General features: G+C 43.0%; 1 protein-coding gene and 1 pseudogene across 1 annotated transcript; both read left to right on the top strand.

Annotated features, from left to right (window-relative positions):
- The first annotated feature begins 5,077 nt into the window (after positions 1-5,077).
- LOC130861700 (AN1-type zinc finger protein 6-like) lies at positions 5,078-5,706 on the top strand (annotated as a pseudogene).
- A 36,137-nt stretch (positions 5,707-41,843) lies between these two features.
- Positions 41,844-51,192, top strand: PRSS23 (serine protease 23). The gene is made up of 2 exons (XM_057695256.1): positions 41,844-41,993; positions 49,680-51,192. The coding sequence occupies exon 2, from the start codon at positions 49,693-49,695 to the stop codon at positions 50,812-50,814; it is 1,122 nt and encodes a 373-aa protein (XP_057551239.1). The 5' UTR covers positions 41,844-41,993; positions 49,680-49,692; the 3' UTR covers positions 50,815-51,192.
- Positions 51,193-72,089: the final 20,897 nt, after the last annotated feature.

The raw sequence follows: 72,089 nt of genomic DNA, 5'->3' as shown, positions 1-72,089 counted from the left end.
TCCAGATTTCTTGTTATGGTGAGTAATATGTAGTCTTATGCTTTAAGTTACTCTCTGTTGGGTGTTCTGTTTTGAAGCCTCAAACGCCCCAATAGGATGCTTGTAGGCTTCAGGAATAAAGAAAACTTGTGCCCAGAAATCTGGAAAGATGCTTGAGAAGAGATTACCTGTTATGTGTAGGCTGTAGAGAGACTCAGTTTCCTGTGTCCTTGTGTGGCACTGGAGTTGTAGAATCAGTCCTGAAGGGCCAAGACTGCCACAGACTCAAAAGAAGTTTTCAGATGTGAATGAAGAATGATTGAAAGGCAACCTGTGTGGATACAGCACAGGCACATAACCTAACCCATCAAATGCACTCTGTACCTCTCCTAGCACATACAAGTAACTGCAGAGAGAAGTGGGCCAGCTCGAATGGACTGAGATGAACTTTTATCCACATGCAATTGCCAGACTCATGAGGCGAGGGCTTTCAGGATGACTATCTAGAGGGGTGGTCTTCATACTGAACTCCTTCAGTCTCTAGAGTTCCCGGGAGGAAACTTGGAGTCTTGGCATGAGTTGGTGGAGGGAGGTAGCAGAAGGGATGGGCTCCCAACCTCCTGTTGCAGTTCAACCACAGCAATCTAATTGTATCTGTTTTATACTTTGGGCTTGCAAGTAAAATTTTACTTGGGAAAGGATCCAAATACTAGAAACAACTATTTTGAAATCTCTGAAATGCCAGAGGATGCATCTCAACATTCCTCTCCAGTCCCCATCCTTGAGCAGACCTTGAGGGAGCAGATATATGGCGGGGGTTGAAAGTGGGTATTGGGCACACAGGTTTCAGGAACCTCACTTACACATCTTTACCTTGGGTCAGAAATAGGAGGGAGTCTGGCCCAGCTGTAGCAACCATATTTTGATAAAGAAATGTACCGTTACGTTCTTTCAATAAAGTAAAACTCAAATCCTCCAAAATTTAGGCCGGAAGGAGAATCTCCAGTTGGAGGATGGGAGCTGGACCTAGAAACTCTTCTCCTGTTCCTCTGGGTTCCAAGCATTCTCTTCCTCTTTGGATTTTCTCAATATGCTTGCTGCCTCCATCCTTCAATGGCTCCCCAACCCCTCGGGCAGGAAAAGTGCTGCTCTCCCAACATCTTTCTATCTTTCTTCAAACATCTTTCTATTTTCCCCTTAAAATGGCCACAAGTCAGTTTCACAGATTCTTCAGCTAAGATAAGACTGGGATTTTCAAAACAACCGAACGTTAGGGAAGAACAAAAGAAAAAGAAAAAAAAAAGACTATAAATCATTTAAATGATGCAACTTCCAAAGCACAGGCTCTGAATCCACTTGAACTGAATTGTCCTATGGGATTTTACCTCTTCCCATTTTATACCGGCTCCACGAATGGCAATGAGCTAGCTAGCCAAAGGGCTGACATCACTTCCCAGAGCCTTTGCCTAAGCCCTCACTTCAAAGCTCCCACCTGTTGCCCGTGGGTGAGGCCGTATTGCTGGCCACCACCTAGGATTCTCTCAGACATCTTGACTCTTTCCATTGACAAGATCAAAAGAGATTCTCTTTCCCTACCTATCTAAACTTGGTTCTGACACATATTTTTCCCCCCAGGATTGACAGGATGATTCATTCTTCAAGGGAGATTACCCAGTACAAACAATGGTATGGCTTTACCTTTTTGGATGAAAGATCTACTATTATCTAAATCCTTTTACAACCAGAGAGGGAAAATTATGCACCAGGATTCCTCTTATGAAGAACATTGTATTTTGGCCTGAAGGTTGTGCGATATGGGGTGGGAAAGCTTTTATAAATACTTGGGGTTGGAAATTTATCTTAATCCCTGGATCTAGTTCAGGTCTTTTCCTGGGCCTGGGTAACAGATACACTCTTCAGTAATAGAAGAATTTGAAGTTTCAACAGGTAATCCAGGAAATAAGGAAAGGTGCCTTGGGCTGGTTACTGCATGAAGGAGGAATTTGGAGAGGACAACAATGTCTAAAAGTGGACTTTGGTGTGACTGCTGTAAATTCTTCCTCTAACTTCTTTAGCAAAACCTACAATGCTCATTTGTGCTTTGGTGTGAGTGAATTCTTTTGGATGTTGACTTTCGTGCCTGGTTAGGGTCATCCTTGGTGCAACACAGGGCTGGAGGAAAGGACAAAATCTAGAGACAAATGGGCCATGAGAGAATAAGTCCTCAGGAAACAAGTGCTGAGAGAGACAGGCTGTGAAATTGGAGCTGTGAGACAAGTTTAGCTGGATCTTGTAGGTCAAGGAGGCCCTAGTTGACTTCAGAGCCACAGTATGATAAATAAGCACTGCAATCCTTCACTGATCCCCAATGTCTAAAGTCCATACTCCTTGTAGGGAGAGGGGCTACTCCATCAAATACCTTTCTTTCTTCAGATATATTTCCATTTTCTTTCTAAAATGGCAACAAATCTCTTCCACAGATTTTATTTTAGCTAAGACTGTACTTTTCAAAACAACTAAATATTAGGGGACTATAAATCAATTAAATGATGCAATTCCCAGACCACAGGGCTCTTAGTCTTTGTATGGGTGACACAGAAAGCCCACTAAAATCTGGCCTTCCCCACTCTCCAGTGTCATCTCCCCAGCACTCCTACTTGTCACGGACACTGCAGCATTACCAACTTTAAGAAACCTACATGACCACCCTCTCACCCTACCAGGTAGAAGTGACCACTCTTTATTCCATGTCTCACTGGAGCATAGCATTCCAAAGCATTTTGTGTAGATACTTATTGGCAAGCTTTTCTCTTCCAATAGATGGCGAGTTTCTAACCCCAGAACCTAACGAGTGCTTATAAAGTAGTAGAATCTCAATAAATATATGTCAAATGAAAAGGATTCCAAAGCAGGATGTAAAAGCAGAAGGAGCGCAGATAGACTAGGTTGGAATGACATTCTGCCACTTATCAGCCCATGACTTGGAGAGGTTCCTGAACCTCTCAGACTGTCAACTGCCTCATCCATTAACAACAGCTACTTTGTAGAGAGAAGTTTAAAGCAGGGGTCCCCAAACCCGGGCTGGTTTGCGGCCTGTTAGGAACCGGGCTGCACAGCAGGAGATGAGCAGCGGACAAATGAGCGAAGCTTCATCTGCTGCTCCCCATCCCAGCTTGCATCACTGCCTGAACCATCCCCCGCTCCCCAGCCCCCCATCTGTGGAAACATTGTCTTCCACGAAACCAGTCTCTGGTGTCAAAAACGTGGAGGACTGCTGGTTTAAAGTATGTGAAGGACGTGGCCCATAGTAGGTGCAGAGTAGGGACGTGGACACTATTAACAAGTAGGCTGGTGGTTTTCAAGATATTTGTTTTCTAGCAGTGTAACCCTTTAAAAAATGAAATGGTTCACAGCCCTGAATAAGACCAGAGCTGCTCTAACTTGTGTGTGCAGCCTTCGAGCCCTACCTGCTTAGCTACTTCCCCATCTTGACACAGTCACTCTCCACCCCAAGAGAACCCAGGGCTCCCAGAGTAAGGAGTAAAATCTACTGCCTTAGACTAGCATGCGAGATACACAACTGGTAGTATGTGAGACAATTTTAAGTGGCTTAAAGATATAGCATTAAATAACACTGATACCTTCTAAAAAGTCAGTCCCGGTTCAATTAAAACATTTTTTTCTGATTCTTTAGGGGAAAAGTCTGAGTTTGGGGATAATATGTTTTTAACTCCTCTCTTACTTCTTCTAAGACTCCAATATTCAAAGACAGCAGACTACAGTCTCAGAACCTTCTAGCAGTACCTAGCTGGAATTTAACACTATGGATTTGTTCAGTTCCCATCTCTGCCTATATTGCGTCTTTAAATTTGGGGAAATTATTTGACAACAAACTTCACTTTCTTTATTTGTAAAACAAAGGTAATAATGCTTACTTCATTTGTAAGTATCAGCATGTATTTATTCTAAATATATATATTGAGAGATTTTTGTGTGCCAGGTAGCCTGGTGGAATACAGTGGTAGACCAGACAAATGAGATCTTTGCCCTCATGGATCTTCCAATCCAGAGGTAGATAGAGGTCAGTAAAGAGAGGATTCATTTATACAATATGGTGAGTCCATTGGAGGCATCCAGGATGCTTGGGAAACACTTAAGAAGGACACTTAACTTGGACTTGGGGATGGGGTAGTCAAAGAAGTCTTCTTAGAAAAAATGGCAGCTCAACTGCAGATCTATTTAGTCCACAAAGAGAGGAAGCAATGGCATCTCAAAGGTCTAGAGGCAAGGGGCAATAAAATAAAATATGTTGGGTCCTTAGGACAATGTCTCAAACACAGACATTATTCAAAATGGCAGCAGCCCTGAGAACTGTTATAATGTGCTTGGCCTCAAGAATGTTAGATTTATCTCTGTACCTCAGCATGAAAGCAGTTTCTGCCACATAGTGGAAGCCCAATAAGTGTTGAAAAGTGAATGACTGAGTAAACAAATAAATGAATGAATAAATAATTGTTAGTTATTTTGATCTGCTCCTAGAGACTGGTCCCTGTCAGGAGTCATATTCCTACTCAGTCCTTGCCTAGAATAGTCTGATTCCCAACACTGGGGAGAGAGTAATCCTGCAGCCTGGTTTGGACTTGGGACTTGGGAGGTTTTTGCTGGTTTCAGCTGGTATCACATGGCCGCCCTTACCTCTAACCCAGGAGGGGCTGCGCTTTTTCCTCCTATGACACTGATGCTACTGAGACCTACGATAGCTGCTTTTGTTTGAAAGGTATTCTGTCTGAATTTCTCTATTTGTCATCCCACAGAACTAGGCAACTTGTAATGTCGTATAAACAACATGGCTGCTGTATCTTCTGGGACCACACCTGATTATGGCTCATGGACCCACGGAGCAGCTTAGCAGGTGAGAGAGCCTTAAAAAGGAGTTAAGGGGGAGGGGCCGGCAGCGGCGGGGCCAGAGCGAGCAGGGGTTCGGCGGCCTCACCTGTCACCATTCAGCAGTGTCCACCAGCATCCAAGAGCATCCACCGGCGGTGGCGGGCAGCTTGTCAGGCGGAGAGAGCCGCCGCCAGGTGTGCAACAGAGGAACATGGCTCAAGAAACTAATCACAGCCAAGCGCCTATGGTTTGTTCCACTGGCTGCAGATTTTATGGAAACCCTCTTACAAATGGCATGTGTTCAGTATGTTATAAAGAACATCTTCAAAGACAGAATAATAGTAATGGTAGAATAAGCCCACCTGCACCTTCTGTCAGTAGTCTGTCTGAGTCTTTACCAGTACAGTGCACAGATGGCAGTGTCTCAGAAGCTCAGTCAGGGTTAGACTCTACATCTTCATCTATGCAGCCAAGCCCTGTATCAAATCAGTCACTTTTATCAGAATCTGTAGCATTTTCCCAAGTGGACAGTACATCTGTGGACAAAGCAATACCTGAAACAGAAGACCTGCAAGCTTCAGTATCAGAAAAGGCACAGCAGCCAATCTGAAGAGCAAAGCAAGTCTCTTGAAAAACGAAAACCAAAAAAGAATCATTGTTTCATGTGCAGGAAGAAAGTGGGACTTAACGGGGTTTGAATGTCGGTGTGGAAATCTTTGCTGTGGTGTACACGGTTACTCAGATGTATACAATTGCTCTTACAATTACAGAACTGGTGCTGCTGAGAAAATCAGAAAAGAAAATCCAGTAGTTGTTGGTGAAAAGATCCAGAAGATGTGAACTCCTGCTGAAATATAAAATTCTTTGACCGTCTGCAAACTAAAAATTGACTTGAGGTTTTTTTCCCTAGTCATTGCGAGTGTAGAGCAATGTATCTTGCATAGACTTTTTAATCATGCATGTCATCAGAAGAATAGATTTTTGTTTTTGTTTTGAAAATGACTCTGAACATTTATTTCCATTGCCGTTTCTGTGGCTGCAAAGACTTAAGTAAACATTACAAGTATTATCCTTTTAAGATCATTTTAATTTCAGTTGAGCGCAGAGGGCTTTTATAACAAATGTGGGAAAGTTTTGGAGGGCTGTGATTTTTCCAGTATTAAACATGCATGCAGGGCTTCCTAGGTGGCGCAGTGGTTAAGAATCTGCCCACCAATGCAGGGGACATGGGTTCGATCCCTGCCCCAGGAAGATTCCACATGCTGGGGAGCAACTAAGCCCTTGTGCCACAACTATTGAGCCTGCGCTTTAGAGCCCATGAGCCACAACTATTGAGCCCATGTGCTGCAACTACTGAAGCCCATGTGTCTAGAGCCTGTGCTCCACAAGAGAAGCCACAGCAATAAGGAACCCGCACACCACAATGAAGAGTAGCCCCCACTCACTGCAACTAAAAGAAACCCTGCGCACAGCAAAAAAAAAAAGACCCAACATAGCCAATAAAATAAATTAATTAATTAATTTAAAAAAACATGCATGCATTAATCTTGCAGTTTATTGTCTCATCGTGTATATAAACGTAGCTTTTCTCTGCGGCATGATTTCTCTTTTGATAAAGCCCTTTAGGGCACAAGTAGTTATCAGTAACTGGATGTATCTTAATCATTACGGCTGCTTCTGCTTTTCCTTAACAAAGGTTATACATATGTTAGCATACAGTTTCTTTGCACCCACTATTTATGTTGAATCATTTGTCACAGGAGAGTGTGTGCTGATGAGATTCTACGTTTGTGTGTTTTTCCATTTTTTTGAGCAAGGGGAAAGCTGTATGCATTTCATTGCTGACTGCAGGTTTCTTTCAGGTTACGTTCATTGGTGTATACAATGTGAAGAATGATCTGAAGTAATTGTGTTGTATTTATCTTTATCCGCCAGTCTTTGATTAAATGAAAAGGAAAACCACTTAAAAAAATGAGTTAAGGAAAGTCAGGCTAACAATAAGAGTAAGGATAAACATTTATTAATCACTTTCTGTTTGGCAGGCATCGTGTGTGCTGAGTGCTCTACACGCATTACCTCATTTATTCTTCACAAGGACCCTTGGAAATGGATACTGATATTACCCGCATTTTACAGATGAGAAAACTGAGGCTTGGAGAGTGATATGATAGTGTTTAGTCAGGGGTAGCTGGGATCAGACCCCACTAGTGCAAATCCCATTAGTGCAAGAGTACCAGAAGAGCTGGTACTCTTAACCTCAGCCATGATAACACAAGCCAACAAAGCAAAACAGAACTGGCATATGCTGCTCACACCAGCCCACACCCACAAAATCAGGGACATGCCAACAAAATCTAGACCAAATTTTGCTTCTGTTGACTTTGAGAACCTATTAGCACACTGAGTAAACATTTATTTAGCAAAATGGGGAAAAGGTAAGAAATAGATTGAACCAACCAATCCCAGTCATGGAATGATTTTTTTCTGTTTGGAACCACATCCTCTCAGATTGCACTTTATCGTTTTAATCTTTCTTAATTTGCAGTCATTGCAGCGAAAGCCTCAGTCTCTGATAGCAGAGTTAGTTTTGCCTCTGGAATTATAACATGGCCTCTGAATTCTCAATTTTTCCTTATTTTGCAGAACCAGCTCTTCTTTCCAAATCTCAACACCCAAATGTTGGAGAGCAATGTACAGACTACTAAGAAAATCTCTTCCTTAGACATCTGCCTTCAAGTCCCCCTGCCCCCATAGGTGTTTGACCTTCAGACCCATCACTGCCCCCACCAAGGACTTTATCCCTTTGAGATTAGTTAGGCCCTGAATATGTTCCCTCAAGATTCAGCCTGAACATGGATAATTTCCACCATTTGTGGAGGGCCTTTATTGGCCAGGCCCTGAGCAGTGCATCTTCCATACATGACCTCACGTACTTTCTGCAGCCCCCACAAGTTCTGTGTTCCTCTCATGTAACCTCCTCTTTTTAACTCCACCATTTTCCCCACTCCTTATTTTCAGCAGATCACCATGCTGCATACTTCATGAAGAAAATAGAGGCAATTAGAAGAGATCAGCCCTCCTTCCTCCTCCTACCCAAACCCACCCCCTCCCATCTCAAGTGCTCTATGCCTTTTCTTATCGTTTATTTCTTAAAATTTCAAACTCTCCCTCACCTCCCTGACAGCATCCATGTTAAAATCTTTCCCTTCCTTAAACATATATAGCCTCTCTTGAAACTCTGATCCATTTTTGCTTTTATCTTTTTTTTTCTTTTCTACTGAGCCAAAGTTCCCAGGTTTTCTTTTTACTTTCTCCCCTACCTTCCAGTTCTCTGTGGTCTGTCTTTAGTTCTCACTGCCCCATCAAAACTTATTTGACAAAGGTCACACGGGACCTCCTAATCGCCAAGTCTGTTGGTGAGATTTTTGAAATTGTCTCGTTGGCATCTTTAGGATATTCAACACTGTCATTCTTTTTTCTAATAACCTCCTGACTAACCTGACTTAGGAGACTGTACTCTCTCCATCGCTTTTTATTTCTCTGATCCTGTTCTCTCAAGTTCCTTCAGAGGCCCCGTTTCCTCTGTCCCATGCCCACCAGGGTGAGGTCCTGATCCACCTCTCCACCCCCTTCTCCCAGCAAGCCCTCCTTTTATTTGACCCTGTAAAGACACTCACGCGCATGTGTCTGTCTATACACGCCACACAGCCTCAGGCCTCCATGCCTTTGCTCCTGCGGTTCCCCCTTTCTGGGATGCCCTTCCCCCTTACTTTGCCTGGCTGACTCATCTGTAAAGGCAGCCTGGACTGTACCTCTGGTTTGGAAACTAGCCTGTCCCCTCTGTCTTTCTCTCCTTGTGCTTATCCCCTCTTTTGCTCCCAGCAGCTCCAGAGCTCCATTTGTCTGCGTCCTCTGTCACACGCTTATAGCTTTTGTTTTTGTTTTGACCTCTCAAATGGAGCTCCTGGGTTCATCCCTGTGAGGCCTGAGAGATACACGGCAACCAGATGGTGGCACAAGGGGCACAGGGCAGAGCAACGCAGCCGGTTCCTAATCAATTAACCGAACTAGGAAGCTCAGTTGGAGTCCCTGAGGTCTGATGGGGAACCCTGGACCCCATAATCCGAAGCCTCCCATGCAGCCAAGCACTCTGTTTTCTCTCTGCTGGCTTTGCTGTCTGTTCCCAGGTTGCCCCATGTCACAGGAAAAAGACAGGCCACTGCTATGATTAGCATGACTGCAAACCCCATTATCTAATCTCAGTGGGGCCTCAGTGCCACTCAGAAAGTCTCATTGATCATGGCTGACCCCCTATCACATTCCTCAGAGCACATTTTCCAACTGCTTCCATTTTTCTTAAGCCCTCCAACCCACACCAGCCCCCGTGCCCACAGCTCCTTCTTTGCTTGGAAGCCTGAGATCCTTGACTTCCTTCTTCTCCCATTAAAAACCTCCTTGTTTCTTCCCAGCCTCTCCTCCCTCCTCCCTGCCCCTCAGGGACACCCACGCCCTGGGCTTGAGGAGGTACCCCTCCCCACACCAGTCCTAGAGATCTGACTGCCCCAGTCTTCCCCTGGTTCCTGCATCTTCTTCTTCAGCTCCCCCAGGGCAATCACCTCAGCTTAAAAAGAGGCTCCAGGGCTCCCCACACAAATACAGACAAACGGGTAAGCAAACAACTTTTTTTCAACGTGCTTCACTCAAAAAACTATCCCACTTTTCTCTTTAATGGCTGCTTCGTCCCCTTCCCCTCCTATGGTGTTGAATTACATAAGCAATCTATGTTCATAGCAGAATAGTTAGCAACTGCATGTACGCAAAAAGGAAAATAAAATCTACTATCACGACACCTCAGAAATCACTCTATTATTATCTGGAATACATCTTCCAAACTTTTTTTCTACGCATATATGTATGTAAATAAAGTTAAAGAGATTTTAAAGATAAACTCATATTCTATGTTGTGTTCTGTAACTTGCTTTTCTTATCTCACAGGGTACTAGGAGCATCTTTTCACTGAGCTCACCTAGATAATCCAGGATCATCTCCCATCTCAAGATCCTTAACTTAATTCCACCTGCCAAATCCTTTTTGCCGTCTACGGTAACATATTCGCAGGCTCCAGGGATTAGTGCATGGACTTCCTTGGGGGAGGTGGGGCACTATTCTACCCACCCCAAGTAGTCAGTAGCCTAGAGATGTGGGAAGGGTTGGAGTGATAGGTGGGGGGACTTTCGGCACAGGGAACAGCAGAGCTCTGATGGGACCTCAGTCTTTCCCCATCACCAAAGCCTCCATGACCATAAATATAGATCTACACTGTCTTTTTAAAAAAATAAATTCACAGTTATAATGGTACAATATATAATGGTATATTTGGTCAATCCCATCTTTCTTCCTTTTGGAAGACGCCTTTCCCCTACAGCATGTGATTCTGGTGGGTTTGTCAAGGAAGGTACATGTGCTCTGGGCTGACCAATCACAGTACTCCATGCCTTTTGGCACAGCCCCTGAAGGATAGGCAAATGTTATAAACAGGGCCCATAAGATTTTTGGGTGAGGGGCCTGGTCTAGATGCTGAGACCAGGAAATTTTCTCTCTTGTGGAGAATGTGAGCTCTAGAAATGCCGGAACCATGGTCGGGGGCGGGGGGAAGGTGGGTCACAGGGAGGGCATCTTTCCCATCATGCAGAGAGATCCTGTCTAAAAATGAAGCCATTCCAGAGGAGAGGAGAGAAACACGGTGGGGGGGGGGGGGGTGGAAGGGGGTGACGGGGAGAGAGGATCTTAGGACCAGAGGATGTCATCTGAGCATTTGGCTGCAGACCTGCCTAAAGTCAGACAATTTCTGGACTCTTCAATTGCATGAGCGAATACATTCCTTTTATCTTTCTTTGCTTGAACTTTGAACTACTTTGATTCAGGTTTCTGTTACTTAAAGAGTCCTGGCTAATATAATATTATTCCACAATATGGATGCATTAAAATCAAATTAACCAAATTTGTTAATATCTGGCCTTTAGATGGTTTCCAACTTGTACTAGTACTATTTTAATAAGACCATAATTAACATCCTTGTACATCTCTCCCTATGCTTGACTGATTATTTAGAAAACATTCAAGGAAATACATTTAGAATACATTTCAATGTATTCTTTAGAATATGTTCAAAGAAGCCCATCAACTTAACCCACTGTGATCTGGCTACAACCCCACAGCTCTCCTTAAACTGCTCTCTTCTAGGTCACCAAACATCTAATTGCCTATTCCAATAATCCTTTTTCATCCTCATCCTATTCAGCCTTTTCTACTCCTTCCACTTAGAAAATCCTCTTAGACTTCAATGAGACTTTCTCCTTAGCTTCTTTTCTCACTTCCAGGATTGAACTTGGATGCCAATTCAGAAAAATTGGTCAAAAATTGGGAGTACTAGGTTGAGATGGTTTGGGGTTTGTTAGTTTGTTTTGATCAGGAGGAGGTGATGTATTTCGTATGTAATAAAAATAATATAAAAATGAGTGGAAGCGTCTTTTAGGAAAATCATTTGACTTCTTGTGAATATTGAATAAATACGCATTTATTTCTAAGAGAGCGTTTTCTTTTTGCCAGTTTTATTGAGAAATAATTGACATACATCACTGTATAAGATTAAGGTATACAGCATGATGGTCTGAGTCACAATTATTGTGAAATGATTACCACAGTAGGTTTAGCTAACCACAGCCAAGCTCTGCAGGAGAATGTGTGATCAACTAGCGATGTTTACCAGTGCACTAAGGCACTGGCGGGGAGGGGCGGGGGCTGAAGTGGGAAGTGGTAAAGATTGTAGCAGGAGTCAAGTATCTGCCATTGCTATAACCAGAGGTTCTTAATCTGGAGGATATCGATCAGGAGATTCCCTGGGGGTTCCAAAGTGACCCAGGGGCTTCGGGAAGCCTCTGGAGTTGGACGCAAATATTTGCCTGATTGTGCGTTTTTCCGGGAAGAAAAAAACATAGCTTTTATCAAATTTTTAAAGTGATCTAAGACTCCCAAAAAGATTAAGAGCCATTTCTGTGGATGGTCTCCTAACCTGTGTTTTCCTCAAGTGACCTTATGGAGCTCCCAGTTTGGAGAAGGAGAGTCAAGTAACCTAGTAATTACCAACCAACCTGACACATGCAACGACTTCATGAAGATATGGGAAATCCCTGAGAGATTCTTCAGGGAGAAACATGGGGGCCACTTAACACTGCCCTTAAAAAAAGTGATATTTCAATTAGGATAAATAGGAGGGTGAGTCTGTCTTCTAGGGCTTGGGGAGAGCTGGCACTGGGCTAAAGCAGCTCTCAAAATCAGAATGTGCTAGGTAATCAGGGGACTAGGCTGAGACATTTCCAAAACAAGGCTACCAGTCAGTGGACAAGGTCTCATATTTAAAATGCTGCAATATACTTACCTCGCTTCACAGTAATAACTAATGTTAGATCCCGAGTTGAAATCTGTTCCTTTAAAATAGCCATGAGTTGGATTCTCAGGAGGGCCACAGTCTCCTGAGAGACAGGAGGATAAGAATGAAGTTGTGAAGTCCAGTAATGCTCAGTTAACAATGCCAGCCCCCTAAGTGCAACTCTGTAGGCCAGCACCTGCCATCTTCACAGCAGCCCACGTGCGATCTGGGACATGTTCTCCATTCGTTTCCTTCTGGTCAAAATCATATTTGTCCATGGGAAAGACTCCCTCCCCTGGCTCATTCTCTGAGTCATTGGTGATCTGAGAGGACCTTCTGATCGGCAGGAGCTTGAGGAAAGGAAGGTTAAGTGGTAGAGATGCCAATCGTCTGCGTACAAGAAGAGAAAAACTAGACTGTAGGTAGAGATGGAAGAAGTAACTCCTGAAACAGTAGGTAAATAGTGTTTATCTCAAATGGAGATGGTCCCTCTCAAGTGGAGATTGACTATCAATTTGGGATGGTTGTAGCATATGAGAGCTTCAGGAAAAGAAAAAGGAGAACAGAGCTGGGATGAAAGAGGATGAGTCTGCAAAATTGTGGAAAGAGAGTTGGACAAGATATTAGATGATGTGAGTTTTGGTTTTGGCTCTTCCACTAACCACACGGCCTGAAAGAAGCCATTTCACCTTTCCTGGCTTCCTTCTTAATCTATAAGATGAGCAGCCTAAATAATAGTATTTCTAAGGTCCCTTTCAGCTAATATGAGTCTAAACATGTTGATCAAGATTAACGGCTAAATTAAGAATAATTATGTAGATATGTATTTACTGAAACACAAGGTCTTCAAAACAAATAGATAACTAAAACAGCAAAGCATAAAAGAGCATGTGTAATAGAATACTATTTTTGTAAAACACAGTCATACACCCACATATATGAACAGAAAAAAAAACTCTGAAAATTATATACCAAAGTACTCTGTTATCCCTGGGTGGTAGGTTTGTAGGTAATTAAATGTTTTCTTCTTTTATTTTCTGTATTTTTCCACAACAGAGATGTACTACTTGAGCAGCTAATAAATAATTTTTAAAAGATCAAAACAAAAAAACAAAAACACAAAAAAACACTGCCCTTGGGCCAGCCCAGAATAACTTAACCTAAGGGGAGTCTGGGCAGGCAAGTTAAGAGGAAATGCAGCTGCTCTTTGTGACATATACTGATTCTGTTCATCCCTTTTCTAACCTGTCCTCCCAACCCTCTCCCGAGCTGCTCTGCCTCAGCTTCTCCCAAACTACTCCTAACTCTCCGGTACCCAGGAAGCCAGCTCAGTGCATGACCAGGGGCCTTCCTCCAGCTGTGCCCCCAAAGCACAGAAGTCTGTGACATCTGGAATTTCACACATTTAGGAAACAGTGCTCAGGCCAGCTACCATATTTCACTCTCAGTATAATTTCCTCTCTGCCCTTTCTGTCTACTGTAGGCCTCTTAAATCATGGGGGCTCCATCCAGACCTCCTTATCTTAGTGACTATCTATGTTTTGCATTCCTTGCTTCCTCCCCACACCCCCTCACCCACGTTTAATGGGAAATGTTTCCTGTCAACATTTCTTCTGTTCTTTCTGGTGACTGTAACTCCAGCCATTTTGTTATCTTCAGTGAATTTCATTAAAAAAGGATGAAGATTCCGTATTCCAAGATCACTTGTGTAGATATTAAGTGAACTAAGATTGACCCTCAGGCTTCATCACATCCTCTGGAGACCTCCCAGAATGCAGCCTCATAACCGTCTGTGTTTTTATGTAGTCCATGGTCATGGTTCTATACTGTGCCTTGACAGACCACATTGGATTCCTTCCAAGAACACAATTTCTTGAGACCAATTCAATGACCCATTAAAATTTTAATCTGCCTCCTGTTACCCATGAATATTTGTAACCCATGCTTTCCAAATACCATTCGATCTTCCACAGAGAATTTTATATTTTAGATATTTTCTCCTCACATGATTACAGGGAGCATTTTTGTGTTGCAGGAAGAGGGACCCCTTCCAGAGCCCGAGAGGGGGCTCTCGTCTGGCACTCGGAAATGAATTGTCCGAGGAGACACACGTGCTGACAAAGCAAGAGACTTTATTGGGAAGGTGCCCAGGCGGAGTGCAGGAGGGTGAGGGAAACCACGAGGACTGCTCTGCCACGTGGCTCACAGTCTCGGGTTTTACGGTGATCGCGTGGGTTTCCCCGTTGTCTCTGGCCAATCACTCTGACTTAGGGTCCTTTCTGGTGGCGCCCACATCTCTCAACCAAGATGGACTCCAGTGAGGAGAATTTGGGGAGTTGGGTAGGACATGTGGACTGGCATTTCCTTTTGACCTTTCCCGTATTCTTCCAGTTGGTGATGGCGTGTGAGTTCCGTGTCATAAAATAACTCATGCAAATTGTTATTCTCTGCCTGGCCAGGGTGAGTGGTAACAATCTGTGTTTCCCCTAACAGCTGCACACAATAAGGGCCCATGCATCTCAAGGCCCTACCACTTCATGCCTTTTCCTTCTAGACATTTGTCCTGCACAGGAACGTGAGCTCTGAACTCAGGGGAGCCACGTTCAAATTCTGCCTCTTAGACTTCCTAACTGTGGGACTCTGGGTAACCTGGTCAGCATCTGTGAGTCTCCGTTTCCTCACAGAGTGGCGGACAGAAATAAATTGCAGAGTATTGAGGTAGTTTAATGAGATAATACATGGAAAGCATGTAGCAAAGTACCTGGCCCGTGACAGTGTTGCTTTGGGAGAATGCCCCCGCCAAAAATGCCCACATCCGAATCCCTAGAACCCGAGAAAGTAACAGCACAGATATAGTTAAGGTTAAGGAACTTCAAATGGGGAGATTATCCTGAATTATCTGGGGGAAGGGCCAAATGACATGAGCCTTTAAAAGCAGAAACCGTTCTCTGACAAGAGGCAGAAGAGAGGCAGCAGAAGGAGAAACCAGAGATGCATAGACCTTTTTGTGTCAGGCCCTGTGCACGTTAATTGTTGAATTTAATTTTTATAAGAACACTATGGGGTAGATCGATATATGCCTTTTTATAGGTGTCTCAGTGAAACAAACTTGCCCAAAGAAGAGAAGTATGATTCAACTTTCAGTGAATTCGGGTCTACCTGATTTTAAATTCATTGCACTTTCCACTGTCTTACGGTGTCTTGCATAAATGACACTTTGCCACCAACACAACAGACATCCCTACTGCCCTGCAGAAAGCAGCTCATGCTCATAGCAACACTTTGAGGAAAGTTTTATTATCCTAATTTTAAAGATGAGAAAATTGAAGCCCAGAGAGTTCAAATGCTTGAGTTCACACAGTCCCTGAGAGACACAATTAGATTTGAGCTCAGGATTCCTGACTGCAAAAACACTTTAAGTGGTCTTTCCACCACACCACAGCTAGTTCCAGGCAATGTTGATGAATTAAATGCTGTGTAGTCTCAGGCTTGCTCTCTCTTTTCTAAAATTACTGCAAGGCAGTATTTCTAGCACCTCTGAGTCAGATTTCGGCTGTTTCTCTGTCTTGATTATAGGTGCCACACCTCCCAATGCTGGGTCAGCTGCAAATTACATTTGTGTCACTCGGACTTCTCCAGATCACACATCCAGATGGGGAATGAAACAGATTCTGATGCCAACTCCTGAAGTCTCTGGGCCCCACCTTCTTCTACAACACAGGCAAACCGGTTCACAATCCCTTTTGTTTAAGGTCTTTTGGTCAATTTTTAATCAACATGACTTTTTATAAGTAAATTTTTATTTACTTATTTGCCTCAAAAATAACACATCAATTGTTAAGAAAGAAATTAAACATCACATTTACTCTTATAACCCAGAAAACCAAAGGATTTTGAAATGCTCCTAAAAGTAGCTTATGGATTCTATATCTAATACTCTAAAAACAGATACATGAAATGCCTAATAACGTCTTCCTTTGCTTATTTAGGAACCTAGTATTTTAAAAGCAATTTCTTTGGTGTGATACACTTTCTTTCAAAAAAGAAAAAAAAACTTTATTGAGTTTTGTTGATTATGTTTTTTCCTTAAGGTATCTAGGTTTGCCTTCTAAATTTCATAGTTGTCTCATTAATTTTACTACTCAATGAAAGAGGATCTACATTCCACCTTGAACGTAAATCACCTTGATTCTGACCTAGGACTACCTTGGTTTTTCTTTACTTTACACACATTAATGCAAATACCCACTCTAACACCCCTGGGAACATGCATCTAGCTCTACAGATTCTGTGAAGTTCCTGTTTGCTAAGGGCTCCCAGCCTGCTTTCCATCAAAAGTTACAGCAGTGTTTTCATGACCTCCTAATTCTCTATACTCCTTGGCTCTGGGTTCCTTGTGAACGGAAGCAAATAATAATCTGTGTAATGGTGCTTTCCGTTATTTTGGCTATTTCTTCATCTATAGAATGTGACTTAATGCTGCATTTTCTGTTTCCATAATTCTATATAACAAACATTTTCTCAAAGCCCTCAGCCTCATGCTACGGACTCCCTCATTTTTCAGCAATTCCTGACCTTATTTCAGGATGCTTCAACTTAGGTTACTAGCTTTTTTCACATTTCTCCTTTTCATAAAGTGAGAGCATTGCTTTTTCTATGCTAACTTCACTGATATGGTCCTGCTTTAATTACCTGAAAAGTGAAACATTTAATCAGATTTTATTTATAGAGGGTATGCCTAAGTGTTTAGTCACAGTAGAGTCTATTAAATAGACCAGTTGATACTTATTGGTGATCCAGCTTGAGTTATTTACCATTTATTAAAGTATTCCCTGTATATAGACTACATGCCTAGTAATAATAACAACAAATAACAACATTTTCTGAGCACTTACTACATACCAGGCATTGCTCTAAGCATTTTACACATATTAATTTATTCATCAAAACAAATATGTGATAAGTGAATAGTCTTCTTTTTACAGACAAGGACACTGAGGTACAGAATTATTAAATATCTTGCCCAGGGTTACACAGCTAATGTGGGACACAGCTACAATTTGTACCCAGGCAATGTGGATGTTATATTAGTTGTTGGTTCACCGGACATGTCAGTGGCTATCTAGGAAGATACATGAATTTTCAAATAAGTATTGATTATTTCAAGCATTAATTATAGGGGCTTCCCTGGTGGTGCAGTGGTTAAGAATCTGCCTGCTAATGCAGGGGACACAGGTACGAGCCCGGGGCCAGGAAGATCCCACACGCCACGGAGCAACTAAGCCTGAGTGCCACAACTACTGAGCCTGTGCTCTAGAGCCCGAGAGCTACAACTATTGAGCCCATGTGCCACAACTACTGGAACCCGCATGCCTAGAGCCCGTGCTCCGCAACAAGAGAAGCCACTGCATTGAGAAGCCCACGCACAGCAACAAAGAGTAACCCCCGTTCGCCACAACTAGAGAAAGCCTGTACACAGCAACGAAGACCCAACACAGCCAAAAAAAAAAGAAAAGAAAGAAAGAAAGAAAAAATAATTACTTACAGAATGTATTCGTTTTTTCAAAAAGCACCTACTAGATATTGACTCTCTGTCTCCACTAGAATAGATACTATGGAGAAGAGAATTAACAAACTGAGGGAATTTGAACCTAGCCAAGGAGACCCAATGTACAGATATGAGACAACTAAATAATAGAATCAGCATCTGAGTGAAAGATAATATAGAACAGCTTATCTGTGACAATAGAAATTATAAAATGGGAACATTAATTGTGAATCCATTTTATCAAAGTAATACAACTCATGCTAGCACTACAGCATGCATACGTTAAAGGATGAAAGAGGAAAATCCTGATACTGTGAATTCATTCAATTAATTCAAACAATATTTACTGGGCACCTACTATGTGGCAGGCAGTAGACTTGTTATTGATCATTAAACCATGGCATGAATTACTGGGAGAAATTATAAAATTGCTTTCTCCTGGGGAACTTTAAAAAGTAGGACAGTCTATATTCAGCTATGCCCAGAGGCAGGGAGATGAGCTGGGTGATGATAACTGTACCTAATAATACCAGACTGACCTAAAAGAAGGCTTCATGGCCCCCTCTCTTGCTGCCCCATCAAGGTTCACAGGGAGAAGGGTTTTCAAGACATCTCAGGAGCTCACAGAAGTTCAAGACTCATGCTGCATAGTTTTCATCATCCAACCCAATCCCTCCCTCCTCAGTTTCCTCCCAAACCCTTCACTAGAGCCCTCTGGAAAGAGACCTGTGATCAGCAAACTCCCCTATGTCGTCACCGCTCTGACTGCTCCCTCTTCTCCTGGCTCTTCCCCAAGACACTGCCTCCCCTACAGCCTCTCAAGGCCCTGTTCTCCCTCACATCAAGTGTATCTCAGGGCTCGGAGGTGAGGTGAGCCTTCTCTTTGCACATGCTCCAGTTTAGACCAATTCTCCCACTTCCTCTCTCAAAAACTGCAGCTCCTTTGAAGCGCCTGCCTTCAGCTCACACAAATGCCTTGTGGTTGTCAACTATCTGCCCCTCCAGTCACCAGTCACTCACCCTCCTCCTTTCATTGAAAGATTTGGTTATGGGCTCTAGGTCTCATTCTACCTCTGTCATCTTCTAGATGCCTTCAACACACCTGTAAATGGACTATCCAAATCCCTGGTCTCTCTGTTCCTTGCTTTCCTCACCTTCTCAACCACAAACATCTACTCCCACAGTCATGCCCTAGACCTTGCGGTGATGGCAGCTCCACCCTGATGGCAAAAAGCCCACTCCCTGACAACCACCTTATCAAAACTTGCAGTCTTCTGACCCCATCACTTTCTTTCTACTATCCTTCTCTCCACCACATTCCTCTTACCCAGTTTAAACAGCCACTTCCTGGCAACACCCTCAACTCCTCTGCTCAACTCTACTCCTTCCCTCTCTGCCTCTCTCTCTCTCTCTCTCTCTCTCTGTCTCACTCATACGCACCTAGAAAAACCGCAGCAGTCAGTGAACCAAGTTCTCAACCTTTTCTGTACCTGCACCCAAGCAGCTGAATATTCCCGGGGCAAAAAAGCACAAAACAAAGCCAATCGGTTTCTCTTTAAGTTCATGCTCACAAACCTCAAATGAGCAGCAGCTGGAAAACTTACTGCACTTCCCCAGCAAATCCATTTCCCACTCTCAGGTCAACTAGGTCACATCTTTTTCTTTCTCCTTAAATTTCCCATATCCATTCTTACCACTTTTCCCTCTCAGCTGAAGACCTTGACTTAAACTTCAATGAGAAAATACACGTTATCAGAGAGGAACTGCCTCAAATCACTCAATTAAATATATACCAAAACCATTTTTTAAAAAATGAAAAGACAACCTACGGAATGGGAGAAAATGTTTGCAAACGACATGACTGACAAGGGCTTAAAATCCAAAATATACAAACAGTTCATACAATTCAACAACAAAAAACCAAACAATCCAGTCGAAAAATGGGCAGAAGAACTAAATAGACATTTCTCCAAAGAAGATATACAGATGGCCAACAGGCATATGAAAAGATGTTCAACATCACTAATTATTAGAGATAAATTATAATTAAATTTTAAAACTACAATGATAAATCAAAACTACAATGAGGTACCACCTCACACTGGTCAGAATGGCCATTATTAAAAAGTATACGAATAACAAATGCTGGAGAAGGTATGGAGAAAAGGGAACCCTCCTACACTGTTGGTGGGAATGTAGGTTGGTGCGGCCACTATGGAAAACAGTATGGAGGTTCCTCAGAAAACTGAAAATATATCCAATGTTCAACCCCTTTACCTGTGTGCTCCACCCCATTCCCTCTGGTCCTCTGAAGGACGGCACTTCTATTGTCCCTGACAGCCCCTACATCAGCAATTCTCAAAGTGTAATCTGCTAACCTTTGGCAATTGCTGAGACTCCAAACCAGTTCTTTCCCCAGTCTTCCCCCAACCCATCCATCAGGTAACAGCACCAAGCAAAAACCCACTAGTCATCCTCGGTTCCTCCCTTTCCCGCACCCTACTTCAAAGCTATCACTAATGCTTGCCAATTCTTCCATCAAAATCTGGCATCTGAACTCTCCTCTCCATCTCTCAGCTAAGTCACTATCATCCCTGCCCTGAACTGGTGTAACAGCCAGCTAACAAGTTTCACTGCTTCTGCTCATAACCCTTGTAATCCATTCTCTACCCAACAGCCAGAGTAATGTCACCAAAAACCCGTTTCAGAACATGTCATTCCCCCAAATGAATCAGTTGATAGCAGTTCATTGCTCATAGGAAAAAACCACAAGTTATTGCAAACCCTGGCCCTGGCTGCCTCCCCAGTCTCAAGGCATTTTATTTACAGAGCATAGGTATTTGCCTTCCTTTCTCAGAGCACTCTGCCCTTTCCACCTCCTGGCTTTTGCACTTGTTTTCTTTGCCTGGAATGCTTGTCAACCAGCTCCTCAGATGATTGGCACATTCTCATCCTTTTGGTCTCAACTCAAACATCTTACTCAGAGACACCTTCCCTGACAACCATCTTAGGTGGCCTCCTCAGATTGCTTTCTGTCTTATTACCTGATTATTTCCTTTAAGCCATTTATTACAACCCACAATTATCTTAATTGTTTCCTCATGTATCATCCATCTCTCCAACTAGAGTGTGAGCTTTATGAGTGCAGGGACCTTATTTCTCTTGGTCATTCCTGGATTTGCAGCACCTAGAACAACACTTGGCTGAAAGCAAGTACTCAGTCAACATATGTTAAATAAATGGTGAATGAATGAGTTTCTAACATTTATGTGCTTGTCCTTTGGCTATGCTCTTCGAGTGCATTATCTCATTGAATCACCGTAACAATCTTATGAGGCATGATTACTATTATTTTCACTTGACAGATGAGGAAAAGGAAGTTCAGGAGAGTTATTTGCTCAGTCACATAGCTAGTAGCAGCTGTATTAGGCAGCTCAGGCTGCCAAAACAAAACATCATAGACTGGGTGGCTGAACACACAACAGAAATTTATTCCAACTGATTCGATTTCTCTCTTTCTGGCTTGCAGACCTCTCTTCCTGGCTTGCAGACCTCTCTTCCTGGCTTGCAGACCTCACATGGCCTTTCTCCAGTATATGGGCATGGAGACAGGGAGTGAGCTCTCTGGTGTCTCTTCTCCTAAAGACGCTAATCCTATCAGATCAGGGCCCCACCTTTATGACCTCATTTAACCTTAATTACTTCCTCAGAGGCCCCATCTCCAAATAAAGCCATGCTGGAGGTTAGGGCTTCAACATATGAATTTGGGGGAGGGAGGGAGTACAAACATTCAGTCCATAAAACTGACAAAGCCAGGATCCAAACCCAGACTTGTCCAATTCCAAAGCTCATACTCTTAATTGCTGAATTATGTTGCCATGTTGCTTCCAGGTCCTCAGCTCTGCCCTTTTCCTGAACCTCTTCATGCCTGGCTTCATATATGGCTGGGGTTCCTTGTCTGGTTCTCTCATGCTGCACACCTGCCTTGGAGTTAGGAGCCAAGATGCAAAGCCTGGCTTCACTCTTCACTACTTTTGTGACCTGGAGCCAATAGCTTAACAACTCTGGATGTGCCTCAGTTTTCCCATCAATGAAATATGGGCAGTAACAGAAGGTAATTCTAGGAACTTCCTTCAGGTGGTGAGGGAGAGGAGGAAACAGTCCTTATACAACTCCACTAAAGGTTTTGGAGCAAAAAGATTGCATGATTCCAGCATCTTGTTGTTATGAATAGTTCCCTGAGTAACATTAACAGTTGCACAGACAGGGGTGTGAGAAAGCTGCCTCCACCCCAGCGTGCTGATATAGCCTGTGGGAAGGGCCCTTACATGGCTCTGATCAGTATTTTCCCCTTCCTCCTTATGTTCCATCATCATTGTGCTTTTGTGTTGTTTGAATTAAGTAGCTTTCTATCTGGCTTGTTTGCTCTCCAGGCTGTGAGGGACTGCCTCGGGGGGATCATTCCAGAAGGCAGCCTGAACCCAGAGATGGGTGTCACCCTGTCTGGAATTTCTCAGGAATGTAATTTATCTACTTGAGATTGGATGGTAGACTAAATAATAACAATCATATAACAACACTTATACAACACTAACTGTATACCAGGCACTTATCCAAGTACTACATAGATAAGAATTTATTCACTCTCCACAATAACCACACCTAGAAGTAGATGATAGCACTAGTTAGGTGCTATAGTAATCACTCTCACAGCTAGTAAACACCTGGGCTGGGATTTGAACCGAGAGACTCTGGCTCTACACCCCAGGCTCTAAACCATATTAGTATAAGGTCTCTCCTGTCACCTATTGTTCCTCCCTGCCTGGCCTGTAGTCCCAAATGCTGGGAGGTGGGGCCATCTCCCAGGACAGAGAAAGGAAGCGCAGGGCTCTGTGGGAGGAGAGAATGTCAGAAAGCATCCTTCTAGGATTGGAAGCAGAAGCCAGAAGTCTGGGTACAGCTACCAGCTAATGGGGTATGGTTGGTGGCTCTCAGAGGGCTTCCAGACCACCCTGTGCTTTCCCTCTCTCATAGCACTAACCAGTCTGCATCCTAACTATTGGCACATTATCTTCTCTAGGAGGCAGGGAGTTCCTCCAGGGGTGGTGTCTAGGTCAGCTCAGTGGTCCCTCAGCAGCAGGATGGCAGGGACCTGGTCCATCACTACTGAACTATTGTTTTTTTTTTAATTTTAATTTTTTAATTTTTTTTTTTTTTTTGGCTGTGCTGCTTGTGGAATCCTAGTTCCCCGATCAGGATTGACCCTAGGGCCTCAGCGATGAGTTTAAGCACTGGACCGCCAGGGAATTCCCCATCACTGAACTACTGTGATCCTGGGCCTAAAACAATGCACTTACAGAACAGACGTTCATGAATGAGTCATGAAGTAGGCCCACAAAGACTACAACAAGCATGGGTACAATGGTTTTGAATATTTGGAATCTTTTGCTTATTTCTGCTTAGTGCAAAGGCCCTGAAAATTGAGTCACCTGAGGAGTTTGGTAAGAATGCATATTCTCAGTCCTCAAACTTGAGTTTCTGATTCATTTGGTTCAGGCAGTTTTTAAAAACATTTTTATCAGAATATAATGTACAACCAGAAAAGTGTACATGTGCCCAGCTTGCTGAATTTTCACAAACTGAATGTATCTGTGCACCCTGCACCAAGGTTAAGAAACAGAATATTATTAGAACAGTTTTGGGAGCTTTAAACATATAATCCGGATAATTCTCATGCAATTCCCCTGAACAGCAAGAAATACAGCAGGAGTGATTAGCACTAAAACTCTTAAAATGGAAACAGCCCACGTGTGCATCTTTGAGGATAATAAGGACAAGAGAATTGGGAAGCGTTGTTCATTGGTCACCAGAACCCCTAGGGACACAGTGGGTGGCATTGCTTCTGGAGTCAGGAAGTGGAGAAGGCCAACTGAGTCACTGACTGGCTTTCTGGACATAAGAAAAGCAGAGCTCATAAACTCCCAGCACCTGATGAGGGGCCCTGAAGACTCAAGGGGAGAGAAGTCCTTGGATGCCAGGTACAGGCCTTCAGGTTATTAAGCCACTAAAGCAAACAAGCTTTCAGAGCAAAGACAGAGGGGCCTCATGGACAGTTATTATTGAGTCACTCATTTCCAAAAGGAAGGATGAGAGTTCCTCCTACAAGTTCTGTCTGAACCAGACTGGATGAGGCCTTCAGAAATTCATTTTCAATTTCAATCTCAATCTCTTTCTCACACACACACACACACACACACACACACACACACACGACTTGCTTTGGAATGTTCTTTCCCATGCTTCCAATTAAGATCTTTCACTACGGGTCAGACTCATTCTGTCTTTTCCTCCTATCTTTTTTTATTCCTGATGCTCTAGAAGTTATGAACCTGAACCTCCACAAAAACAAAGAAATTCGGTTGTGGGAAAAGAAGAGAAGACATTATCCTGGTTATCTCTTGATTACCCACCCGTGGATTCATGGAGGTCTGAAATCAGCCTGAGTATTCCAAGCTGTACCTCTAGTTTTCCTTCAGTGTCTAACATCCTCCAAAGCCTCGCCTTTATAACAAGTATAGGCATAGATGGGGCGGGGGGGGGGGGGCAGAGAGGGTTGTGCGGGGAAGGGAAGTCGAGTCATTTTGATGTTGGACCTTAAACAGTATCTCTAGTTTTTCTATTCTTAAATCATCAACAATTTCCCTTAATTTAAATTTGTTTTGAGTACTGTATATTTAACAGAGGGTTTGGCTTTTTTCTGTTTGTTTACTGGGTTTGGCTTCTGAATTCTTTTCCCAGAATTTATTTTCTGTGGGAAAGGAGTTTGAAACATTTCCAAATAAGTGTGTAGAGGAGTTGTCCGGATCCTGTAAAGATTTAAGATGAGTTCGTTTTCTGCATAACTCCTTGCCTCCCAGCCCATCAGTAACCAAAAGGAGAGTCTCCATCCTGGTCCTAAGGAAAGTTCAAGTACAGCCTACTCCTAGAAAATCACACAGAGGGAACTTTTCATATTCTACTACTCATTCATCCAGTCACTCATCATCCACTCATTTTTTCAACAGATTGTCATTATGGAGTGTATACCATGTGTCAGGAATTTGCTAAAGTACAGATCATCAAATGCAAGCTCCCTTCTCTGGTCCCTGCTTTTATTTCTTGGTGGTGGGGGTTGGAGGGGGCGCTCAAATAAAAGAAGGGAATACAGATCTCCTAAATCACCCTCTTTCCCCTCCAGCTGTCTGAAGGCTTCCATTCCCCAACTAGAAAGCTGCATTATTGAGGTAGAAGTGACTCTCTTCCAACCTGGGTCTCCTCTCCGTGTTGTTAAAACCTGCGCTTGTTTCGGGATGACTCTTAAGAGCCTAACAAGGGCCAAGAGGATCCCTGGGCTTTGCCAAGTCCAGAGGCCATATTGCAACAAGCCCTCAGCCTCGGAGGGTGTGCTGTTGGCAGGATCTCTTGACTGCCTGCTGGATGACCAGCTCAGGCTAGACCAGTGCTCCGGTCTGCTTTGCCGAATAAAAGTCCAGTGTTCCACCCAGATTGTCTTTCCTAATTTTCAAACTTTTGATCTCATTCCAAATTACAGGTTACAGCAATTTGCATCCGTGGGGTGATGACCATTCTGCAAAGCTGGAAGAGCGGCTCTGCCATACGTTTGAAAATATGTTACTGGCAACGCAATTGTTGGTAACAACTTGATTCAGGCTGCATTTGTGCCTTTGACACTTTTCAAATTGATGTCTTCTCCTTCATAAAAACAGACCCTCAATTTAAAAGTCTTATAATAGAATTCAAGAGTTTTCCTTAATGAAGTCCAGGTGCATGTACCTGGTTTTAAAGCAAATCCCGTTCGTGAAAATGGATGTATACCCATCAGATCAGAGATGCACTTTCAGACTCACGAATTCACTTCACAGAATGATTTTTTTCTTCACCAAAGGAATTTCCATAGGGTTCTCTGAAAGGGGTTAGCTTTCCTAGTGTGCTTAAACACTTTGTAAAATTTTAATTAAAAAACACGGTTTAGACATCACACGTCCTGTGTAAAGAGAAGACGGCTCAGATCAGGCAGATGGCCTCATACTATTTTTAGAGGCGTTACCCCATTTCAAATGGAATCCAAATGACTTGTCAACATTTGGTTGGCATTCAGTGCCCTGCCTAGATGGTGCTGAAGCAAAGCTTATACTTGCTTCAAGACTTGGGTCAATAGTTACTCCTTTGTCGAGCCCTCTCAGACAATGCTCATCTTTTCCCCAGAGACACCTATGCACTTGTACTGCCCAATTTGAAGACTTCCTAGAAATGGTCTAGGCTTTATTCATTTTATGAGTTAAGAATATGTGCCAAGTACTCAAGAAACTTGCCTCAAAAAATTATTGCAGTTGATGAAATGGAATGTGAAGCAGCCATCACTGTTCTGAAGCAGTGTCTTTTGGTTAGCAAGAATTCCTCAGAGTGAGACCTGATTCTAGTCACAGGGCAATGTCTCATAGTGGCTTAGAATTAGGTTGTCCTCATGGACAAATTGTCAAAATTACAATAGAAAATAAAAGACCACATATAGGTCTAAGCCAGTCAGCAATAATCTCTTGCAGCCAGAGGGACTGCTTCAGGAATGTGCAATGGGAAGCAGACCTGGGATGCTTGTTGGACTTGATGGGGAGACAAGCTCTCTCCTCCACTGGATTTAATCCTCCAGAAATATAAATTAGTAGCTTGTGGTGTTGACTTAGCAACCAGCACAGAAGAAAAACTAAGTGGTAGAGAAGCCCAAGTCTTTTTTGAAATAAATAAATAAAATTTATTGGCTGTGTTGGGTCTTCGTTGCTGCACACAGGCTTTCTCTGGTTGCAGCAAGCAGGGGCTACTCTTTGTTGTGGTGCACAGCCTTCTCATTGCGGTGGCTTCTCTTATTGCAGAGCATGGGTTCTAGGTGCTCAGTAGTTGTGGCTCGCAGTCTCTAAAGGGTAGGCTCAGTAGTTGTGGCGCATGGGCTTAGTTGCTCCGTGGCATGTGGGACCTTCCCAGACCAGAGATCAAACCCATGTCCCTTGCATTGGCAGGCAGATTCTTAACCACTGTGCCACTAGGGAAGTCCCAAGAAGCCCAAGTCTTGATGATATCATTTGAGCCCTGGGATCCAACAGCTCCTGAGGCTATACCTGTTTTCAGGACTTTTGAGTTAAGTGAACAGGTAAATTTGCTTTTTTTTTTTTTTAACTTTTTATTTTATTTTAGAGTATAGTTGATTAACAATCTTGTGTTGGTTTCTGGTGTACAGCAAAGTGATTCAGTTATACATACATTTGTATCTATTCTTTTTCAAATTCTTTTCCCATTTGGATTGTTACATAATATTGAGCAGACTTCCCTGTGCTATACAGTAGGTCCTTGTTGGTTATCCATTTTAAATACAGCAGTGTGTACATGTCAATCCCACATTCACTTCCTTATTTAGACAAGTTTTCATTGACATTATGTCATTTGCAAATAAAAGACTCCTGACTCCCCCTTCCCCAACTGGTCTTTATATCAGTTACCAAGACCTATGTTTTCTCCATCCAAAATATCTCATATCTATTGGCTTATCTCCATGCCAATGCCCATAATCTAGTTCAGATTCTCATGACCTCTAACTTGAACATGGAAACTCTGAATTTTGTCTCTCAGCCTCCACTTTCTCCCCTCCTATCTAGCTTCTCAGAAGCTGCCCACTTAATCCTCATAAAGCAGAGATATCATGAAGGCATTCCCTCTACTGCTCCAAAACTTTCACCGACTCCCACTGCCTCCTGAATTAAAAAACCTACAGTCTTTCCCTCCTGTGTGTCTCCTTCACTCTCACACAAAACACCTCCCTAACCCTAACCCTAACCCAACCTTAACTTTTTTTTTTTTTTTTTGGTGACACTTCTGGTCACCAAATGTGTGGAGGGGTTTTCCTCATGCCACAGAATTTTCCACAATACCAGCTGGGCGTCCTACAGTTTAATTCAGTTCTGACACTATCTACCTGGAAGTAGTGTCAGATCCCACAGGTTCAGTTCTCAGTCCCACAAGATTGCCCACCTCCCACTTCAGATGCCAGTTGCAAGCAGTAGTTCCTCAGGTTACCCAAACTTCTGTCCATTTGAGAGGTTCCCATGACACACTCCTTGGGTTCAATTAATTTGCTAGAGTGGCTCACAGAACTCAGGGGAGCACTTACTTACATTTACCAGTTTATTAAAGGATATGGTAAAGGATACAGATGAACAGCCAGGTGAAGAGATACACAGGGCGAGGTCTGGGAGGGTCCTGAGCACAGGCTATTCTGTGCTCCTGGAGGCGGGGTGTGTCATTCTCCCAGCACATGGATGTATTCACCAATCTGGAAGCTCTCTGAACCTCACATGTTTGCAATTTTATGGAGGCTTCCTCACGTAGACAATGAACAATTATTAACTCCATTTCCAGCCCTCTTCCCTTCTCAAGAGAATGGGGGCGGGGCTGAAAATTCCAAGCTTCTAGTTCTGGCTTGTTCTTTCTGGTGACCAACCCCCATCCGCAAGCCACTCAGGAGCCCAACCAAAGTCACCTCATTAGAACAAAAGACACGCCAAACACTCAGGAAATTATAAGGGTTTCAGAAGCCCTGTGTCAGGAACCAGGGTCAAAGACCAATATTAGAACTAGATGCTCCTATAGTGCTCTTATCTCTTAGGAAAGTACAAGGATTTTAGGAGCTCAGTGCTAGAAACCAGGGGCAAAGACCAATATATATATATATTTTCTATTATCTCACACCTACTGAATAAAGTTCAAATTCCTTGGTCTGGTATTCTAACCCCTCTAAAATCTAGCTTCAATCTCTACCTTTCCAACCAGTATTTTCTGCTATGTGTCTCATATAATTTATACTCAAGAGTTATACATTCTGGTGAGTATTCAAGTTCAGAGCAAGTTTGATGTAGAGCTAAGGTGAACTAGCTAGTCCCATGTCCAAATCTTCCAGCTCCTGGGTCAAATGAAGCCTTGTCCTGAAGCCTTCCCTAACCCCACAGCTGGGAACCTTCTGAACTCTTGCAGCTTTTTACCTCTTCACACCTCGGGACTTTACCTATCACTTCCCCTCATCTTTCTACATTTTGTAATGGCTACTTGTGGATATGTTGTATCTAGTCTGCTCTCTAGAATTCTTCCCTGGTAGGTAGTTTACTCTCCTTCATATAGGGTCTGTTTTGGATTCTCTTACGTGTACATCCCCTCCCCCCACAGTAATAATTCATATATGTTTATTGAATTGATACAAAGGAAGGAATGAGAAAGGTTGTTTAATAGATTCTTAGGAGACTTACTTTTTGATGAGTATAAAAAAAAACTTGTAAACAACCTATCCATATATAAACAGAAACTACTGGAGTTCACGAGGGTGCTTGGAAATTGGCTTTCTTAAGTACTAAATTTCACACTTTCCCCCTATTTTGCACTATTAATTTTCCAACACAAAAGTAAAATTCAGGTAAATCTTTGGCAAAACCTTAAAAATTCTAAATTACCATCTTGATGATGAACAAGAACCACATAGGAATGTAACTGAAAAAGTATCCCATGACTAGAAGTTCTCTCTGAACCATGTTAATAGAAGCCATAATGTGCATTTATGTTATGTCACAGTTTACAAAATACTTCTACACACATACTTCGTTCCTGTTTTACAACCCTGTGAGATCAGTAGGACAGGAATCATCAGTCCTATTTTACCAATAAGGAAAAGGTAAGGTCTAAGAGAGGCTAAGCAACTAGCAAGTTTCCATAACCAAATAGGTGACAGAACTAGGAATAAAATCCAAGGTTTCTGACCCCTAGTCCAGGGCACTTGCAATTATTCTGTGCTACTTACTTTAGGCTAATAGAGAACTTCATCTCTTGCCAGTGACTGATTTAGCAAAGGACTTATGACCACTGAATTCCCACCCCTATGATATGAAGAGAAGTCTGGGAAGTGGTATCATTGTTTTGCTCCTTAAAAAGAGACACAGGAATAGAAACCCCTCTTTTTGTTTTTTTCCTCCTGGATGTAACTGTATACAGTAATTGCAAAGCCAAGAGAAGCAGAGCTGGAGCCTTGAGTGCCCCTCACCTGAAACCACCCTATCCTTCAACTTCTTGACATGTGCGATAATCAACTTCCTTATTGTCATTTAAGCCTGCATAAGTCGGGGGTTTCCATTACTTGTATCTGAAATCACCCTAACAAAAACAATATGGGAAACTTTATGACATATGGATTTGGGGTAAAGAGTACTAGGTTTGAATCCCCTCTCCAACACTTCAAACTAGGAATTTTACTTAATTCTTTAGAGCCTTGGATTCTTATCAGTAAAAAGAGGGGTATGTGCTCCAACTGCTCAGAGCTATTTGGTCCAACGCAATAAGTAGTGGGAAATGTCTGGTACCTGGTAGATAATGAAAAGCCATTATTGTGAAGATGAACTTTGTAACAATGCTATAAATACTTCTACAGAAAAAAAAAACTTTTTAAACTCTAAATTTACACAGAACAATTTTATTGGTTCACTGATGCTTTCTACTCTAGTCAGGCAGGTCTTATAGTAAATACAGAGGTTGATTTCTAACAAGCTCAGATCAAGAATACTCAACCTCTAAAATAAAATAATAAAAAAGAAAAAAAAAAAAAAAGAATACTCAACCTCTGAGTGAACTTCAATTCCCTGAAGCTTTGGAATCATGGGACAGGGGATGAAAGTGTTGGTAATAAAATTACAATAGGAGCTGAGTTGGAGGGCTGCTACCAGGACTGGAATTTGCCTTGAAGTCAGCAATCAACCTTTCAAAGAGTAGTCTAACAAATCAAAGACTTGTCATTTATTTGTTTTTAATTTTCCTGCAGAAGGGGTATTTAAAGATTTAATAGGTTAATTTTATTACACTGTTTAAAAAATAGAGAAAAAAGAGAGAGACATTGCCACTTCTTGTCCTGAAAGAGAAGAGAGTTTAGATAACCTCACTTTACTGATATGCTATTTACACAACCATGAGGTCATAGTGGTTTAGCACAGGACTGGGCCTTCCTGTGCACAATGGTTTAGCACAGGACTGGATCTTCCTAGATTGAAGCCAAGTGCCTTTTCCATGTCAACATTAAGATAAAAAATATCGTCATCTTGGGACAGTGTCACATTGCTAGGAAGAGCTAATTTTTTGTTTTTATTTTGCTTTGTTTTGTTCTTGCCAAAATTACAAAGAATATATTATACAGGTCAACTTTCAAATCTGTTTCTTGATATGTTAATTATTTTTATTTATTTATTTTTGGCTGCGTTGGGTCTTCGTTGCTGCATGGAGGCTTTCGCTAGTTGTGGCTAGTGGGGGCTGCTCTTTGTTGTGGTGTGCAGGCTTCTCATTGCAGTGGCTTCTCTTGTTGCAGAGCATGGGTTCTAGGTGCATGGGCTCCAGTAGTTGCAGCACATGGGCTCAGTAGTTGTAGCTCACGGGCTTACTTGCTCTGTGGCATGTGGGATCTTCCCGGCCTCGGGATTGAACCCACGTCCCCTGCATTGGCAGGCGGATTCTTAACCACTGTGCCACCAGGCAAGTCCCTATATCTCTCTTTATTTCCAAGATCTTTTTTTTTAATTAATTAATTAATTTTATTTTATTCGCTGTGTTGGGTCTTTTTTGCTGTGCGTGGGCTTTCTTTAGTTGCAGTGAGTTGGGGCTACTCTTCATTGTGGTGTGTGGGCTCCTCATTGCCGTGGCTTCTCTTGTTGCGGAGCATGGGCTCTAGGTACGTGGGCTTCAGTAGTTGAAGCACATGGGCTCAATAGTTGTGGCTCACGGGCTTAGTTGCTCCGCGGCATGTGGAATCTTCCTGTGGCAGGGATCGAACCCATGTCCCCTGCATTGGCAGGCGGATTCTCAACCACTGCACCACCTAGGAAGCCCCCCAAGATCTTCTTAATGGAAACTGTATTGTTAATTGTAGCAACTTGGAAACACTGTACCTTTCTCAAATTTTCTATAAAAAGAAAATAATGACCTACAGATGAGTGTCAAAATCAGGCTGAAGGTGTCAAAGTTTTAAAGGAGGAGCTAATTTTTATTGACAGCATAATCCCCAGACTACTCTGTTACCTATTACCCCTCTGTTTGATGGAGTGAACCCACTGCTTATGTGGTGAGGAAGCCCTCGCTCTAGCTGTACACAGTTGTCCAAACAGGGCCTCAACCATCCTTGAGTAAAGAGCTAAAACTGTTCATCTGCTCCAGAAAAAGCCAGAGGACCCACACTTGGGACCACGAGGACAGCATGAGGCGAGTGGGTGGAGTGGCTTTGGAGCCATTTCTCAACAGTTCTGGCTATGTCTTGATGTTTCAGGGACAGGGACAATAATGTGAACAACTACTTACAGATCCCACAAGATCTAGGGGCTAAGTGTTCTTCTCACTAATTTTAGTCTGCTGGAAACCCGGATAAAGTCACTCCTCCTTGAAGGGAGTCCCCACCTGCAGCTGCTGGTGTCAGTACTGGACTCTCCTCCCAGCGTGACCTTCACTGCTCTGTCAGGGTGACAGGCTCCCCAGAGCTGTCACCCACTGCACTCGCCCTTCCTCAAAGAGCACACACTGCAGTCACCAGCTCCGACAGCCGCTTGCCTTCATGTGGGTAAGTCCCACCTCACCCCCACCCCCACCCCCGATCCTACGAAAGTGCTTTCTCTTGAATCAGACTTTCTGGTATCAGGTGGAGAGTTGGCTTTCCACGGTGGCGTTCTGCAGGCTTTAAAGTGAAAAGAACACGGGTGACTGTTCTTGTGGTTTCCCTAATCTGTGTACCAAGGGAAGCAGGAGCCAGGTGATCCTGTGTTTGAAATAAACCAGGTCACTGGTCTGAAAGAGCAGGAAGCGAATTGCTTCTATAGATACGAGCCCTCCTGCATTAAAACCTTGGGCTGGCTGTCCTTACTTTGCTTTTAAAATATGAGAAATCATTGCCATTTCCAGGGATGGCTAAGGCATGCTAGTCCTGGTGAGCCGGCTTGTTTTTACTGAGGTGAAGGAAAACTAGAGGCCTCGGACTGGGTCTAAGAACTGCCCAAATAAGCTGTTGAAAATTAAAAACTCTCAAATGTAGCTCATTGTCTGTTTTCAAGGTCAGATTGGCTCATGATGTCAGTCCAAAGAGTCAAACAAACTTCCCTGTTAACCCCTGTTCAAAAGGGCTCCCCATCGCCTACCAAATGCCATCTATTTTGGGCTTTGCTACAACAGTGTTTTGGGCGGGATGTGTAAGGGCTACAAAGTAACCAACACACGATACTTTCCTCAATTAGCTTTCATGCTAGTAGCTATCCAAAGAGCAGTTACTGTAAATAATAATAATAATAAGTAGCTAATGAGTAGAAGCAGGTACTATACATGTTAATGAATATTTTGACGCATTTCCTAATTTAATCCTCACAATAACCCAGGAAGGAGGGTATGTCACTACCCTATTTTGCAGATGAGGAAACAGAGGCTCTCCCAGTGGGCTGGTTATTCTCTGTCTGCCTCCCAGCCATTCTGCACTCTTCTCTGCCCTGCCCTGTGCCCAGGAGGCTGAGCCTTGCGGACAGGACAGCCCAGCTCCCTTGTGAGCTGACTTTGGTGGCTCCAGAGATCAGAGGGTGGGAGAAGATGAGGTCAGGGTGTTTCATTCCCATCCACTCCCTTCTTCCTGGGACTTGGATTCCTGCAGTGGGTGTATCATCCGATAGACACAGGGCTCCCAGCAGCAGGCCCCCTGGCTGGGCGCTCACACTCACCAAGCTCTGCGACAGCCTTCGCTGCCTCTACTTCCCATCCTGAGAGCAGCCACGGCTTCCCCCTGTTGCTAGATCCTGGGTGCTCTCTGTCCTTGCTTCTTCCCTCTACCCTGTGCTCACCTCCAAAAGTGACCATTTCATTAAAGTCTCTTCATTTGAACTAATCAAGGGCAAACTGAGTTTCTGTCAAAATCCTGACTGATACGTCCAGCACAAGAGATGCAGACTGCAGATTCAAACCCACAGTATTCAGTGATGGGGGAGAAGAGAGGTAAACTGATAATAAAAGAAATAAAATTATAGCCATAAGAAAGTTGTAGAAAGGGTTATGGGAAATCAAAGGCCAATAAAAAAATACTTTGCAGAGGATGTGACATAGTATTAAGCGTTTTAAAAATGCATAGAATTTGATATAGAAAACAATTTAGTGGTTACCAAAGGGGAGAGGAACGAGGGGAGGCACAAATTTGGGGTATGGGATTAACAGATACAAACTACTGTGTATAAAATAGATAAGCCACAAGAACACACTCTACAGCACAGGGAATTACACCCATTTTCTTGTAACAACCTGTAATGGAGTATAATCTTGTAGAAATGCCAACTCACTCTGCTGTACACCTAAAACTAACACAATATTGTAAATTGACTATACTTCAATTTTTAGAAAAAGTAGCATTGAGCCAAGTGGATATGAAGGAAAGAGGTTCAAATACAAGCAAAAGCAATGAGGCAAAAAAGCACAAACCACATGTCAGGAACAGGAGGGGTTTACTCCTAGAGGTGGGGGTAAGCTTATGGATGGTTTGTCTCAAACTGTGTCCTACGGAACTCCACTGTTCTATGACATGTTACTACCATATTGAACAAAAAGAGTCTGTGGTCAGATAAGATTGGGTAACTTTGAGATAAATGAGCTTAAGCAGGTTTCTTCACTCAGGACTTAGACCATTTGAAATGCTAATATGCATATTTGGCTATCTTTTTTTCATGGATGGTCTATTAACATATATAAGAGGAGACAGAGTTTGAGAAGCAAGCTTCACAATCCTGTGGGCATCCCTGGTGGAGTGATTTAGAACACATTCTAAAGGTTCTGCAGATAGTCAGCGGGAAAGTCACCAGCCTTGGACAGATGATGCCTAGAACATCAACATGTAACCACAGCATGAGTACTGAAATGTAACCAACACACCAAGTGGAAACTGAATTTATCTTAAATGACCTGTAAGGAAAGAATGGTGAATGGGCATCAAACAGAAATTTGGATTTATATCCTGGAAAATACTGGTGTCTCAGTGGTAAAATTTCACATACAGTGTGCCCTGCTCCTAGTGGCTGTGCTGGCAAACCTAATTAGTTCAGACCTGACATTTTAAGCTAATTGGAATTTTACTTATTCATTCATTCATTCACTTGTTTATTAATTTAAAAATTAATTGACCCTTGGGGCTTCCCTGGTGGTGCAGTGGTTAAGAATCCACCTGCCAACGCAGGGGACACAGGTTTGAGCCCTGGCCTGGGAAGATCCCACATGCAGTGGAGCAACCAAGCCTGTGCGCCACAACTGCTGAGCCTGTGCTCTAGAGCCTGTGAGCCACAACTATGGAGCCCATGGGCCACAACTACTGAAGCCTGTGCGCCTAGAACCTGTACTCTGCCTCCGGGACAAGAGAAGCCACTACAATGAGAAGCCTGCACACCACAAAGAAGAGTAGCCCCCACTCTTCTCAACTAGAAAAAGCCTGCATACAGCAATGAAGACCCAATGCAGCCAATAAATAAATAAATAAATTTAAAAAAATTTAATTGAGCCTTTATCCTGAGCCAGGCTCTGTTAGACTATAGAGGAAAACCACAGGGACTAGAAGAACAAGACAGAGGTCCCACTCATTAGAAACTCTGGAGGGCTTGAGGTTGAACATATAAATACATAGCTACAATGTAAGATATAATTTCAATACAATTCTCTGAAAACAGAGAATGAACTCACATATCCAGCAATGAAGGGTTTGGAAGCCTCCAGAGAAGAGTTGATATTTGAGCTTAAAGGATGAGTAGAATTTGCCAGAAAAAAGGAGAAACCTCATGAAAAGAAACTGAATTTGCATATCCTGACCCCATATTTAACTGCATAAAAGCTTACTCCTTATAAGACAGAAAAGAAAGAATCCAATATTTATGGATAAATATAAAAAATTAAAAACAAAAGGATTTTCCAAAAATGCCTTTTAAAGTTACAGAGATTTGGGAGAAATTTCTATAACATAAATGTAAAGAGAATATCAAAAGGTTATTAATGTCTCTTTCAAAGCCAGCAGCTCTGCTGCTTCTTCTTCAGTTAAGGGAAGAAAAAAAAATCTTTTTCTCTTTTGTTCTTGATCATGAGATCCAGTATGCAAGTTTGAGTACATCAGAGAAGCCCAGACACACTGGCCTCCGGAGACTTTCTGAATTTGACCAGAGAAAACAAGAAACACAGTTATTTCAAAATGTTTCTAATTTTTCAGTTTAGAATAGTGCCCGCAGTATACAGGAAATTACTAGTGCCAAAGCCTGTTTTTCTTCCTAATAACTTTAGATTGCTATATTCTTTTAAGGATTAGCATAAAGGTTTCCTTTGCTGCGCAGCTTTTTTTTTAATTTCTAGGCTACCATACGTATCAATGTGACAATTTAACTCTACAACTACTTTACATTTTAAGGTATTATATAGTATACCTTCACATATTTATATTCATAGTGTACTGACTACTTATATTTCCAAATACTTAAAATGAGTAATCTATACTTAACAAAAACAGGAAATTTTTAAAAAAATTTTTAGTGCAACACAAATACATTTGTTTTATTGAGTGCTATAAAGATTATTTTTTAGTGGCTCTTTTTGTTAGCTTTTTTTTTTTTTAATTATAGGAGTTTGTTGTGGTTTGATTTTTACCATGCAAGATTTTAAACTCTACCAACATGAGAGAAAAATCTGCTTTTGCCCTTAAAACACTGACACATATATAGACCTGACAATATTAGTGTTCAGTAGATGTCTGTTGAATAAAGGAACTGATGGTGCCACAGGGGAGACAGGAGGAGGAGACAGACAGAAAACTACAACCCCAGCTTCCATTTGAATCTGTAACTTTTCCTAAATTCAGTACAATCAGCCCTCTGTCTATAGGTTCCAAAGATTCAACTAACTATGGATCAAAACATATTTGAAAAAAATCCATAAATTTCCAAAAAGCAAAACTTGAATTTGCCACACCAGCAACCATTTACATTGTATTAGGTGTTATAAGTAACCTAGAGATGATTTAAAGTATACGGAGGGGCTTCCTAGGTGGCGCAGTGGTTAAGAATCTGCCTGCCAATGCAGAGTTCACAGGTTCGATCCCAGCTCCAGGAAGATCCCACATGCCGCGGAGCAACTAAGCCTGTATGCCAAAAAATAAAAAAAAAATAAAAAATAAAAAAAAAATAAAGTATACGGAGGATGTTCATAGGTTATATGCAAATACTACGTCATTTTATATAAGGAACTTGAGCATCTTTAGACTTTGGTATCTGCAGGGGTCCTGGAACCAATCCTCCATGGATACCAAGGGATGACTGAACTAGGATGACTGGACTAGGGAACTCTTCATTGCCCTACAAACCAAACCTGTGACAAAAGACTCGGGGTTGAACAAAAGTCCTGAGGTAGTTCATTCTTGGAAAGCCTGAATTAAACTCGCTAGCACTGATACTATAGCAATTTGATTGTTATTAAGCATTGAGAGCAGTAGTAGTAATAACAGGTAATACCAATTCAGAATTTATGTGGTGCTATGTGCTTTGTACTGATTATCTCACTGAGTCCTTACAACAGCCTGAAATTAGCTCCATTGTACAGAAGAGAAAAAGTGAGGTGCAGAAAGTCACATAACCTGCCCATGATCACCCAGCAACTAAATGAATTCTGAGTTGAGTCCAAGCCAGTCTGACCCCGGAGTTCAACATTCTTCGCTACCCTAGGATTGCAGGCTGGGAGTGCCCAAAGACAAAAATACATGGGGATCATCCTCCCGTAAGGATTACAGTGTTGTAGACTCTAAGACTGTAAGAGCAGGTCACCTAGGCTCTCTTTCTGGAGATGAGAAATCCAGGCTAAGTGAGGCGGTTTACCCAGTCACCCAGACAGGTTGAGAATGCCTCCCTCCCAACCTTCTGTGCTGTCTCGCTCCATTTCTCTTTTCACTCACTGCATGGAGCTAGGAACCCCCACTTACTGAGTGAACTCCTGGAGCCATATTACAGAAATAAGACACCAGATGCAAATGATTTTTGAATATGTAAATTTATTTCTTTAGAAATAATCCTCATTGATAACTTTCAAACGGGCAAGTTGTTGAAGCTGCATGTGGATCTCGGCCTCATGAAAAATAAGCACTGAGGGGAGGGATACATTAGGCATTTGGGATTAACATATACACGCTACTATATATAAAGTAGGTAAACAACAAGGACCTACTGTATAGCACAGGGAACTATACTCAGTATCTCGTAATAAGCTATAATTGAAAAGAATCTGAAAAAGAATACATATGCGTGTATAACAAAATCACTTTGCTGTACACCTGAAACTAACACAACATTGTAAATCAACTACACTTCAATTTAAAAAAAATCAGCACTACACTTGAGTTTAGCAGTTCATAGAGGTGGCATTGGGTCTTTCCCCTCCCTGCCACCCTCGGTTTCCAATTATCTTTCAGTCCCATCTTGTCTCCTGCACTGAGGCTATGTAACAGGCCATAACTAAGTGACTGCATAGCTAGAACAAAAGCAAGATAGAATCAAAAGGATGTTTCGAGCTGGAGCAACAGCAGACACTGACTCAACCTCCTTATCGTTAGCACGAGAAAAGGCTGGTCTGGGAAGCAATACAAGGCAGCAGAGCCTGCTGAAAGAGTAGGACAGACTGGGCAGAAGTCACCGCTGTGTTAGTACTTCGTGGTACTTAGTACGCTGTGTACTTGGTGGTACAGCACTGGGTATCCCACTTAACCACTCTGCGTCCCAGTCTCACATGTAAGAATGTATATTCCACACCACCTGGCAGATAGCATGCATTCAGCAAACACAGCTATAATTATTACAATCCTGTCCTAGTTCTGCACTCTTCACTCACCCATTGATTGTCTCCCTTGCACAGTGGAGGAATCCAGGGAGATGTTTGTTGAAGCTTTAGTCAGGTCTTCATCCTCTGAGTTTCAGCTCAAATTCTACCACCTCGTGGGAGATTTCAGCACCTGCTAGAGTGGAAATTAATAATTCCCTCTTCCATGTGCTCTAGATCCAGCCTACATCTCACTTTCTCCTGTATTTGATTTTGTTTCATTTCTATCCAAAGCATACATTCCTTGAGATGCGGGATATTTGCTCTCTCTCTCTCTCTCTCAGCCCCTGTATAGTCACCTTATACAGGGTGAGCACTCACTCAATGTGTGGGCCTTGCCCTGAATGCATTTTTAACAACTCAAGTGCCATACTCATGAAAAGCAGTTGAGAATTGATTATGGAGTGGAACTGAGTTCTCAAGCAGTGAGGGTTTTGGTTTGCCTGGTGGTATATTTTTTTCAGAAAGGGGAGTGGAGCAGATACAAAAAGAAAAGCTAGGCTCAGCATGAGGACACCTGCTACACAGGACATTTCTCTTTGAGGTCAAAATTCTCTACAGATCTGTTGTTGTCGTCCTTACGGCAATCGCAGTGACAACCTAAGAGCCAAGGAGAGTCCTTTCCTTTTACTCCTGACAGCTCCAGGGAACAAGAAAAGTGGGTGGAGCTTGCTCAAACCCTAAGTTCTGCAGGTCACCTGCAGTTAGAGCCCCTGTCCGGGAGGGGCAATAGGCCTGAGTCTGGCTCTGGGAGTGGAGATAGGCAAGGGCACAATGGGTCCTTCTGTGCCTCAGTTTCTCGCTCTGAATGATGGGAATAAAATTATTTTGTTCTCCAAGATTCTACCTCGCTAAATGGGTGGAATGTAATTTCAAAAACTGCCAGGACAAAACAGCAATGAATGTCAGAGTAGGTTGAGGTGGTCCTGAAGGATGGTGCTCCAAAGCAGAGAGAAGGCATGTTTTCTTTTTGCATAACAGACATAACAATAGCTAATATTTACTAAGGGCTTACTGTGTGTCAGGCCATGTGCTAAGCATTTTATGTGTATTAATTCATTCAATTCTTCAAACATGACTATGAGGTAGTTGCCATTTTACAGAGGAGAAAACTGAACGGTTCAGGCACAGAAAGGTTAAGCCAAAAGCTACACAACTAATAAGTGGCAGAGCACGGACTAGTCCTCACATAGTTGAAAGCCACTGGCACCTCTTAATACGTTGCTAGATTGTCTTCCTGTGGCCATCTCTTTATTTTGGTGCCTAACACAATGCTTTGCATGCACTAGGTGCTTTGGGAAGTCTCTCCCTTCTTTCCCTTCTAATTCCATCCCTGGCTCCTCTCCTAAGTGAGGTATTTGACTTTTAATGGTGTTTCTTTAGTTGGGAGCTATAGACGCTTGGAGATCCATAATTTAATTTTTTTTCATAGTTATGATAAAAAATGAACATGGACACCTTCTGTATCATTGGGATAACCATCTGATACCAAGTACTGCCTTGTGTTCTCAGTGCCTGTGTGAGCTATGCCTTGGCACCAACAGTTACCGCTTTACTCATTATGCTAATAGGAAAGCAACAGCACAAAGTTAATCTCTAATGATGTATCAGAGTCAAGTGAAAGCCAACTATTACATAGGGTGTGAGCAGAGGAGCTGTGGTAGCTGGAAGGGAGGAAAGAGGTGAAAAAATTGAGTCAATACAGGGCACCTCCCACACCATAAGAGTGGTAGAGCCACACAGAGCTCCAACTTACTCACATCTGGGCCATCAGTACTACATGATGCTAGCAGGAGTTGAGTAAACATTAGTAATTTAAATTCTAAGGTTCTGGGAGAATTTTATATTTATTTTATAAATTTGTTTTGGTTTTATTCCAGAGTTGTTCAAAAGCTATAACACAAGTTTATAACTGGTTTTACGTTTATATATAGTAATGCAACATTTGAAAAGAAAATAATTTAACCCAAGAGTGGGCAGGTTTAAGAAAATTTTGCCCTTAAAATAGTGCCCTCATATTTGAGAATCAGCACACAGGGACACGTGTTGGGGCTTTCCTATTTAAAGTCAATTGCAAACACAAGCACCTTGGGTCTGTCATTAACACGTTGGTGTGAAATAGCCTGTTAGGCCCTCTCTTTTTGAGAGCAGACCCTGGTGGGAGAAAGACAGGCAACAGAGCTTCACAGAAAAAAGTGCAGCCTCAGTGCATTGGGGTAAGTCATTTAAGCCCCGAAAAACCTCCCCCCGCCTTACCTGTAAAAAACCTCCCCCCGCCTTACCTGTAAAAAAAAAAAAAATCTGTACCCTCTTCACCCGATCTGTGCGCCCCTTGCAATGACTCAGGAAAGCAGGCCCACTGGGTGAGGATGTGGCTCCACCCGCTGGTGTCCCGATAGAGAGCTGAGGCCGGTGGGCTCCCCGACTAGCCGTGCTAGGGGCCCCACGCACCGCACCGGGTGCGGCGGTAGGGGATGCAAAGCACTGGCGGCCCTGCCACCGGATTGCTGGTTTCCGCTCCTTGGAGGCCCCCATGAGACTGCGTGAAGCCGGAAGGAATTGGGGCATCACCTCAAAATTCTGAAAACTCTCAAAGTGCATGTGGGGTGGGGAAGCGCACGGGTGTCTCTCCAACTCTTCAGATTTCCAGAGGGGCTTTCCGCGCACCAGGCGAGGCCCGCGGCCCCAATTCTAGGCTGTCAACTTTGGGGGCCCCCGGTCCTCGCGCGCAGGCGGCGGACTACAAGGCAGCAGAGGCCCCAGGCTCGCTCGGGAGGAGTTGCGCGGGTCCCGGGCAGGGCGGGCCCTTCCCCAAGAGCCGGCGCGGGCTGCCGCCGAGAGGCCGGGACAGGCGAGCGCCGCCGGGGCCACCTGCGCGGGGCCGGCCCCGGGTCCTCCCGGCTGCGCGCCCGGCTCGGACCCGCGGCGGGCGGAGAGGGGCGGGGGCCCCCGTGAGGGGGCGTGGAGGGGCGGGGGCGGCCGCGCGGCTTCCCCGAGGCCGGAGGCGGGGCGGGCGGGCTCGGGAGGCGGACCCGCCAGCCGCCGGCACTGCCTGCCCGCCCGCTGGCTCGCACTCGGTCGCGCCGCGGAGCCGGCATGGGAGCTGCGCGCGCCCTCCCGGCCCCCACACCTGTGTGAGCGGCGCGGCGAGCCGGGGCCCGGGCGGGCGACCCGGCGCGGGTGAGTGCGGGCGCCGGCGGGGGTCATGGAACAAAGGGCCGGTGCGCGCGAGGCGGGGAGGGACCGCGGGCTGCGGGGGGAGCGGAGGGGTGGCGGGGAGGCGCCGGAGACCTCGCCTCGGCTATCCTCGGGGCTCGAGGGCTGGGCCCGGGGGAGGTCCGCGGAGACTCAGGAGCTGCAGGGCATTTGGATTCACGCAGTGTCACCCATGGATCGGGAGGGGAAAGAAAGTTTAGCAACTACCATGTAGGATGCTGGGTGGGAGTAAAGAACGAGCCCGCTCTGGGCGTGCTCTCCTCCGGCTGGAAGATGACAACACCCGCACCTCCTAAACACACACACACGCGCGCGCACACACACACAGGCACTATCACCTTTTCCCTTGAGTTTTGCATATACGTATTCCAACAAGATCTGAAAATTAATTTTTTAATCCTCGGCATGTGATTGTGAATACACCTTAGCAAGCAAGGAGAGTGCAGCAAACAGGTCGGGAAGAGGCACTTTTCTCTGATGCCTTAATGATGACCCTGCGCTTCCCTAGAAACTGTCTGTGAACTATCAATGGTCGTTGGAAGCAAATATTTTTCTTTAGCCTGTGGACATTCATCATGAGTTAACTTTTAAATAAAAGTTTGAAAAAAGTTTCAAAAATGTTTTAGAATAGGAGGGAGAAGAATTATTTAGATGAAGGAAATACACTACCATTCCCCTCCAGAATACAAATTAGGTTTGCTTTCGAATATCTGATGAGAAAGCCGCTGATAAAAATCCTGTTTGCTTTACTGACTTTTGGGTGACACCCATGAGACTTCAGAAACAGCCCCTGGCTGGTGGAAAGCTCCTGGTTGTTCAGGATGGGTGTTGGCTTAGGGCTGCCTTCTCTTAGCTTCTGAAACTGAACTTGAGGAGTCCCTATGTGCTCCTTAGGAGCAGATAGGCCAATGCCAGAATCGTTTTGACTAGGCCCTGTGGTGAGGAGTTGGATTTATGGTTTGAAGTCAGCTTGGCCAAAAGCTGAATGCCAAATTAATATCAGGCTATTTATTGCACTTGTTTCAGAATCATACTTGTGCATAAGAGCATTTAAAATAGACCTTGTAACTGCATCTCTTAAGAAGTCTGTTAGAGAGGAGTGGATTGGAGGTGGAGTGGGGAAAAGGAACTTAGGAACTGCCACAAAAGCCACTACATGTACTTGTGAAAGTGTGTGTGATCATATGCACACCATATGCATTTGAATAGATTGTTTTGCTTGTATTTTTGCCACTTAAATAAAGTCAAGAGATAACCTGTTGTGCTTTCCATTGCCTGAGCTAGAAAGGAAGCATTTTTCCAAGGTAACTAATATGGATCTCATTTTTCTAACAGTGACAACTTATTCAGGTAGATGGTGAATGTGGGTGCATTTTTCTGTCTGTAGTATAAGTGCCAAAGTGCCCATTAGTGGGTCTGAGAACATTACTGGCTCCTGTCTGCAGTGTTTAAGAGTCTCAGGTTCTCCTGCACATCTTTTCTCATAGATCCCTTAGGATTTAATCCACCAGCCATTATTCATGCATAACTCCCCCCTGACTCCAGGGAATTTGTTTCTCATGGTCTCACCTTTGAGAGTTTTATCCTCTGTTCTTGTTCTGCTGCCAGGTTTGTCCCAGGCTCACTAGGGTAGTTCGTTTTGCCTAAAATCTGATAGAGAAGAAATTAAACTTGGTTTGACCACAATATTATGTTTAGGGTAGCTGGACTTGTAAATACCCTGCATTTCTTTGCTGTATAAGACTATAATTCTTAAACCATTATATGATTAAGTTTGTTTCCCTTTAACAGGTTCTGTGCCCCAGGAAAATGAGAGCATGCCTGGCTGCAGAGTATTCCCAGGGCTTTGTTCATTTCTAGCTATTTGTTTTAGGAATTAGCATGGTTTCATTGTTCAGTATCCCTGGCCACAGAGTCCATGGATAAACCCTTCGCCATCCTTCCAAATGGTGTCCAAAACTTTCATCCTCACAATCTTTCCTGCCATTTCTTTCTGTCATTGCTGTTTACAGTGGTCACAGGAATTCAGATGTTGTACAACAGAGAACTTACATCATGAGGATTAGGTTTTCCCTGCCAGCACTTGTTTGCTATAGGAGTTCAATCATCATCCCAAACACTTGCCCTCTTGAGGAGACCTGTGTTGTTGCAGTTTCAAGGTGCAGAACTGGGAGCACGCCATCTCAGCGCCACAGTCTCCAAGCAGTGATTGTCGTCTTCTGCACACCTGATAATGTGCAATACCCCTTCACTGTAACGTTATTAGTGGGCTTATCAGCTGGCAGCATCTTCATAAGGTATAAATATTTTTAGATGGTGGACAGAGGGACAGTGGCTCCTGTTAAGTGATGGAACATGGAGTCAAATATACAGAGCTGGAAAAGGAATACTGTTTCCATATTACTAAGCATGGCGAAAAAATATTTGCTTACCTTCATTTTCCATTCTGCTTTGTCATTTAGGTGAAGTGATGCATGAAATTACTTGGTAACTTTAAAACATAATTATGTATCTAAGGATGCCTTATCCAGTAAAGGCTTATTCCTAGAAATGAAATGTTGTAGACCTGAATTTTCTTCATCCAGATTTAGATATAAGGATACGATTTGGAAATCTTCATTCTTTTTTTAAGGTATGAGTTTTCCAGACAGTTCTGTAAGAATAAGGTGATCCATGTGTAAAGGCAGGAGAGAATTAAAACTTATGTAACCCGTTAGTTACCTTTCCAGTAGTGAGATTATGAATGTTTTCATCCTAGAGTGCTTGTGTTTAAATCAACTTAAATGGGCATAGTGAAGTTACCTAACGTTTATAAAAATGGAAACAATAATTGTCTCTTGGGGAATTATTCTAGTATCAGGTGAATTGGGAAAATAATGCAAAGCCGCCAACCTAATTTTAAAGTATTTTATTAATGGGGAAGGAGTCGGGGCAAGGTATGAATGCCGTAGGAAAGGCCCTGAGTGGAGGTAGGGTGTGTCCCCCCCACACACACCCCCAAACTTTCAAAAGAGCTTTCTCACTTCGCCATCCTCCACTCCCTTCTGGAAAGCTGCCCTCTGCTGGAGGCCTTTGTTTCCTTTGCAAACAGATAAGGGAAATCTTGCCATCCCCCCACCAAGCAAGAGATCAATTAGCATGATACTTTTTCCTTTTCCTTTCCCCTTGTGCCTCCGCCTTCCACAATTTTTTGAGTACAAGCTCCTGAGCAGTAAATGATAGTGTCTATAAACAACATAGTGCCTGACCTGGACTTTTGTGGCCCTGGAAAATTGTAAAATGAAAGAATCTTGGGCCTGGAAAGACCAGAGCTAGAAGACTAAGAGATCATTGTCCATAACAATTTCTAAACCACCCTAAACACACATTTGGTAAAGAAATGAGCAACTTCTGAAGCTTGTAACTTTAATACAGTTGTCAGTTTTAAACCCAGGTGGAGACCTGAGAACATACAACTTTATCTTCTAATTTCTGATCAGGTATTTAAAAACGAGATCAATTTGGAATAATTTGACCTACATTAACTTCTGAATTTGAATTAAAGTTATTTTTTTTAATTTATTTATTTATTGGATTTATTTTTTTTTATTGGCTGTGTTGGGTCTTCGCTGCTGCACACGGGCTTTCTCTAGTTGCTGAGAGTGGGGGCTACTCTTCATTGTGGTGCTTGGGGCTTCTCGTGGTGGCTTCTCTTGTTGCGGAGCACGGGCTCTAGGCACGTGGTCTTCAGTAGTTGCGGCACATGGGCTCAGTAGTTGTGGCACACAGGCTTGGTTGCTCTGTGCATGTGGGATCTTCCTGGGGCAGGGCTTGAACCTGTGAATGCTGCATTGGCCGGCAGATTCTTAAACACTGCGCCACCTAGGAAGTCCCTAAAGGTTTTTTTTAAAATATGGTTTTGTAGCTTTCAGAGTTACATAGAAACTTCAATGGAGCTATAGAATGTTCTCAGAATAAGGTCTTACCACACAAATTAATGAACAAAGTTGAAGTAATAATATAGGGAACTTATAAGCAACGTTTTAAACTAATAGAATTAGTGTTTTTGAGGTACCTGAAAAGTTTATTTTTAAGGGATTAGAGCTTTACCCCACCCTGTTGGTTTAGCAGTTTTACTTATAGATGGCTGACTTCTCCTAAACTGGCTGAATGACCAGAATTTAAGTTGTAAAGACTCTGGATTAGATTAGATAATATTCTATCTAGAATATTAATATTCTAGTCATATTCTGTGGTAGACCCTTTAGCATTCTCTAACAGCATCTATGATTTGTAAGTGGTCCCAATGGCCCTAGGCAGAGTCATCCATCATTTTGCTGAAGAACAAATTTGATTCTGTGTGTTGAGAGGCCAGAGTGAAGTTGCGGCCAGTGAGAGAGCCTAGCTGACCACCCAGCACTCACACCCCAGAAAAGACTTATTCCCATGTCTCCATAGCTACTGATTTCTAAAAACAGCTTTTTCTTTTTGAAAGGCAGACATTTTTTTAAAAAGGTATGCCATGGTAGCACGTGTGAAATGAGGCATGCTTCAAGGCCTTGGAAAGTACTTTTTTTTTTTTTTTTTTTTGTGGCACACGGGCTTAGTTGCTCCGCGGCATGTGGGATCTTCCTGGAGCTGGGATCAAACCCGTGACCTCTGCATTGGCAGGCGGATTCTTAACCACTGCGCCACCTAGGAAGCCCCGGAAAGTACTTTTAAACAAGGGTTAACTATACAGGCAAAGCACTTGGAAAGGTGAAATTGGAATCGATTTTGCCTGAGAGGGGCTTAATTCATTAAGACAAGGTTCCTAGATGGATTTTTAAAAGTGTATTTGAACTAGTTTCAGACTCTTTCCTGCTGTTCTCTTCCCTGACACCCCTGCCCATGGACAATTTCAACGGTTAGGCGAATGGATAAAGCTAAAGACACGTGCCACTGGAACAGTCCTATTGCAGTAAATAATCTGCACTCTGTGCTCCTAGGATCCAGTTAACATACACATTTCAGATTTGGGATGTGAAAATGCATGTTCCAGTTGATAATACGAGCATACTTTAAAAGTCATATTCTTGCTGCGCCTTGAAAATATCTGCAACTTACGATACTATGTAAGATCATACTATCTCATCTCCTCCTCTCTCTCCCCCAAGAATCGTATTTTGAAAACAGGACTACTTGGCAGCTTGGACCTCTGGATTCCGTGTTTTCTTTCTTAAGATAAGCTGAAGTGAACTTGGCTTGACGTATCTGTTGCTCAATGTTTACAGGCGTTAATGTTCTCCACGTTATAGTCAAAGGGAGGACTGGGTGGTGTGTAGGGGTCCATGATGCAGCCCTGTGGGAAATACATGATTCCTCTTAGTCCATATCACACTTGGCAGGGATTCTGGTGTGGGGGGCATTTTGTCACCTCCATAGCAGCTGATACAGAGAAAAGGCTGTCCAAGCCCTAGGTATGTCCAAGGGCTGGGTCCTCAGCCAGGAGATGGGACTAATCAGACAGAACCATCCCCCAAAGTCTCCTAAAGGGCTGTCCTCACCACACCTAACCCACCCCCAAAGCCCCCCTTGGGGAAGAGGAGTCTACCTGCATCAGCTTCCCTTCCCTCTTCCATTTAGAACCTTTAGTCCTGGCAGTATCCTCAACCAGCACACACAAACACGTGTACGCACCTACATGTGCTCCCCATGACTTCAGGGATTTAAAAAAATAATTAGATTATTAGATTATTATTATTTCCTCAACACAAAAGGGCCCCAGGGACCCTTCCTAGTTGAAAAAATGGAGAGAAACAGTTTCAAGAAATCAGGAAATCCCAAGGAACTGGCTTTTCCAGGACTTCATTTCTTTCTTTTCCAGCCCTGTACTTGACAGAAGTGGAATCAGAAAGAGTCAAGCAAAAAAGATCCCAGAGGGGGCTGGGGCAAGCTCATATTGCAGAAACATAGTGTGTGGATATTGGGAGTATAGCTTGGCTTACTCAGCTGGGCAAGATCAGATCAATGGGATTTTGCAGTTTTATGTAAAAGAAAGCAAAAGGCACCCAAAAGTTGCTAGCAGGTCTGTATTCTCAAGGAGGAAGCATGAGAATAGTGAAACAGTTTCTTCCTGACTCCCATTCCCACTATGTCCCACTAACCTCTTAAGACCTAACCCCTCTTTGTCCTTGTTTTGGGGTCCTTGATTGTGAATGAAGTAACCTACCTGCTAAGTCAGCTTCTCTTGAACAGAAGATTCAGAGCCAGTCAGAGCCAACTGATGCTTAAATCTTTATAAGTACTTCCAGGCTTATTTGTTGTTGCTGTTTCTCTTGTGGGATCATTGTTTCAGGTCTTTATAAACATATCTTTTAGGATAAAATCCAGACTCCTCCATCTAGTACACACAGCCCTGCATAACCTGGCTCTTGCCTGCTGCCTCCATCATGTCCTCTGTTCCTCCCTTGCTGAGCTAAGGGTAATTCCTGAAGTGACTTGTACTGTTGCCTGTCTCCGTGCCCTCCATGCACAGAGTGTTGTTCCCTCTCTCTAAAGTGTCCCCTTCACTCTGTCGTAGCTAATCTCTGTTCAACTTTATCACCCATCTCAAGCATCACCTCCCCTGGAATGCCTCCACTGTTCTTCTCCTCACAACTGGATTTCATGTCCTTTCTCTAAGCTACCACATCATCCATGTGCATCTTGGTCATTAGCACTCAGCATGCAGCATTCAAAAAAATGTGGTTTTTGAGCCACACTAATCACTCATTCATTCATTCATTTACTCTTCCATGAATATAAGCATCCATTCAATAAATCTTTGTTGAGTGCTAGCATAGGCCCAAGTTCAAGGCATTTAGACTCACTGGGAACACAGATGCACAGACCTGAAAAAGTAACCAGCAGAAATAGTCACAATGTGATATTTGATGCAATATTAGAGCTTTAGATCTTTGACAGAGACCCTGGTAGTATACAACAAAACCCAAAGGAAGAAGGAATATTTAGTTTGTTAGAGGCCTGGCTACTCTAGAACTAAACTGAAAATAGTTAAGGTTGTTCTAAAATCAAAGCAAAGCAGAACAAAACAAAAGTCTCATGCCCTCTTCTGAATCATTCACCATTTAGAAGTGATGGGAGTCCCAGTAAGTGTGATATGCCTCCTTGATGCCTTGGCCACTCAATAAACTGTGTAATTTAAATTTACCCTCGAGATGAGCAAGTTACTCTGAACATTTTTCCAAGTACATGCTTTAATGAGATTGAGAGGAAGGAAGGAAGGAAGGAAAGAAAGGCAGAGTGGACCAGGTAGGTAGGAGAGGATGAAGGCGTAGAATCAAGCACAAAAAAGTCTCAAAATTACAAGGATGTCGGGGCTGGTCAAGCAGTTCGCCTGAGGATTAATGACTCCATGCATCCGCCCTGCAGCGGGCGGTCCTTAGGGGCATCGTAAACACGGAGGGGAATGAACACCCAATTTCACTTTGGGCACCCAGCCGCAGAAACCAACAAGGTCAAGCCTTTGCGCTGTAAGTGAGACCATCACCTAGGATTCCTCTCCACCCCCCTGTTCCCGAGGAGGGTTCCCACGCTTACAGCAGTGACAGGCATGCCCCCGGGCTGTTTCCGCGGTAATGGAGCGCGCAGCGCCTTGCGCTCCTGACCTGCTTGTATTTATTCCTGCAGGGTGGTGCTCAGTATGGCGAGGACTCCAGGGCTCCTCTTCCTCCTCCTCTGTGCTGTGGGGCAGGTGAGCCCCTACAGCGCACACTGGAAACCCACCTGGCCTGCCTACCGCCTCCCCGTGGTCTTGCCCCAATCCACCTTCAACTTGGCCAAGCCAGACTTTGGGGCCAAAGCCAAATTGGAAGTATCCTCCTCGTGTGGCCCCCAGTGTCATAAGGGAACTCCACTGCCCACCTACGAAGAAGCCAAGCAGTACCTGTCCTATGAGACCCTCTATGCCAATGGCAGCCGCACGGAGACGCAGGTGGGCATCTATGTCCTCAGAAATGGCGAGGGTGAGTCTTCGGGAAAGTCTCGAAGGAAGCGGCAGATTTACGGCTATGACAGCAGATTCAGCATCTTTGGGAAGGACTTCCTGCTCAACTACCCGTTCTCAACATCGGTGAAGTTATCTACAGGCTGCACCGGTACCCTGGTGGCGGAGAAGCACGTCCTCACAGCTGCCCACTGCATACACGATGGGAAAACCTACGTGAAAGGAACCCAGAAACTTCGCGTCGGCTTCCTGAAGCCCAAGTTTAAAGATGGTGGTCGCGGGGCCAACCACTCGAGCTCAGCCATGCCCGAGAAGATGAAGTTTCAGTGGATTCGAGTGAAGCGCACGCATGTGCCCAAGGGCTGGATCAAGGGCAATGCCAACGACATTGGCATGGATTATGACTATGCCCTCCTGGAACTCAAAAAACCCCACAAGAGAAAGTTCATGAAGATTGGGGTGAGCCCTCCCGCCAAGCAGCTGCCCGGGGGCAGAATCCACTTCTCGGGTTATGACAATGACCGACCAGGCAACTTGGTGTACCGCTTCTGCGACGTCAAAGATGAGACCTATGACCTTCTCTACCAGCAGTGTGACGCCCAGCCCGGAGCCAGCGGGTCCGGAGTCTACGTGAGGATGTGGAGGAGACAGCAGCAGAAGTGGGAGCGAAAAATTATTGGCATCTTTTCCGGACACCAGTGGGTAGACATGAATGGTTCTCCACAAGATTTCAACGTGGCTGTTAGAATCACCCCTCTCAAATATGCCCAGATTTGCTATTGGATTAAAGGAAACTACCTGGACTGTAGGGAGGGGTGACACGGTGTTCCTTCCTAGCTGCTTTTAATGGTCTTCATGTACTTATTTTAGGAGAGGCCAAATTTTGTTATTGGGGGGTGTGTGTGTGTGTGTGTGTGTGAGAGAGAGAGAGAAATGTGTTATCTTTAACCTAATTTTTTTAAATTGCAAGATGACTGGCTGTATTATTTGAAAACTGGTTTGTGTATCATATATCATTTAAGCAGTTTGAAGGTGTACTTTTGCATAGAAATAAAAAATTTGCTGATGTCTGGGTCAATAGGGAAGACAGTGATTAAGTTAATCTTTCACGTTTTGAGAACTTTGATTTTTATTTCATCTGAACTTGTTTCCAAAGTTTATATTAAATATGTGGCATATGGGAGACATACATTCTTATGTGTGTGTATTTTCTCCTGAGATTCAACTTGTTGTGTTGTTTTGTTGTTTTTTTTAGCACCTGATCATTAATGTTTCCAGATGGCAGTGTTCCCCACCACATACAACTCTTAGGAACTTTCACAATACTTTTTAGACAGGCAGTTACAATATTTTGGATTTGGGGGCATTTGCACAGTAGTCCTGGATCAGTAAAATAATTTATTGACTATACTATTAAATATGCATATTAAATATGTGTATTTAATATACACATATTAAAATATATCCTACAGTAAGTTGGTATCCCAAGCATCTTTCAGTTTCGAAATAGTTTCTCTTCTGAAGACTGTTGCTGTACTTTCTGGGAAGACTTTGCATGTGGCTCTGCCAGCTTTGCAGTCACACCAGAGTAGGCAAGACTGTTTATGCCAATCCTTCCATTTAACAGGATTTCACTCACATTTCTTGAACTAGCTGTTTTCCAGAAGACAATAATCAGGGCCTAATTAGAACAGGCTGTATTGCTTCCCAGCTAACAGTTGTGGTCACACTAAAAACAATCATTATATTTTACCCCTGGAGTGTAGCACATCTCATGTTTTATCATTTGGATGGAGTAATTTAAAATGAATTAAATTCCAGAGAACAATGGACACATTGCTTGGCAGATGTCACAACAGAATAACCACTTGTTTGGAGCCTGGCACAGTCACCCAGCCTAATCAAAATGATTCTGCATAGTTTTCAGTGTGCTTTCAGGGAGCTGTGGACTTTGTGCAGTTTGGAAACTTGTCTCCCTTACTTTCCTTATTTTATAGTAAAAATATTTGGAAAGTGCTTTAAGAAAAACCAATGTGGCTTTTTTTAATTAGCTTTAAAAGGGCCTCTTGTACCAGAATTCTCCAGGCTACAGGCACACATAATCAAGTACAAGAATAAAGATGAAAAGTGGGAATGCAAAATGGGTCAGAATCACCACTTCAGTGTCTTGATGAGTGTTTTATCAATATGATCATCATGGTTTATAAAGAAAAGCCTAACTTGTTTTGTGTTTTCATTCTGTGCCTCTCGGCCTGAGCACTTCTTTCTAAATGTATCAGTAGAGAAGAAAAGCAAATGAATTACAAGGCAGATATGTGGTGTGCATGCACCCCAGGCAGTTCCAGCCTGCTTTGTGACTATTTATTTGTGAGGACATTGAAATACAGCGCTGATACTGAAACCTGCTTCAGGTGACGTTTGGTTTATGTTCCTCGAGCTTTTCAGAAGAATAATCCTGATAAGGCACTCAAGAAACTACAACCATAGTACGTTCCGCATAAGAAATACTGTGCACTGCAGAGATGCAAAGCCACCGGGAATCTTTGGATTTCCACTACAATAGGCTTTGGAATCTAACAGGAATCTAGCCTGAGGAAGAAGAGAGGTCTCCATCTCTATGCCTGGTATTTGGGAGTTTTGTTTGTTTTTGCTTTTGCTTGGTGCTAAAGGAAGTTTGCTGGACACCTAGACCAAAGCTGATTTTAAAAACAAAATTGATAGATGCTTCTTTTATGAAACACGTTGATTACTTGATTTTGATTTTTTGCAGTGTTGAAACTCAACAAAGGTGGGCAATGGCACAAAGTCAAAATAATACCATATTTAGTTCACAAGTAGATGTAATTTACTAAGAATAGTACCCACAGGCTACACACAGCATAACACATAGAATTGTAAAAGAAGACTATATAATGGTCCAACATGTCCACCTTTTTGGTGGTAATAGAAGCATCGTATTGAAATATGGAAGTTGAAATAAAGAAAAGGCTCTTGCAATATTATTATATATTGCTCTTGCAATATAATTAGTGCTTTACATATATCAGTTATACATTGTAAGGATATATTCCTAGTACGGCTAGTAGAACAATGTTTCCAAAAGTGTGTGCTGTAAACACTTATCCCTCCAGATTTTCTACCAAAAATAAAAATGGCACCATCATCAAGGAGGAGAGGGTGCCTCACAATATTCCCTCTCTTTATTGGGGATTCACTTGCCTGTTTGCACATTAAAAGTTCTAAGAAGTCCTGTAATAAGAGACATGTTTTAAAATCTGCATTTCAATAAAAATCTTTGATCATGGAATCCTTGTTTTCTCGTATAATTCCCAAGAGCAATTTAGTGTTCTAATGCAGACATTTTGGGGATCGCTTTAACAGCCTTTTGGTCTCGGTGATGACGCAGAAAGTGTGAGTCTTGAGTGGTGTCAGGTATACCGGTGCCTTTTGGGTTCACCAGAACCCCGTATCCAGATTTGGAAATGTTTAGAGGGTGAAACAGGAGAGAATAAACTTGAAAATCATTTGTCGTTGAGAATCAGGAGGTTGTGGCAGAACTGGGGACATATTTTTTTCTGTAGACTTTATTCAAAGTTTTGAATTTCAGAAAGGAGTTAGTCCAAAAAGAGAGAGGGGAGGGGAAATAGGGCTAAAAGAGATACAGAAATATGACCTGATCAGTGGCAGAGTTATACATGTGTTCTCTTTACTTTTTTTTTTTTTGAATGAGAAAATGGATTTTTTTAAAAACTGGAACGTAAATAGAACATCAAGATCACTCCCTCCACTCTGTGTGATTATTCTGCCTGCTCAGTGGGAGGGCAAGTCCTCCCTGGGTCAACATTTAATGATGTCTCTCTAACACCTGCGGGAGTCTTTGGTTTCGAACTTGTCAGCATGCACTGGAATAGACTCTGGTCCATCTGCCATGTGCTAGCTGAAGGGAAAGTGGCAGCTCTCCAGGGTGTCCGAAGCAATTCCGACAGCAGTCCTCGGCACTTCCTCTCTCATGGCTGGTGAAGCCTGTGGCGCAGGAAGCTAGTGGACAGCCCCTGCACTAGCCTGGCTTTCCTTCTCGCTTTGTCTGAGTTCCATGCTCATGTCTGTCCTTTTTCTTAGTCCTTGTCATGAACCAGCTCAAGGATGCCTTGAAGTTGCCTCCCTCAACTGATTTTTATGGATATTTGGGAGAGTGGCCATTTAATTTATCATACTCTTTTGAGACTGAATGAAAGGGAATTCTATCAATAATGAGGCTAGGGCAGCAGACATATACCAGGCGGGTCCTGGGAAATCCAGCATATGTGGTCACCTAAACTGGTCAACCCTGCAAAGCACTGTATGGAATGCAGACCAACAGCCCTCCTTGTTGACCCAGGAGCAACAGTGGGGCTGCGCCTTCTTTAACTGGATCAGCATTCTGGGGGCCTCTGATAGGGGAAGGGCATTGAAAAATCCTTTTGGTGGGTGGGGTCTAGTCCATAGATGGTAAACACGAACCATTTCTAGCAGATGAACAGCCCATTTTTAGTCTTCTGTTTCCCCAAAATAGGGAATAAACCAGCTTCCAGGACAATAGTAAATAAGGCTGAGAACAGTGGCAGCAGACTGGTGTTAGGGGAGGATGATGGCCTTGGAGTTGGGCAGACTGATTTCTAAGTTGCCTGGTTCCTTTTGGTGAATAAATCTCAATGCACTTCAATTTAAAACTTAAAACCCTCCTATCTGATTTAAAGACCCTCTCTCTCTGGGCTCCTACTCCTCCTGTAGGCTGGGTAGAACAAAGGAAGAGGAAAAGGGCAGACATCTGGGTCCTCTCTTCAGTGACTGCTGCTTCTCAGATAACATCAGCTCTTCATCCTCCTTAGCTCTTACCTCTGGTTATGTAACCCTCTGCCTCCTGCTGTTGGGACATCCTTACCTGGGAGACAGGCCTCTAGAGTGGTGAACCAGGAAAATATCCTAAGTCTAGCCATCCTCTTCCAGGCTGGCATTACCCATGAGAAACTCACAGGCTTGCTATACCCAACCGTGAACTGCCCATTAAAGATCTGGGGAGAAAATGTTCTAGGCTGAGGGAGCTGGAGTTCAAGGGCCCTGGCAGGATCAACTTTGGTCTGTACAGGAGGGGAAATGGATGAAGGGGGTTAAAAAGCATGAATTTCTGCTATAAAATAAATGTCATTGGGGTGTTATGAAGAATATGGTGACTATAGTTAATAATACTATATTGTATATTTGAAAGTCACCAAGAGTAGATTTTAAAAATTCTCATCACGGGAAGAAAGATTTTTATAACTACGTATGGTGACAGATGTTGACTTATTGTGATGATCATTTTGTGATATATAGAAATAGTCAATCATATTGTACATTAGAAACTAATATAATATATGTCAATTATAATCTCAATTAAAAAAAAAAGAATGACACTTAGGTTTGGGGGCTGAGCATCCAAGTAGATTCCAGGTGCCATTTGCTGAGATAGGAAAGAGGATTAGGTTTGGGATCAAGAATTTTGTGTTGGTCATGTTATATTTGAAATATCTAACGGACACCCAAGTGGAGATGTCAAGTGGGCGCTTGAATTGTTAAGTAAGGGTCTCTGATTGTGAAGCTCAGTAGGAAGATCTTGAATCGGCATGTAGATGGCACCTAAAGCCACAAAGTGAGAGAATATGACGTGGGGAGGGAAGGAGCAGAATGAGGCTTGTGAAGAAGATGGGATCCTGGTCTGTCATCATGCAGAGGTTGGGCTCAGAGAGGAAAAGGAAGAGAAAGAGGCTGAGAAGAAGCAGCCAATGCGGTCAGAGGAAAACCAGGAAAATGGTGCCCTCCCAGAAGCCAAGAGAAACAAGTTCAAAGCCAGGTGGGGGAGGAAGGGGGGCAAAGGAGCAGAATAAGAAGAGGTCGTGTTTAGAAATGTCCCTCTGGCTGCAGTGGGCAAGGCGTGGGGTGACGGGAAGGAGTCCAGGGAGGACGCATCTGGTCCTCCAAGCAGAACCTCGCCTTGTGCAGCTCTGCTCCCCCGGGACCTGTGGCGACTGGCTGATTAACAGAACCCTCGTGGAGGCTTGGGGTAGCTCTGCCCTCGGGAAATGCAAGGATCCAGGGCCACTCGCTGGCTCCCTGGGGAAGTCCAAGGGCCGTGAAAACAGAGGCTCAGGGAGGCCCACAGCCACCCCTCCTGCCCAGCCTAACGTTCTCTGAGCATGGAAAGCGCAGGGTGACTCTTCGGTGTGGTATGTGTGTGTGTGTGTGTCGAGTGTGTAAAAATACCAAGTGCTCTCTTCGTGTTGATTTATCACTGTCCCTTGTCTTCAGACTTTAAAAGGACTCAGGCACTCTCCTCCATACAGAGCGAGAAATGTTGAGTTCCAATCCAGTGAAGCCAGACTGAGGTGTTTGCATTGGAAAGCAGGAGGAGAATCTCAGAAAATGAAATAAACAGAGCTCGTGACTGGAATTGGAGCAGCAGCCGTGAGAACCCCGGCTCAGCCCTGCCGTCAGCTGAGCTGCCTCCTCAGGAAGGCCTTCCCTGACCATCTTCTCTAAAAGGTCAACTCTCCCCAGCCGCTCCTCCACCCACGACAGCTCTGACTTCCCTTCTCTGCTTTATTGTCTCTGCTTAGCACTAATCAGTATCTCCCATACTCTATGTGACATTTATTTCTCTTGTTTGTCCCCTGCCACTAGAATATAATTTTGTGAACACAGGGATTTTTGTCTGCTGCATCCCTATACTTAGACCAGTGGCTGGCGCATGGGTTCTCAACACATGTTTTTCAAATGAATGAATTGAACAAACAATCCTGGTAGCTTTTTTTTTTTTTAATATTTATTTGGTGGCACCGGATCCTAGTTGCAGCACATGGGCTCCTTTGTTGTGGCATGCGAACTCTCAGTTTCAGCATGCATGTGGGATCTAGTTCCCTGGCCAGGGATCAAACCCAGGACCACTGTATTGGGAGTGCAGAGTCTTACCCACTGTGCCACCAGGGAAGTACCAGGGGACAGGTTGTATGAAGGTACCATATAACCTGTAACACATGACGAAGGATTACTTGGGCTTGGCTGTTCCTTGTGTCCAAATGTATTCCAGAATAAAACTCTTGTGGTGTCTTGTATGTATTCTATCCTGTTCTAGGATGCTATTACATTGCTGTTGTTATTTACGTGTCTGTCTCTCCTACTAGACTATGAGCCTTGTAAGAGCAGTGGCTGACTCCTCCTCTTCCCTGTATCTTCCATTGTCTGGCCCATGGTCTAACACAAGAAATGCATGGTGAGAAAATGAATGCATGTCTGTTATGACTTGGCCTGTGGCCCAGAGCCTTCTTCCTCTCCCACATCTCACATGTTTTCAGGCAACCTGTCTTTTAGATGTGCTGTACAGCTCCTTCTCTCCAGCTCCTCTGCCACTGCCCTGATTCTGGCCCTTACCCTCTCTTCTCTAAACCAGCATAGCAGACTCCAAACTGCATCCTCCCAGCTCACTCACGGCTGCCCAAGGCATGTTCTAAAGCAAAGACCTGGTTAGGCCACCCACTATGTGTCTTGTTGACGAGACTCTGGCCACTAGAGGATAAAGCTTAGCTTTCTTCGCCTTGGATTTACCATCCATCCAATATGGTGGTCAAGTTGATCCTCCATTGCTCCCCAGTCATGCCACCTGGCCGCCAGCTAGTTGTACTGAATGCGTCTTTGTTTCCAAGCCTCTCCCATTGCCCAAGCTCTCCTCCTCTGCCTAGGTTGCGCTTGCCGCATCTCTTCAGTTATTCAGCTATTCAGTTATTCATTCAGCAAGAAGTCCTTCTCGGTGCCAGTTACTGTACTGACACCAGAGTTGCAGAGATAGATGAGACACATCCCTGTGCTCGGGGTGCTCCTGTGTCTTCTCCTTTTGCGGTCAGGGTAGTCCTGACTCTTGCTGTACCCACCGCCCCCCGCCCACCCCCACCCCCCGCCAGAGAGTTAAGGCTCGGTCACTACCCTGTCTACAAGAATATCTTGGTGTCAGTGAAATGGAATTGTCACTTTGTAAATTGAACTAATTGAATATTCTCACATTTTTATAAATCTTTGAGTTAGATTGTCCTGCCTAGTTAGTGCCTTTTTTCCCCCTGGGATTTTCAGATACTGCCGTACACCCACTTCCCTGATGGAAAATGCCATGTTTGGTAAACAAGTACAGCGTGACTAACAGCCTCCATGGATAAGCCTTGCTCGGACATGAGGACATTGTCCTTTAGCAGTGACACGTTTAATCAGTACAGGATGTTTGCTAGACCAGATTTAGAAGATCCCCAGAAATGCCACCATTTTTTTTCTGTCCTCATGGGGAAAATGTGTTTGTTGATCGACTATAACGTAATATGAGGAAGAATTCTTTGCAACCCCCCCTTTTCTGATCAACTTCTTTATGTCTCATTAAGCCCGTCAAGCTGTTTAACGTTCCACATTCTCTTCATTTGCGTTCATCTGAGGACTTGAAATGGTAAAATGTTATGGATAGTCACTCATTAAAAAATAATTTGACTTGAAAATCCAATTATTTAGAATACTCACTGTGTGAAAGGATAAAACATTATGATAATTACACTTGAGTCTATACATCCAGACATTAACATTGTGATCAGATTTCTTTTCAGTCCATATTTTTTCAGATGGCTCATTTTGGTTGAAAATGTAGCTCTTTGGAGTAGGAAAGGGCTTTTGGTTTGATTTTTTTAAATGACCATCTTACTGTGAGCTTCCGTTTCCCTAGACATTTTCTTTTTCATTTATAGTGTGTTGAATTCTGTTTTTCTTGACTCTGGAGCTCTATAACCCCTTCACATAGTGTTTGTTTTAGATGCCATTTTAAAAACCTTTTCTTTTGAAATGTTATCCATCTGTCTAGAGAGTCAAGTTGGTGACTTGGCCAATTTTAAGCTCTTTAGATGGTTACAAATGAAAAGGTAAAATACAAAGTAAGAAATCCTGTGATTGCGGATCCAACTTTTCTAAGTGGCTGGCCAGCATTTTTGAAACAAACTCTATCCTTTCATTAAAGTGCCCTATATTTCTGGCTCACTGATTGTCACCGTATTGTAGAGGTGAGACAAAGAAGCTTATCTGGTAGACCCGAACATCAATTAGAGTTTCTTTTGTAGAGGGTATTCACTATTCAACTCTCCCGTTTGCCATTGTCTCGTTGACTTTTTATAGCCGGTGAAAACCCATCCAAGGATCTTGCATCTTCCTCCTGAATTTGTTCTTATAAAGACCTTACGTTGGATTGAGGCAAGTATCAGGTCATTCGTTCATAAATTTATTGAGTACCTGCCATATGCAGACACTTTTCTAAGTGCTTTACATAGATTAATTCATTTACTTCTCACTACAAACCTATGAAGGAGGCTTTGATTTTATCTCCATTTCAGAGATGGGGAAATTAAAGCACATAGAAGTTAACTTGACAAAAACACACAGTTAAAACTGGGATTCATATTCTAGCAGTCTGCCTCGAGGGCTCAGGCTCTTGTTCTGCTTATAGCAAAGTGCCGGGGAACCACTGGGAATGTAATGACTAAGCATGCCTCCTGGTTGGGGAGGGGGCTTCAGGGGATGTAGCACAGAGCAAAAGATGTTTGATCTTTGATGAAGCATCAGTTTAACCCCTGTGAGCAACTGGTTAGCATATACTGAATTATCTGGAAAGAAGATGCACTAAACAAAAATAAGTGCACATATCTGCAAAGCTGCATTATGTACCTAAGAACTTGTCACATCAGTAAAAGTGTAATACAAATCGTGCATGATTCTATTCACTTTATATGCTAATGAAGTACTCTAAGATTTTTTTACATGCTTGTCAAATTATATATATATTGTTCATTAAAATCTATTTAAAATGGCCAACATTCAGAAGTTTCTGAAGTGTCCCAGAGAAGGGATTCACGTTTGTAAGATACACTGTGATTCTAATTCTGTTGTTTGTGATTCTGAACATCTTTTATTTAATAAATGTTTCTGACAGTTTAGGAAGACCTTTCCTCTAAGTCAAAAAAGAGCCTCCCAAAATAAATGAGTTTGAAATACCACCTTGGTCTGCAGATTCATACAAGGATCTCAGATTTCTTCAAGCTTTGAAAAATCGGCTAAAACAAACCCTCTCCCCAAGCGAACGTTCCCTGGCCAGTTGGGCTAACGTTTGCTCATTCTTGGATCGCCCCCTAGTGGTATATTCAACTTATGACTATTTCTTAGATCCTAATAGGTTGCTTTGGGTATTTGTTTTTCGTTTTGTCCCTTCCACATATTTTTGCATTTGCCCAGAGGGACCTCCGAAGACAGCATCTTGAAATAAAAAGTGAACAATGTGTAAAGTGGCCCAGACACTCAGGGGTGATCAAGGTGCACTATTGACGCTGATGGTGGTGGAATCCTTCCTTCAAGTTTGTGCTCTTGCTTTTCCTCTTTGTACCACGGGGACATGTTTCCACTTATCCACTCCTCACTGTCTTCCCTTCGTCAACATCCCACTGGAGTGGTGCCAGGTAGTCTAAGGATGTGACCATGACTTACAGGCAATGCTGTGCCTTGAAAATGCCAATGAAGCCCGTTGAATGCCGCTGGGAGGGAGCCCCATCCTCTCACCCACATAAACCAGCCGCTACTCTAGAAGCCTCAGTCAGTCCCAGACGTCTCGGCTCCTGCTGTGCAGCTGGGGCTGTGACTCGCTGGCCCAGGCACTGGAGCACCATCCAAATAGCATGAGAAGGGTGAAGCTCGGTCAGCGCCATGGACCTGACCCTCTGCAGAATGCTGGGACCTGGTCAGTTAGTCCAGAACCAGGAAACTAAGTGTACACATATCATTACTTCAAACAACCTTCCTTAATAAGCAAAAAGCCAATAATTGGTTTGATTCAATAAGTCAGAGTGCCAATAAATGTTTTAAACTAAAATGGATTTTAAGGATTTTGAAGGAAAAAAACCACACTGATTCATTTTAATGGAGCGAAGCTCACTGCAAAAGTTACATTGAGAGTTCAGAGAAGGGGGCTTTGGGAAGGGACAGTGAAGCTAAAGAGGGCCCTTGTCCAGGAGAAAAGGGGGAATTGAGAAGAGTGGGCTGGAGGTGGGGGGACCTTAGCTCTGAGGTTGTGATGGTACCCACTCCCTTCTCTGGAGTGTCTAAGCCCACAAGACCCCCTGGGCAATGGCAAAGGACCTTGTGTGGCTACCTGTCTTTATTTTAGAGGTGCTTGGATTATTTACTTCACTGTGATTTAATCTCATCTTTTCTACCACATCTCCCCTCCCAACTCCTACACAGTTAGTGGGTGCTCAGCATGAGCAATGAACTGAGGCAGAGACTTGGGTGCCAGTCCGGCCAGGATGTTGATCTGACTATATGTGGCTCGTCCACTCTGTCTGTGCTCAAAGGACCACTAACCCAAGAAACCCAGAAGGGAGCCTCTGCCAAGCAAGGTAGCGGGAAGCCATCGTTTCCCTGCGAGGGCATGCGCACGTGGGGCCGAGATTCCACCTAAATGTCTACATGAACAGGACGACTCTGCAAACAGATCGGCATCATCGAGTTTCCAAAACAGGAGAAAGTGTAAGCCTCTCCAGCCTCCTTGGATTGTGGCCCAAATTCTTCTAGGGAGTAACAGCTCCATGGCATCATCGAATCTGGAATCTAAATATTTGCTTTAGGAGATTATAGGAAGCCTGTGAAATCACAGACAATGTCCTGACTTTGTACTCCCATATACAGGTCATTCTTTATGTTTATTGAAATGCAGAAAAGGGTTATATCTCTATCACTCTTTATTCCTTAAATTGTTTCTTCCAGCCTTCCCTTTCTTTGTGTCTATTCATTAATTTTCTTAATTTGGTATCTGGATTTTATAGAACACTTTACAATTTAACACCTCTTTTGCTTCCTTCTCATAACAGCCCTGGTCATCGCCTTCATAATCATATTTTCTTACAACTATGTATTGCTCTTCACAGTTCATAAAACACATAGTCATGATCTCATGAACCCCCCCAGAAGCCACAGGAGGCCGATAAAGCCATTGCTATTATACATATTTTACAGGTGAAAAAACTGCCAGCTAAAGAAGTTAAATCACTTGCTCCAGGCTGCTAAGCTCAATGGTTGAGTTGAGAATTGAACCCAACCTTCTCACTGCTTCACTTTGTGCTTTAGACCCCACCCTATGTCAACAAGGTCTCACACTTGGGCTTTTACAGATCTTATTCAAGACTTAGATTTTTCTTTCATAAAATTTTTTTAAAATTTAATTTTTATTGGAGTATAGTTGATTTATAATATTGTGTTAGTTTCTGCTGTACAGCAAAGTGAAGTGGTTATACATATACATATCTCCACTCTTTTTTAGATTCTTTTCCCATATAGGTCATTACAGAATATTGAGTAGAGTTCCCTGTGCTATATAGTAGGTTCTTATTAGTTATCTATTTTATGTATAGTAGTGTATGTATATGTCAATCCCAATCTCTCTTTCATAAAACTTAAAAAAAATGTAAATGAATGAATTGTGTGATTTATAAGGCAAAAATGTGTACATTAAAAGACAGTCATGGACTTCCTAGGTGGCACAGTGGGTAAGAATCTGCCTGCCAATGCAGGGGACACGGGTTTGATCCCTGCCCCAGGAAGATACCACAAGCCGCGGAGCAACTAAACCTGTGCGCCACAACTATTGAGCCTGCACTCTAGAGCCTGTGAGCCACAACTATTGAGCCCATGTGCCACAACTAGTGAAGCCCATGCTCCTAGAGCCCGTGCTCTGCAACAAGAGAGGCCACCACAATGAGAAACCCGTGCACCACAAGGAAGAGTAGCCCCACTCGCCGCAACTAGAGAAAGCCCTTGTGCAGCAACGAAGACCCAACACAGCCAATTAAATAAATAAATAAATAAATTTATAATAAAAAAAAGACACTCACATATTTGGGTGCTAAATAAACATTTTGTGGTGCAAATTACCACCCCCCCCCCAGATGTCCAAAATGGATTAGCACCATTAGACATTATTCAGCAGTAGCTGCTCAATAAACCTGTTGCTGGATGGATGGATGGATGGATGGATAGATGGATGAATGGATGAGCTAGTGGGTGGATGGATGGATGTGGTGCTGGTCCCATTCTGGGTCCTGGAGATACAACATTGAGTAAAACAGGCAAGTACCCTGCTCCACATCACTCACAGTCAAGTGGAGAGACAGACTTCCCACACACAGTCTCAGTTATGTCTGATGAGTGTTATAATGTTAAATGTTAACTTTCTTCTAGGATGGATTCAGGTGGATCAGTCCCTTAGGCCCATAGGTACAGTGCCTGAGGCCCCCAAGCCTTTTAGGAAACTAATGACACATGAACCCCGTAAAACAACAAAAAATGCAATGATCCTAAAATACTGCAGGGAGTATGCAAAACCAAAAAGAAAAAATATTTAGATATCTATAAGATGTAATATATTAACTTTGTTAAACCAACTTTATTCAATTTTGTCTTTATTATTTGTTGAAATTTTCATTACAATTGAAAACAATTTAAGGTTAGAATTTCCCACATCACAAGATTTCCAGAGGAAGCTCAAAGATTTCCCAGACATTACAAGCAATCCTAAAGTACACAAGCAACATAACCAAGCAATTTCAGAAGCATAATTATAAAAAGACTTTCAAAAAACTTACAGGAAGCAGCAGGGAAGGTGGCGCACACATCTCCAGCCGCCACCACCCACAGCAGTGGCGCCAGTGAACACAACGACCTGCAACCCCTGCTGCCCCCCACCCCCCAACAGCGGTGGAGTGCAGGAACCAGGCAACCCTGGACGTGATGGAGGTGCCCACCATCCCAGTACTCAGACAGGGATGGCAGCAGGAGCAGCAGCAGCAGGGCAGCAGCAACTCCAGAAACAACAAGCAGCGACAATGAGGGTGACCATGCGGACAGAGGCGGTGGAGGGTGGAAAGCGCCCATTTTCAAATGTAGCCAGAGGCAACTTATGTAAAGGCGACCAAAATCCTGTGCTACAGCACCACTGAAAAACAAAAGAAAGACCTCTAATTATTAACTACTGAATTGTTAGAATCAAGTTAAAAGCTTTACCTAAAGAAGAAAGGTATTCATTATTTTATGTGTACCAGCAGAGGAACAACTCCTCAAACACCATGAAAAACCACAGAGGTGGGACTTCCCTGGTTATCCAGTGGCTAAGGCTCTGTGTTCCCAATGCAGGGTACCTGGGTTGGATCCCTGGTCAGGGAACTAGATCCCAGAGGCCGCAACTAAAGATCCTGCATGCCGCAACTAAGACCCAGCACAGCCAAATAAATAAATAAATAAATAAATAAATATTTTTTTAAAAAATCCACAGTCATGTGATGTCACAAAAAGAAAATGGCAATTCTCTAGAAACCAAATTTAAAGTCGTGGAATATTTGGTTTAACTGATAAAGAATTCAAAATAGCTGTCATGAAGAAGCCCAGCAAGCTACAAGAAAACTCAGAAAGGCAGTTCAATGAACTCAGGAATAAAATTAATGAACAGAAGGAATATTTTACCAAAGAGATTGAAATTCTAAAAAAGAATCAAACAGAAATTCTGGAGCTGAAGTATTCAGTAAATTAGATGAAGAATGCATTAGAAAGCACTGCAAATAGAGTAGACCATATGGAAGAGAGAATTAGCAAGCTCAAAGATAGACATCTAGATGTGATACAGATAGAAGAGGAGAGAGAAATAAGATAGAAGAAGAGGAAGAGGAAGAAGAAGAAGAAGAAAGGAAGAAGAAAAGAAGAAGGAGGAGGAGGAGAAGAAGAAGAAGAAGAAGAAGAAGAAGAGGAAGAGGAAGAGGAAGAGGAAGAAGAAATTCCAAGCAAAATATTTGACTCCAATAGGAAGGACAACATAAGAAAAATGAGTATCCCAGCAGAAGAAGAGAGGGAGAAGGGAGCAGAGTTTGTTCAAAGAAATAATAGGGATTTTCCTGGTGGTCTAGTGGTTAGAATTCAGCACTTTCACTGCTGTGGCCCAGGTTGGGGAATTGAGATCCACAAGCTGAGTGGTGTGGCAAAAAAAGAAAGAAAGAAAAAGAAAGAAAGAAAGAAAGAAAGAAAGAAAGAAAGAAAGAAAGAAAGAAAGAAAGAAAGAAAGAAAGAAAGAAAGAAAGAGAAAGAAAGAAAGAAAAAGAAAGAAAGAAAGAAAGAAAGAAAGAAAGAAAGAAAGAAAGAAAGAAAGAAAGAAAGAAAGAAAGAGAAAGAAAAGAAGAAAGAAAGAATAGCTGGAAATTTCCCAAACTCAGGACCAGAACTGGATATACAAGGCTATAAAGTTAAGAGAACGCCTAATTACCTCAATGTAAGATACATTATATTAAAACTGCCAAAAGTCAAATGACAAAGAAAGAATTTTAAAGCAGCCAAGGGGGGTTGGAGGGGAAACATGTTAACCTTCATAGGAACCCCCATTAAGCTCTCAGCAGATGTCTTAGCAGTAACTCTACAGGCTGGGAGGGAATGGAATGACAGACTCAAAATACTGAAAGATAAACAGTGTCAGCCAAGAGTACTGTACCCAGCAAAGTTATCCTTCAGCTATGAAGGAGAAATAAAAGCTCTCCCCCAAAAAGTAAAAGTTGAGAGAGTTCATTACCACTAGTCCTGCCTTATAAGAAATGTTGAAAGGAGCTCTTCTGCTTGAAACAAAAAGGCAAAGTTCACCGCAACAGAGACCCCCTCATGCCACAATTAGAGAAAGCCCGTGCTCAGCAAAGAAGACCAAACACAGCCCCAATAAATAATTTATTTAAAAAATACATATGTTTCAACCTATTAGTTTAAAAAAATAAAGTTCCTGACCCTCTCCAGAAGGCGTTCCTTCCCAGAGTACTCAGAGGCAGGATGCTGAAGACAAGGCCTGTCCTACCCTCAGAACTCAGCCCCAGTGCAAACCTCTACTCAGAGTGAAAAATTCACATTCCAAGTTTGATAGAAAACTCTCCATTCATACTAAACTGTAGTCAGAAACTTGTTATTTCTACATCCTGGAAGAGATATTTTGAATTTCCCAAAGAAATACTTAAAGAAATAAATTCCCCAAAACTGAAATTGTGACCTCAATCTGAGAAATTTAATTTCATGCCTCCAAATGGATATTATGGACATTGGTTTGTTTTTCGGGGCGTACATAACTCTATTTATATGGAAACTGTGCACCAAGGAACCACATGGCATCCATCATACAACTGGAGAGTAATTATTGGTTCCTTTCTGTTGTCTAAACCACAGCCACACAATAACATATTAAAACTGTAAAAAAAAAAAAAAAAAAGACAAAGGTACACAAAACTTTCCCTAAGGTGATAAATAGAATCAGAAAATTGCAACTCTATATCAGAATAGGTTATTAAGCAGTTAATTATAGCATAAAGGTTAAAAATAGCTATAGCTACTTCAATTTGCTAACTTACAACATAAAAAGGGATAATTTGAGACAATAAAAACATAAAAAAAGAAGAGGAAAAGGACAGAACCCATATAGACAAATGAACATATGATGCTATCAGCAGAAAAAGGACTATTTTAACTATGAGACATTTTATACAAACCTCATGGTAACCACAAGACATAAAACTAGAGCAGAGACATGAAACATAAAAGAGGGGAAACTGAGAAAAACATCATATGAGAACAGCAAACAAAAATGGCAAGCACTGGAAACACAGAAACCCAGGAAAAAGAAACAATGGCAATATAGAGCAACCAGAAAACAAAAGATAAGATGGCAGTACTAAGTTCTCATTTCACCCTAAATATAATGGATTGAATTCACAAATCAAAAGGCAGAGTGGCTGAATGGATTAAAAAACAACACCCAGGGACTTCCTAGTTGGCACAGCGAATAGGAATCTGCCTGCCAATGCAGGCTATATGGGTTCAATCCCTGCCCCAGGAAGATCCCACATGCTGCAGAGCAACTAGGCCCATGCGCCACAACTATTGAGCCCACGTGCTGCAACTACTGAAGCTCACGTGCCTAGAGCTTCTGCTCCGCAGCAGGAGAGGCCACTGCAATGAGAAGCCTGCACACCCCAATGAAAAGTAGCCCCTGCTCACCACAACTAGAGAAAGCCCATGTGCAGCAGTGAAGACCGGATGCAGCCAATAAATAAATAAATAAATTTATAAAAAACAAAAACAAAAAACAAAAAAAACAAGACCCAACTATATGCAGTCTCCAGGAGACTTACCTCAGCTCTAAAGATAAACATAGACTCAAAGTGAAGGGATGGAAGATGATACTCCAAGCAAACGGCAGCCAGAAGAAAGTAGGTGTAGCCCTACTCATATCAGACAAAAAGACCTCAAGCCCCAAAAGGTGGCAAGAGACAAAGATGGACATTATATAATGATAAAGGGGACATTTCATAAGAAGGTGTAACATTTATTAATATAGTTATTAATACATATGCCCCAACATAGGAGCACCAAAATACATAAAGCAATTATTAACAGACTAAAGGGAGAAATTGACAGCAACACAATAACAGTAGGGGACTTTAACACCCAACTTATATCAATGGATATATCATCCAGACAGAAAGTCAACAAGGAAACAGAAGCCTTAAATGAAGCATTAGACCAGATGAACTTAAGTACAACATGCACAAAAAAATTACAGGTTAGTATCTGTAATGAACATAGATGCAAAAATCCTTAACAGAATATTAGCAAACTGAATACAATTCAGTCATTAAAAATATGGAATACTACTCAGTCATAAAAAATATGAAATCTTGCCATTTGCAACAACATGGATAGACCTTGAGTGTTATGCTAAGTAAAATAAGTCAGACAGAGAAGACAAACATTGCATGATTTCACTCATATGTGGAATATAAAAATAAATAAATAACCAAACCAAACAAAAACAAACACAAAGACACAGAGAAAAGGTTAGTAGTTATCAGAAAGGATGGGAAGTGGGGGGATAGCAAGATGGTTGCTAAAGGGGGTCAACTATATGGTAACAGATGGAAAATAAACTTTTGGGGGGGACTTCCCTGGTGGCGCAGTGGTTAAGAATCCGCCGGCCAATGCAGGGGACATGCATTCAATGCCTGGTCCGGGAAGATCCCACATGCTACAGAGCAACTAAGCCCATGTGCCACAACTACTGAGCCCATGTGCCACAACTGCTGAAGCCTGTGCCTAGAGCCCATGCTCCACAAGAAGAGAAGCCACCGCAGTGAGAAGCCCGTGCACCCCAACCAAGTGTAGCTCCCACACGCCACAACTAGAGAACACTCGCATGCAGCAATGAAGACCCAATGCAGCCAATAAATAAATAAGTAAAATAAAAATAAATTTATTAAAAAAAGAAAAAAAAAACTTTTGGTGGTGAGCACGCAGTAGTGCATATAAAAGTTAAAATGTAATATACATATGAAACATATAATGTGATAAATCAATGTTACCTCAGTTCTTTAAACAAGGAGAAGAGCTGGAGGATGGAAGAAAACATTCGAATAAATTTTTAAAAACTTACATGATTTGTATGTGCATTTTAATATGTTACCAGCTATCAAAAATGAGAATGCCTGGGTTCTGCAGTTGTGGAGAACAGTCCCTGACTGATGGAATCAGCCTAACTACGGGCTTCTCATTTCAGAGAATCACTGGGCTTTATGATTCAGTTACAATATTTATAAGATGATTTTTGAGCTCAGATCATTTTTTTTTTAAAGGAAGGGAGGGAGGAGGGAGGGGAAGAAGTTGAGAGAGAGAAATTTTTGACCCTGGCATGGCTGCTGCTCTCAGTGGCAGTCCGTATCTTCTGCCAAAAGATACAGAGCTGCTGAGATATGGGTTTGTTCTCAAATAGGTATGGCAAATCCATAATCTACTTTTCTTAGCTCCAGTACCCAATGCCCTGGCCATTCAGACACCTCATGGACACTGACATTAATCCTGCACTTAAACAGCAGCCCCACTGCAAAACCAAAGAGGGTGCTGCACAGAGGGATTTATTTCTCTGCGTTCTCTCTCCATGACTGAGAGCAGGGAAGCAGGACTGTAGCAGAAAGAGCAGAGGGATTGCTCACCAGCAATGTGTAACCTCCAGATTAAAGGAGGCTAAAGAAGTGACAGCTGAAGGCCACGCATAATCTTGGATTGGCGCCTCACAATGGTGGGGGCAGGGGAATACACATAATGGACATGATCGGGGCAGTTGGTGAAATCTGAACAAGGACTATAGTTTATCGTATTGCAGCAATGATAGTTTACTTATTTTGATAGAGAAACTCCTTGTTGCTAGAAAAAGTGCTCTGAAGTATTTGGAGGGGAACTGGACCTGTTTGCTACTTGAGTGATAGCAGCAATAATGAGCATGAGAGTGGTTCTTGTAAGAAAGTGGACACCCTCTCCCTGGAGGCTGGGGACAAGGTGGACACCTCTCTTTGTGGCGAAGTATCCTCCCCCAGAGCTTTCCAGATCCGCAGTTGCCAGAGAGCCAAGACCCCGCGAGTCCTAATGCCTCTCATGATGTAACTTGCTGATGAGGAGAGTGGGTGGGGACGTTCCAGAGTTTGAGGAGTGGTGGCCAGAAATTCAGACCTTCAGGACAGTAAAAGCAGGTCACTTGGCTCTAAAAAGGTGGGATTGTCAATGCCAGGGACTTTTCTGGGAGTGGAGGGCTGGACAGGCTGTCTTAGGCAGCACCCCAAGTAGGGGGATAAAAATCTCAGCACCATCAGTATTTAAATGGAAAAATCCTTGCTACCTACCCCACTTAATAGAGTGGGACATAAGGCCACTAACCTTTAATATCACTTATGGCCAATGTGATGGTTAATTTTATGTGCCAACTTGATTGGGCTAAGGGATGCCCAGGTAGCTGGTATAACATGATTTCTAGGTGTGTCTGTTTCTAGAAGAGGGTAGCATTTGAAGGGGTAGACTGAGTAAAGAAGATCTCCCTCACCAGTGCAAGTGGGCATCATCCAATCCTTTGATCCTAAATCAAATCCTAAATATTGAGTTGGCCAAAAGGTTCATTTGGGTTTTTCCATAAGATGTTATGGGAAAACCTGAATGAACCTTTTGGCCAACCCAACAGAACAAAAAGGCAGAGGAAGGGTGAATTTGATTGCTTGAGCTGGACATCCATTTTTAGGACTTGAGTTAGGTCTAGAACTACACCAGTGACTTCCCTGGACTTCCAGCTTTCAGAGAGCAGATCGAGGAACTTCTCAGCCTCCACATCATATGAGCCAATCCCTCATAATAAATCTCTTTTATGTAATGTATATATCCTGTTGGCTCTGCTTCTCTGGAGAACCCTGACTAATACAGCCAAGTATTGTGCTAACCACTGCACATGTATATCACTTAATCTTTACAACCTCTATTTTACAGATAAGGTTACAGAAGCGCAGAGAACTCCAGTAACTCACCCAAGTTCACCCAGCCAGTGGGTAGCAGAGTAGTGTTCTAACCCAGCTTTGTGAACTAATACTTCTAGAGATTTTATGCAGTGAAAAGCAAGTAGCAGTCAAAGGAATATTTGAGAAATGGCCATCAAGCACTGTGGCAGGGAACCGGGAAGTCTTTGGAAGAGAAACAGAGCTGGGATTTCCCTTGCAGCTTTGAAGACTGTCTAGCACTGAAGCTAGCAAACTGAGTCCATAGCGATTGTGTCCCACAGGGAGAAAACAAACCCTAAACACTGGTAGAGACAACTATGTGATCATTGCTTGGAGAACACCCAAGCCAATAGAGTAAACAGGAGCTTGAGTGAGTCTTTTTACTGTGGAAGACAGTGAATACATTGTCAAAAGCATGAGGTCTCGCTCTCCCACCCGCCTGTCCTCTGAGACCTGATGAGGTTCACCCATCTGCCCCAGCTGGACAGCCAAGGATGTCAACCACGAGAAAGCTCTCGTAGTCTGACTGCACAGCCAGCACTTAACTCACTCATCCGTCTCTTCATTAATACATTCACCAAGCATTTACAGAGCGCCCAGTAGGTGCCAGACAGTGAGATAGGTGTTGGCATGAAGTGTAGCCATACCTAAACTGGGGCCTTTGTGTATGTTTAGGGGAGGAGGGTAGAAATTACAGAACCACTAAGTAAGAGTCAGATCTAACCTGTGACTCTGAGATAATAATAGCTGCATTTTATTAAGAGCACGCTGTGGCCAAGCATTTTACTAATGGTAGATATAGATCATTTATAATGGTATAATCACATATATATATATACATCATTATAAAATATATCCTTTAAACCTCTCTACAATACTCTAAGTTAGAAGCTCTTACCTTCCCTGATTTATGAATGTGGAACTTAAAACTTGCTGAGTCAGCCTGAGATATTTGTCCAAGGTCACATAACTACTAAATAACAAAACCAAAATTTAAAAGCAGGTCCACTTCACTGCCAAGCCCAGGGCCTAGCACTGTGCCTATTGGGCTGAGAAACGGTGTAAAGAGGGCCAAGAGCATGAATTCTGGGGGAAAACTACCTGGGTTTGGATGCCAGTTCTGCCACATTTAGGTTGTGTGATAGTGGGCAACTTATCACCCTCCCTGTGCCTCGGTTTCCTCATCTGTAAAGTGAGGGCAACAGTAATGTCTGCCCCATGAGCTTATTAGAAGGTTGAAATGAGTTAATACGTGCAAGATGGTCTAAAAGTGCTGTAGGAGTGCTTCGTTTAGAGAACCCCTGATCTGAACAGGAAACCTCAACAGCTAAGCAGGGCAGAGATCAGAGTTAAAAGAGAAATCAGGACCAGTGGAATAAGACGGGCATCAGGAAATGGGGATACAGGCCACAAATGCTGGACAGTTAAGTTCAGATCAGGAAGGGCAAGGCAAGCAGAGGTAAGGAGTCTGAGCTAAGGCTGGTTTTAAAGCAAGGGATTATATTAAAGTTGTCAGAGAAGATGTCAAAGTTTTTAGAAATGTTTTTCTCCAGCATTCTGGATATGTTCAAAAAGCGCTCATTTGGAAGAAGGAACCCTCATTTGGTTGCGTTAAATCTGTTGTATATGCAAAGTTTC

This window comes from Hippopotamus amphibius, chromosome 9 (genome assembly GCF_030028045.1).
Source record: "Hippopotamus amphibius kiboko isolate mHipAmp2 chromosome 9, mHipAmp2.hap2, whole genome shotgun sequence".
Taxonomy (NCBI): domain Eukaryota; kingdom Metazoa; phylum Chordata; class Mammalia; order Artiodactyla; family Hippopotamidae; genus Hippopotamus; species Hippopotamus amphibius.
The sequence above is the reverse complement of the archived record's forward strand: the minus strand, read 5'-3'. Positions and strand labels throughout refer to the sequence as shown.

Excerpts from the sequence above, each read along its gene's own strand:
- PRSS23 (XM_057695256.1), top strand. The coding sequence starts at position 49,693 with ATGGCGAGGACTCCAGGGCTCCTCTTCCTCCTCCTCTGTGCTGTGGGG.